Genomic DNA, 71,441 nt, shown 5'->3' on the forward strand with positions numbered 1-71,441 from the left:
CCTTTATTTGAGCCTTGAGGATTGGTATTCTTAAGGGTTGTATGGAAGCTAGCTATGACTATTAGACCTGTAAAGTTGCCATATCCAGACTAATTGTGAATTCAAATTATAAAAATATGTAAATATCTGTAAATGCTGTGTGAATATTTGTGTCTATAATGAGATCACACTATTGTATTTGTAATGGTGTTACAATAAGTGCATTGAATGCTTAATTAGTAAGCACCAGCCTAGGAAGTTGAATACTCTAGGAGTAATAACAATCAATCTAGGAAGCGGTACAATTAAAATGTTGTCTAATGTGCTCCTCTCTGTCTTTTCGTGGTTTGTGCTAGTGGCTCTTAAATCTACATAAAGCAGACACAAGTGCAGCAAAACATCAAAATAAACTATTGTACTTACCTTCTTAACACTTTCATTGGGGTAGCATTTTCCATGAATATAATGCTCGTGAGGTTCTTACAAAAATTGATAACTATAATTTGGAAGCCTTTATAAACATGCTGTCAAGCATATTGTGCAACTTTACTATTGAAATCCTAAGGCAATGCAGTAAATGACAGCACATAAGTTTCATGCTAAATTGATGAATCCTACATGGTGAATGCATTCAATATGCAGAAAATCAATTACCCAGCAGAAACAGAACGAATATTTGAATTCTTATCTATCATATTATTCCTCATCGCAAATCTGCAACAAACACACGTTTGACCTTCCTATTCTCATGCTCAAATATATCTTTTTCAAAAACTGAGTCTCTTACTGAATGTATAGAGATTTCACATAGAACGTGACATAACAGATTCTAACATGAACTTTCATATTTCATGCAATGAAAGAAAAAGACATCATTTTTACAGTGTTTTACTTATGGATAAAGTGTTATCTGCATTCTAATGTTTTCGCTATTCAAATCCTTATTGTTTGTTCATTTCTTTATGAGTCACAGAAAAATGTAAACACTAAAAACATTCACTTCCAAACAGAATTGCAATGAAATACAAGGAAGCTTTCAAGAAAGCATTACTCATTTCAAGCTTCGTGTGCAGCTACAAGCCTACAACAGCTACAACGTTGTACCAAATAACCATGAAATTCTCCAAATTCAAGAATTGTATTTGGACAAAGCTTAGAAGCATGTTAACAAGCATTTTGAGTAAACTTTCAATCAAAAGCCATAAATAATTCGGCGCAACTATAATAGATTAGTTGATTAGTTCACTGTCTAAGTTTAAATTAATTCCTTGAGAAAGTAACTCAGCCGGTTCGAGTGTAACCGCCGAAATGCTCTCTGTGCCACTATCTGGCACAAAAACACCTTCCTTGATTCCTGAATTTTTCGCCAACATTGGAGCGAATTCAGACTCAGTCTCCCCCGCAACAACAAACGAACGACTCATCTTCGTAACCAGAACCCTTCCAACCTCATTTACAGCTTCTTGAACAGCATAGGTAAAAGCTTTGGAACTACCTCGTCTCACCATATCATCAAAATTATCCTTAAAAGGCTTCAATTGTGACGGGTGGCACCAAGCAAATGTTCCATCAAAGTAAGCTACCAAGAGTCTATTCTTGTTTCAGCTTTAAAGCAAGTTCCGACGCATCAGACGGATCATAAACCCAACCTGGCCACCACGGATGACTCTTAATCTTTCCCCAAACAAATTCGCCAACAGAAATGTCACACCTTTCATCGATCAAATCGTCAACTTCAACATCCATGCTCTCACTAGGCTACACTATTGGACCCTCAAAAATCTCAATCTTCCCATCACAATTTTCATCTTTTTTTCCTTCCGCACCCTCCTTCTCAGTCATTTCAACATCAACACTTTCACTTGCCTCCACTATTGGTACCTCAATAGACTCGATCTTCCCATCACAATTTTCACCCTTTTCTCCCTCCTCACTATCCTTCTCATTCATCTCAACATCAATGTTCTCACTTGTTTCCACTATTGGAACCTCAACAGTAGCAAATGGAACCTCAACAGTCGCAAATTTTTCATCTTTTTTCCCCTCCTCATTCTCCTTCCCGTTCACTTCAATATCAATATTCGCACTTATCTCCACAATTGGAATCTCCACAGTCTGAATTTTTTCATCACCTTCTTTGACTTTCTCCTCACAATTGATCTTCTCACAAACGACGACACTTCCATCGTTTTCTCTCGTTTTCAACAAAGAAGACACCCCAGTATTCACCTCAGAATCAGCCACAACCTGAGAATCGTTCTCCTTCAAAATCAAAACCTCGGTCTCGAAAACGCTACTCTTAACAACTTCAACAGCACCGTCGTTATTCATCTCAGAAGACACCCCATTATTCACACCAGAATCATTCACAACCTGAGAATCATTCTCCTTCAAAACTGAAACCTCGGTCTCGAAAACACTACTCTTAACAACTTCCTTAAGCTCATTCTTCTCCTGCTCTGAACCTTCAACCATAAAATTTTCAGCTAAACTTGTTTCAACCCCAAATGGTTCCATCGATTCAGTATCAACCACACGCATCAAAAAAGAACAAATCTTTCTCGTACAAATCAACCTATCATAAAAAAAACACAAACAAAAAATTAAAACCCATGTTAATAATCGATACTTTATTCAACAAATTTTAGGGCTTTTCAAAGAACAACACAAAAATCAAATTTTGAACATAACCCATTAATGAAAATCTTTAATAAATTAAACCCAGATACAAAATGTACACAAAAAAAAAAAAAAAAATTATTCAACACATTTCTAGGGTTTTTTTTTTTTTTTTTTTGCCTTTCGCACTGGTTGCCGACCCTCCAAAGGCGGGCGACTAATCCGGCTCGTACGTAGAGGCATGCGTACTGGCCAAGCGTTGTTCCCCCTGGGAATCGAACCCGGTGTTCCCCGGGTACGTCCTTGGAAGGAGCTCCTTGCCACTGGAGCCCAAGCAACTTGGTTAGGGTTTTTCGTTACAACACAAAAATGAAATTTTGAACATGACCCATTAATGGAAAATTAATATAAATTAAACAGACACAGAAAATCTACACAAAATCAAAATTTTATTATGTGCATAAAGATTTAACTAAATACATTAACTAAAAGCAAAAAATAATAATAATAATAATAATGATGAAAAAGAAAAAGAATAGGTACCTGAAAGATAAAAAGTAGTGAAGGAACTAGCTTTGGAAGGTTCAAGTTTTGTTGTGAAGGTGAAACGATTCTTGTGTGAGAAAATGATAGTAGAAGAAGAAAGATGAAGACGAATGCGATTCTGAGGGTTATAAATATTTAGGTTTTTTTAATATTATATTATTATTATTTGAATTTAATGAGGTTTTCTTTATTTTATTATTATTATTTTTTTACATAATAAAATGACGTTTTTGAAAATTGAATTGTACAATGGGAGAATAACATGTCAAAGTTTTTCCTAAAAAGAATTTCATATTGGGTAGTAGTCATTTTAGTCTTTGAACGTGTGAAGAGGATCCAATTCAATATATCAAAATTTTAAAATAATATCTGATTGTGTATAGTCTAAGTAGTCATTGATATTGTAATAGTCTTAATGTTGACAAGAACTATTTTCATATAGGGATTGATATGATACGATAATAAATATGTACTTGTGGAAATTGATATGACTATAAGTAATTATATCGAGGGATTAATATGACAGTATTAACGAAACAATTTAACACGAATGACTATTTCGATTAGTGATGTGCACAATTAACGACTATTTTAGAATTTCAATATATTCAGGGACTATTATGACTGTTCGTTGCACACTCAGTTGTCAAAATGACTATTAACCCGTTTTTTTATGAATACTTTATTTGTATAAAAAACCCTAATTATTTGTATTAGTGTGAACTTTATAACATTCATCGAGAGCTAATCCTGGTTAAGGACATGGGTCTTTTATGATTTAGTTTGCTATATCGATTCATCACTCTGTTTGAAGTTTATCGAGACTCCAGTTTCATAAGCATGGTGTGCTCTTTCGAGACATCAAGACCTATTTCCTACTCAAGCCCCACTATTCATGATTCTTTGGAGACTACATATTCAACTTCAATTCAAGAGGGTTATACCACACTAAAACTCATATTTCAACTCTATAAGGTAGCAAGCTACATAAAGTTTTGCATATATGTCTAATATATAGCTATATTTCAATTAATGGAGACCTTTGCTTCAGTGAATGATTTCTCTTTGAAACATGACCTTTATCTGTCTAAAATATCTAAAGATCGGTCCCTTTTAAACACGTTAGATTAGGTTTGAAATCAATGTTCCTCTTGGAGATGACAATATATTACTCATCAAGGAACTGATTTCAACATTCAGAATCCTTATGCAGAATTTTTCTCCAAGAATTGGCTTTTTAGTCTACATAAACCAGAAACTAGTGAAGCAAAACTTTTTTTAATAAGAAAAATATCATTAATTATAGATATAGAATTTAACAATTATGGTTAACGGTTAAAACTTTCTGCCCTCTAAAAATGAAGTTTCTAAACCAAACAAGATCACCTCGCTGACATCCTTATCTAAAGAATTGTGGTTGGGACTACTGCTACTATCACTGCCCGCTAAATGATCAGTTGGGAAGGTTCCACGACGAAAAGTAAAGGACATATAGCCTCATTGAGCTATAGGAAATGACTCTATTTGCAACAACAGGTGGGAAAGTAAAAATATAATCGCTAGTATAGTTATTATAATGTCCAAGTCCATTCTTGAGACTGGATACCCAAATGAGGTGCGGGGTAGTCACCATGTAAAACTGTTACTAGACTAACAACAAGCAATAAGCTCTTAAATTTTAAGCACAGTTAATGCAAGATATGCAACAATATCTATATGACTACCCAAATTGTTGGAGATATGGATTTCTACAAAGGCCCCCAAATTGTTAAAAGTATCCAAATAATAGGATTTTAGTTTTAGGCAGTGAAAGAAAAAAACAATGAACAGAAACTGAAAAATGATAAAATATCTCGAATAGGTTCCACTTGATCAACACACCCTCTGGAAATGTGAAGAACCATATACTGGTTTCTTGATTCCTTTACTTTTCTATGCAAAATGCTTAATCAATAATACCAGGATTCAAGCGAAACAAAAGGGATAGATTTCTTAAAATGAAGAGTGAAGACTTAAAGTTGTTTCTTAAAACCAAATTTGTACAATATTTTCTAAATCTACTCATCTTTTGTGTGCTGATAGATTTCTTGAATTCTAGGAATTAGTTTACTTGAATAAGAAGCAAGCCTAAGCAATATTTAATAACTTATCATGGTCACACTTCATGGCTTGATGCACATTGCAAAGCTGGGCCTAGAAGTCTAAGTGTGCAGCTGATGCCATCAACTAAAATAGATATTTCCAAAAAAAGATAATACCTGTATTTTTAAAAGGTGAATCATGAACCATACTCATGAATATGATATGCTGTCTTTGTTAAAAAAGTGTGTAGGTGCTGCAATCCTAAACCATTCATCATATTTATGGTATATCAAGAAAAGATACTAAATGTTTCATCAAAGATAAAGACCAGAACCATATTCAGGACAGACCTTTCTAAAGCTCAGACTTGGATTCAGCACCATGTTCAACCTTGCCTTTCGCAAATCAAAATGACTTTGCATAACTGTTGTAATTGAGGTATTCAATAGACATGATAATCAGATAATGTTGAACCTTTTCCCATCAATGCAAAATGAGCATGGTTTTAGTCAGCCCCAAAAAAAGTTACTAGTGATTTCTACGCCCAATCTATCAAAGAATGCACATCCACTCATACCTAGTGACTATCTATCATAGTTCAATACTAGCATCTCATAAGGTATTCGAGGGGGAAAAGCAGTCCTCCCTATGTACTCACATACTAGAAAATTGTGTAAAAATAAATAACAATCTCTTCGGCAATGTATAATGTTAATTTCAAAATACTAGCATCTCATAAGGAATTCGAGGTGGAAAACCAGTCCTCCCTAGACTTTACAGATCACTATTAGCCTTTCGTTACTTCTCTTCACCTTTCCTTATAGGTGCGACTTTCATAACTTAGTACACTCTTTATGCTTAAATATAAATACAATATAACAATAGATAAATAGAAAACATCTTACCTAGTTTCAGTCTTTCAATAAGCCTCTTGTAATCATTTCACGAAGAAGTTTCTCCGCCTTATCATTTTCATCCTTATCAAACAGAGAACAGATGATTTTTTCATAAGTTACGGCGTTTGGAATGCAACCATTTTCTTCCATTTTTGATAGCAAAGCCAATGATTCATCAAACAAGCCATGGCTACAAAACCCTTGAATCATAACGGTATACGTGTTGACAGTTACATTATAGCCCTTGACTAAAAGATCCTCAAAAATATTCCATGCATCCTTTAGTCTTCCACCTTTACACAATCCATCAATAAGAATAGTGTATGTGTACACGCTTGGTTGAATACCCTGGTCTTTAAATTTCGTTAACAATGCAATTGCTTTGTCAACCTGATGGGTTTTGCATAAAGCATCTAATATAGAATTATAAGTAACTATATTAGGTGGTACACCTATATCATGCATCTGATCGACAAGCTGCAAAGCATATGAGATTCTCCCTGATTTGCTTAAACCATCAATAAGAGAACTGTAAGTCACCACATTAGGAATAATGTTTTTGCAATGCATTTCTTCAAAGAGATTCATGGCTTCATCGACCTTTTTAATCTTACAAAACCCATTAATCATTATATTGTAGTTTGGAACATTAGTCACTCCCATTGAGGCCATAGTGTTGAATACACTCTTAGCCTTATTCACTTGTTTGTTTAACTAGGCAATATCCATCCATTAAAGAGTTATAAGTAACAACATCAGGTTTGATACCTTGTTTCATCATTATAGCTAACACATTTTTAGCTTCTTTCACCATTCCTTCCTTACAAAATCCATCAACCAATATACTAAAGGTATACACATCCGGGATGATGTTTTCCAATATCATTTTATTAAAAAAATCAATTGCATCTTTTAGTTTACCAACAATGCAAAATCCACTAATTAAAGCACTATAAGTGAAAACATTGGGAGAAATTCTCTTAGCAACCATTTCTGAATATAAATCAAAAGCATCACTAACATGTTTATCTTTACACATACTATCAATAATCGTACTGTACATTACCACATCAAGCTGAACCAATTTTCCATCGACACGTCTCAGCAATTGTAGAGCTGCTCTTGTTTCACCAACTTTACACAAGGCATTAATCAAGGTTCCATAACTAACTTGGTTCAAACCAAATCCAAGTGCTACCAGCTTGTCATGAAAGTTCAATGCTTGATGAGTGTATTCAATGTTATGGTATCTGGCTCGTAGCCGTTTTTGAGAATCTTTGTCAAAACAGAAAAAGCAAAAGGGATAAGACCCAATTGGCAGAAAGAATTGATGAGAATGTTGCAATTGACCAAGTCAGGTTTAATTCCCTTAAATTCCATTTGTTGAGAAAGGGAATAAACAGTGTGGTAATGTTTGGATTTGACAAGGGAACCTAAAATGTTACCGAATTTGAAGGCGGGTGGAGTGGGATTCTGACGGAGCAAGTGATTGAACAAAGAAACAGCATCAACAACATCATTGTTGTTATGGAATGTGGTTGAAGTTGAAGAATAAGCAATGAAAGAAATGGGTGTTTTTCAGAAATTGAAAAGAATTAAACTTTTTTGGAACAAAAAGAGAAACAGGAACAACATAGTACCTCTGCAACATCGAAGAAGAACAAGAACGAAACCTTGTTGTGTCCCAGCCAGAATGAGACTTTCTCCTGTGTTTAACTGTTTCGAGAGAAATTCTTGCCGAACATAACACGTCAGTTTTATTCCTAACTAATGAAAACATGACACCTCACAAATATTTAAAAAGAAAAAGAAAAAGAAAATAATTAAAAATATGACACAGCTCGTCACTTCTATTCTCTCCCTATGGATTAAATATGAATTTATATCTAACTTGCTTAAATATGAAATTTATATCTAACTTGCTTAAATATGAATTTATATCTAACGTGCTTTTTTTTTTTGACACAACTTAAATATGAATTTATATCTAACGTGCTTTTTTTTTTTTTTGACACAAAACAAACACATTCATTCATTCAAATTGATAAAGTACATCGATTCAATACAAATTCGCTAAAAACAAAAAGGATGAATCTGTGAACAAACTCACGACATCCATGTTAATAGCATAAAACGGCAAAGTACATAAGCCTACAAATATGACTATATTAAAATCTCCGGAATAGTCATGCCTCCGGATCTGCAACGTTGATGGCGCCAAAGTCATTCGTTGGATCTGCACTGGATCGAAGTTGATCTGACAATCTGAATCGAACAAACACCTGAACAAGGTAAAAGACAAATAACGTTGCACAAAGACGGCAGACAAAACAGTGTCACACTAAGACGACGAAATCACAAAAGAAAAACCTAATTCGAAGTGAAAATCACTTATTTAAATAGAAGGGAAGGAGAAAAACGATTTAGAGGGGTGATTTGGGGTCAAAAATTGACCCTAAACCACCCCTCTTTGGTGGATGAGGGAGAAGAAATTAGGATTTCAGCCGACGGCTCACAAAAGAGAGAGGGGGGAGAGAGGGGAAATGATTCTCGTAGACGAGCTTAAAACTCAAGAATCCAAAACATCAAAACATCATCTAAAAATTTAATTTTGAACTATTTTTTTGCAGACACCTTTGTAAAAATACATATACATCTGCAAAGTTCAATAGCATCTCGAATAAGCCTCGATTTATTTTGATTTTTCGACCGAAACGTGCAAAATCGCAATTGATGCTCTGCCATAAGTGCAGTTGGTTCGACAATAGTTAACTACAGCTCACTTACAAACGATAGTTGGGGGTAAAATGATATTTTCAATTAAACACACCAAACAAAACAAGGGGAAAATATCTAAGGACAAATTAATGGCCAAAAGAAGTATAAGAGCAAAGGGGGTCCGGTCTAGAGATGTCACTTGTACTACAATATCTTGTTGGTGGCGTTTAGCCTGGGAATGGGGAGTTTTTTCCCACCATGGGAAAGCTCCCATTTCCAGGACACCTGTCAGTTGAAAACTTGTTTGAGAAATAAAATAAAAAACTAAAAATTGTTTTTTAATTTTGTTTGTTTTTTCTACCGTACCTCCTCTGTTTGCTATTCACTTCACCTCACTTCTATTCATTCATTTTCTTCGATCCTCTTCTCCAACCTTCTCTCCAACAGCTAAAACCCAAACTCAGCATATCCATGGATGAACACAATCTTCATACGATCAATCTTCAAACAACAACCAATATTATCCCTCAACAATGTTCTCCATCGGCACATCCATGGATAAACGCCACCAGATCTTACACTGATAAGTTGTTGTGAATCTCTGCTTCATCAGTTTTGTCACCGCGCTTCATGTGTTCGGGAAGCTTTATTGTTACAAAGCTTGGTACTGGTGTATAATTGATGGATCTGAATCCGAATCCAGATCTGAGAGTTTGTTTACTTTTCGGATCTTGATCGATCCATTTCAGAAGTGCTTTGTTTTCCTTTCTTTCTTCTTTAATTAGAAACCGTTTAATTTCACTATTTTTTTATTAAGTTCAATTGAAATTGCTTCCTTGACATTGTTTCTTCGTTTTCTGATTATGTGTTGTTGAAGGATTTATGTGAATTTATTTACTTTAGAAGCTTAGATAGTATAAAAACGGACGTTGCAAAGATGCAAAAGGATCTGGGTTTCCAATAAAATCTATGAATTAAATTAAATTAAATTAAATTAATGGAAAATTTGTTTTTTTGAAGGATTAATGGAAAATTTGTTATTAATAAACTAATAATTGAACCTATTAATTTGATGGAGAGAAGTAACTTGAGCCGCTTTAGTTGGCTATTAGCTGGTAAATTAATTTGGCAGTGCTACGATCAAAATTTTTTTTTAAACAAAGAAAAAAAAAAGTCGATAATTTTAGGGCAAATTTCTCTTTACGTTCTACTATTCTAGCATTATCTCAAAAGTTTGGTGGTGCACTAATTTTAAACTGATTATGTTAACAAAACAAAAAAGATTTGTAACACTAAACAAAATGTTATTTTCTTTAAAAAAATTATGTTATTTAAAATAGTAAGTAATTTTTTCAAAAACAAAATTAATAATCATGTTATTTCAAATATTATGTCATTTTTTATAAAATAAATAAACATTATAATTTAATTTTATATAAACACAGTTATTTATGCCACGCATAATTAATGTCAACAAAATTAATTTTATGTCACATAAAATAGTCCACATGATTTAACTTTATGTGACACATTATTTATCTTTTTGATCAAATTTTAAAAAATGCTTAGTTCCTTCTCAAATTTAATTTAATGTGGCAACATATAATAAGTAAAAACATACTGGCCAAAAGAAATTACTAAGGCCCAATACTTTGTATTAAATAAATAAATAAAACAAATGATGAATGGTTATTAATTGATTTTCGTGGGGTCTACATATTGGTACACAATATTCAACAAAAAGTATCAACAATTACTAGGTAATTAATCTCCCTCGATCTCTTTACATTTGCATGGTTTTGGTAAATAGAATTAAGATTAACTAAAAAAATAATATGTTTGAAAGTAGATGAATATAACATTTATGTTTTCAGAATAAAGTAAAAATATTGTGGCATCATTCAATCTCGAAAAGTTGTATTGAAAACAATAAGTAAACACCTATCTCGATCTTTGGTGCAACTTCACCCCTTCCATCATCTCGTGTGGCTGTCACGGGAGTTTGCATTTAGACCGTCGTCAGAAGATGACCTCCACAGTCCCCTTTATTTATTTATTTTTTTTATACTGTTTTCCTTACTCTATGCTTCTCTTCCCTTCCCTCCATTTGCTTATCACATGATTTTTCTCCCTATGGTTGCTACTCACATCTTCAGGTTTGAGTTATTAGTTTCAATCTTTTATACTACTCCACACATGACTTCAATCCATTCTATTTTTAGTTTGTACATTATGTTCACGTATACATACGTCACAATCAACAAACCAAAAGCAAAAAAGGATTTTGCTCGTGTGTTGTTTAGTGCTTTGTGGGTGTGTTGGTGTTTGTTTCGTGTGTTTGATTTGAGCTAACGGACGTTTATTGATGTTGTTGGAAGAAAAAAATAAGATTTTGTGCATTGGGTTTAATTTGATTTTGCAAGAGAAAAAAAAAAACAAGTTTATTGTAATTTTCTGGGTGATGTTAAATGTGGATTTGATGTTAGAGAGAAAGGAGAAGATGAAGAACAAATATGGGTTCTTTTTACTTTATTTTATGTTTTTTCTTTTTTCTTTTTAATAAATAATGACATGTATAATCATTTATACACATGGAAAGAAAATAAATGAAAAAGATAATTATTTACACAATCAGTCTTTTTATCCAATCAGATGGCAACAGGGTCCAAATTCAAAGAATTTCATATTACACGGTTGGAATCTAAACATTTTTTTTTTCAGGGGAGGGGTAAACCGGAACTCGCCTCACATTGTTTCTCCAAGCTGCATTGACAAATCAGAGCAGCTTTGAAATCACTTGACAAGAAGTCCAGAATGCTTTAGTTGCAGCCCTTAGGATAACAGGGTTTTGATATATCCTGTTAAGAATGAAAAATGAAAGTAACAAATAAAGGGGAATGTTTCCTTCAAAAAATAAAATAAAGGGGAATGTTGGGGAACTTGTTAAGGAATTATAAAAGGAAACACTGTCTTGGAAATTGTACTTGCAAAAGTACAATAATAGAATCTAGGGTTTACACTGTTTTATTTTATCCCTTGGGAGTGCTCTCAAGAGGTGTATTTATAGCCCTTCGTGAGCTTGTAATTCGGTGACTTAAGCCCCAAGTAGCTTGGGCCCTAAGTCACTCTAGAGCATTCTAGATGTTTCTAGAAGCTTGTCAAGACGGCGCCCTTAGGGGGACGCGCCTAGGGCTTCAGGAGCCCTTCGAGAGGGCGCCTGAGCCCTTCTGGAGGGCATATGTGCCCTTCAGGATAGATTGACGGTCCACAGCCCCCCAAGCACGAGTCTTGGGACAAGGCGAAGTGATGAATAAGTATAATTGTTGAGGCGGTGCCTTTGAAGGGCACGCCCAGGCTTTCCAGAGTCTTTCTTGAGGACGTTTAAGCCCTTAGAAATATAATGACGGTCCAGAAATTATAAAAGGAATTATAAAAGGACCCATAATATGTGTTTGCTATATAGCTCACCCAATGGCTGTAGCACCCCATGATGCAACATTATATATAACTTTGCTCCCATCCCAGGCCTTTCGAAGCTTCCCCTTTTTCTTTTTCACAGAAAATGTCTTGCTGAGAGCTGATATAAACACAGCAAAATAAACTTTCAGAAACTCATTCCCAATCTTTTATCTAACTAGCAATAACTGTCAGAACTCTGAAGTCGAGCACAAAAATTTATCTGGATAAAAAGGTAGCCAAGAATAAGATATCATATTAGGAGAAAAGCAGCCAGACTCACCATCCTGGAGTTGATTTGGAGTCAAATCCTGCAAAAAGCATGGCGATCAATTAGAGAAAGGATGAGCAACAGTAGAAATCTTCGATAAAACAACACATCAAATATAATATGTTTCCTGTTATTGATCACAGTCAGACATACTTAAAACCACTTTCTTCACTGGATGAGAACAGAAAAGAAACAAATTATAGGATGCAACTTCCCTCTCTAGCAAGATCGTGTGTTAGCAGTTTGTGGAAGAGGGGGAAGTCACAATGATCTGTTGCTGGCTAAATAAAATGTTGAAGAATGGGCCGTACCAATACCAACTACCCCATTCATACAACAATGAGTAACATATAAAGAATTAGTTGGGCAAAAATGGCCCAATGCCCATCTCTCAACCGAAACAAATAACCCTAGTCTTCCATTCCCTTTCTCCATCAGCAGAAACAGTTCACGTCATCTTTCCCCTTCTTGTGCAAACACACGAACTAACTAGAGACGAGAAATGGTCACGCAGGACGAGTAGAGATGGCAGCACAGAGAGAGTTGCAAAGAGACACTTAGCTAGAGACGGTCGCACAGAGATCATTGCGCAGACAATCATCATTTTTGGGATCGCTTTGTGACAGACAGATATCTCTCAGGGGTAGCAAGATCGTAAAGTCATGCGAGTTAACAATTTAACTCGCTATCTTGGCAAGACTGTAGCAAAGAACCTACAGACATCATACCATGGAAAAGACAAACATATGATCTGAATATACTTCTTCCTCAATAACATAATGGTTAGGGTTGCTAAAGCATAAAGCATCTAATATAGAATTATAAGTAACTATATTAGGTGGTACACCTCTATCATGCATCTGATCGACAAGCTGCAAAGCATATGAGATTCTCCCTGATTTGCTTAAACCATCAATAAGAGAACTGTAAGTCACCACATTAGGAATAATGTTTTTGCAATGCATTTCTTCAAAGAGATTCATGGCTTCATCGACCTTTTTAATCTTACAAAACCCATTAATCATTATATTGTAGTTTGGAACATTAGTCACTCCCATTGAGGCCATAGTGTTGAATACACTCTTAGCCTTATTCACTTGTTTGTTTAACTAGGCAATATCCATCCATTAAAGAGTTATAAGTAACAACATCAGGTTTGATACCTTGTTTCATCATTATAGCTAACACATTTTTAGCTTCTTTCACCATTCCTTCCTTACAAAATCCATCAACCAATATACTAAAGGTATACAGATCCAGGATGATGTTTTCCAATATCATTTTATTAAAAAAATCAATTGCATCTTTCAGTTTACCAACAATGCAAAACCCACTAATTAAAGCAATATAAGTGACAACATTAGGAGAAATTCTCTTAGCAACCATTTGAGAATATAAATCAAAAGCATCGTTAACATGTTTATCTTTACACATACTATCAATAATCGTACTGTACATTACCACATCAAGCTGAACCAATTTTCCATCAACACGTCTCAGCAATTGTAGAGCTGCTCTTGTTTCACCAACTTTACACAAGGCATTAATCAAGGTTCCATAACTAACATGGTTCAAACCAAATCCAAGTGCTACCAGCTTGTCATGAAAGTTCAATGCTTGATGAGTGTATTCAATGTTATGGTATCTGGCTCGTAACCGTTTTTGGGAATCTTTGTCAAAACAGAAAAGGCAAAAGGGATGATTTGAAGGCGGGTGGAGTGGGATTCTGACGGAGCAAGTGATTGAACAAAGAAACAGCATCAACAACATCATTGTTGTTATGGAATGTGGTTGAAGTTGAAGTTGAAGAATAAGGAATGAAATTGAAATGGGTGTTTTTCAGAAAATGAAAAGAATGAAACTTTTTTTGAACAAAAAGAGAAACAGGAACAACGCAGTACCTCTGCAACATCGAAGAAGAACAAGAACGAAACGTTGTTGTATGAAAACATGACACCTCATAAATATTTAAAAAAAATAATAATATAGGAGTGATATTTGTACAACCAATTTTATACAACCTTTGTGACAACCACTTTTTCTTTATTTTTATTGGACAAAAATAATAGAGAGAAAGAAAAGGAGAGAGAATAAAAAAAGAGTAATGATATTTTGACATCCATTTGATGACAACTTTGTTGACAAACTTGTTTTTCTCACTTCTTATTGGTCAAAAACAATGGAGTGAGAAAAAGGAAGAGAGAGGATAATAATATCATGTGAGTATGAGAGAGAAAGTTGTTCAAAAGTTGTTCAAAAGTGATTGTCAAAATATCATTTCTCATAAAAAAAACATGTGAGTATGAGAGAGTTGTTTAAAAGTTGTCAAAAAGTGACTGTACAAATATCATTTCTCTTAAAAATATGACACAGCTCGTCACTTCTATTTCTCAGTGTGGCTTCCAAAAACGCATCATTTCACCGCCTATCACCGTCACCGTTTATACGCATCCTGCCTCATTGAGCATGTCACCGGCAATTCATCGTTTATGTTTTTGTCACATGATGTGAATGACGTTATTGAATTGTTTTTATAAAGATATTGACTAATTTAAAATATTAACGGAGTCAGGATTAATTCGAAAGTGACTTAAGAAAATAGGCATCAATATATCAATCGAGGATTAATTTGATTTCTATATCGATGTTTTGATGTTTTGATTTACTTGAGTTTTTGCCGCATTAAAAAGAAGTATAAGAGCAAAGGGGGTCTAGAGATGTCACTTCTGCTACAATATCTTGTTACTCAATTGTGTTCTACTCACGAGAAACACTTGTGTGGACCAGGACCAAGAATTTTGGTTTGGTCACACACACACAAGTTTTTTCCTTCTCTCTCTTCTCTTCTCTCTTCTCCATTTTCTCTCTCTTCTCTCTCTTCTCTTTTTTCTCTTTGTGTGACCAAAGACCACTTGTGTGGACCAGGACCACACAAGATTTTCTCTCTACTCATTCCGTTCTCCCTCGATCTCTTTACATTTGCATGGTTTTGGTAAATAGTTTGGTTACTATAGCTACTCGCATAAAGCAACTCTTTTTAGTTTCCGAAATAAAACATAATCTTTTGAATCACAATCAAAATTTTCCCCAAATAAATTATAGAATAAATAAAGTATAAACAAACACCAACAAACATATAGAAAATTTTAAACATTCTTACTCAAAAAAATAATGCCTCTCAACAATACAAATGTAAATTCACTATTGGTAACTTTCCCTCCATTTGGTTCGAGAGTTTTGGAAGGGAGGGGAGGGGAGATTTTTAATTTGAAGTGTTTAGTTCAATTTTTAGAAGGGGAGGGGAGGAGAGGGGAGCAAATCTCTTGAAAAATTTATTGTATTGCCGTAATTATCCTTAAATTAATTTCAAATCTCAATATTAACCTTGTAACAACTTTTATTATTATTATTATTAGATTATATTATTTTTGTAACAATCTTATTATTATCAGGTTATCTTATTCATGTAACAATTTTTATTATTATTTTGTTATATTTTCCTTGTAACAACTTTTATTATTATATATCTATCACTCTTATTTGTTACATGGACAAACCACTCTACTACTTTGTTGTTGTCAACGGCTGCTTGAGACCTCCTCCAAATCCCCTTCCCTCCGTTAAAATCGCTCCCCTCCCATCCCCTCCTAATTCTCGAACCAAACGGACCGCAAACGAAAAGTAGATAACAAAAAGAAAAGAATATATATTTTTAAATCAAGTGTCAAATTAGTAATCATCCTAAAATCACCATATAATTGTTCTGGGACGGTAATAGGAAAAAAGCAAACATATGGAGTTTGTAAAAAGACATATGGATTTTTGACAAACCAATTACACTGAACATTCATTACCATTCATTACCATGGAGTTGTTGAAATGTCATACATGATACATGTACTTGATATAAAAAATGAAACTTGATAAAAAAGATAAGATGACACATGTCCACTTCTTTGTTGTAGTAATCCATTATTGTCTGCAAAAAGAAAAAAATATCAAATATTGAATTTTGATTAAGCAATAGTAAAAATAATCGCGCTAGCCAATTTTTTTTATCAATGGAAAGTTCATATTATGATTATTCAACACTTTCAATATGTTTTAGTAATGTTACTCATACTTTTCCCAGATTGTGTCATAATACTTGATCATTCACATCTTCATCCAGTAACTTTTAAGCTTTTATCCCTCATCATGTGTCTGTTTTCATATTATCTGCACATTCTCTTATAAATTTCAACTCTCTAATGTCACATTTCTTTAGTTTTCCCTGATTCAAAAAAACTATAGTTCTTAAGTTGATGAAATTAAAAATCTTTAATACAACCAAGCAAGAATAAGACAAACAGAGAATGATAAATATTTCAATAATTACAAGAACTCTATGATAATTTCAATGAATATCTCACTCTCGCTATTTCACAAATTAAAGAGAGAGAAGGAAATTAGTTAGAAATAGAATTAAGATTAACTAAAAAAAATAATATGTTTAAAAGTAGATGAATATAACATTTATGTTTTCAGAATAAAGTAAAAATATTGTGGTATCATTCAATCTCGAAAAGTTGTATTGAAAACAATAAGTAAACTCCTATCTCGATCTTTGTAGCAACTTTACCCCTTCCATCATTTCGTGTGGCTGTCATGGGAGTTTACATTTAGATTGTCGTCAAAAGATGGCCTCCACGGTCCCCTTTATTTATTTTTATACTGTTTTCCTTACTCTCTGCTTCTCTTCCCTTCCCTCCATTTGCTTATCACATGATTTTTCTCACTATGGTTACTACTCACATCTTCAAGTTTGAGTTATTAGTTTCAATCTTTTATACTACTCCACACATGACTTCAGTCCATTATATTTTAGTTTGTACATTATGTTAATGGTCATTTTTTTTCATTTCACGTGTACATACGTCACAATCAACAAACCAAAAGCAAAAAGGATTCTGCTCGTGTGTTGTTGTTGTGAGGTGTTGTTGTTGATGTGCTTTGTGGGTGTGTTGGTGTTTGTTTCGTGTGTTTGATTTGAGCTTACGGACGTTTATTGAAGTTGTTGGAAAAAAAAATTAAGATTTTGTGCGTTGGGTTTAATTTGATTTTGCTAGAGAAAAAAAAAACAAGTTTATTGTAATTTTCTGAGTGATGTTAAATGTGGATTTGATGATAGAGAGAAAGTAGAAGATGAAAGAACAAATATGGGTTCTTTTTACTTTATTTTGTTTTTTCTTTTTTCTTTTTAATAAATAATGACGTGTATAATCATTTATACACATGGAAAGAAAATAAATGAAAAAGATAATTATTTACACAATCAGTGTTTTTATCCAATCAGATGGCAACAGGGTCCAAATTCAAAGAATTTCATATTACACGGTTGGAATCTAAACATTTTTTTTTTTCACAGGGGAGGGGTAAACCGGAACTCGCCTCACATTGTTTCTCCCAGCTGCATTGACAAATCAGAGCAGCTTTGAAATCACTTGACAAGAAGTCCAGAATGCTTTAGTTGCAGCCCTTAGGATAACAGGGTTCTGATATATCCTGTTAAGAATGAAAAATGAAAGTAATAAATAAAGGGGAATGTTAACAAGTGCCCCAGGGGCACTTGTTAAGGAATTATAAAAGGAAACATTGTCTTGGAAATTGTACTTGCAAAAGTACAATAATAGAATCTAGGGTTTACACTGTTTCTTTTATTCCTTGGGAATGCTCTCAAGAGGTGTATTTATAGCCCTTCATGAGCTTGTAATTCGGTGACTTAAGCCCCAAGCAGCTTGGGCCCTAAGTCACTCTAGAGCATTCTAGATGTTTCTAGAAGCTTGTCAAGACGGCACCCTTAGGGGGACGCGCCTAGGGCTTCAAGAGCCCTTCGAGAGGGCGCCTGAGCCCTTCTGGAGGGCATATGTGCCCTTAAGGATAGATTGACAGTCCACAGCCCCCCAAGCACGAGTCTTGGGACAAGGCGAAGTGATGAATAAGTATAACGGTTGAGGCGGCGCCTTTGAAGGGCACGCCCAGGCTTTCCAGAGTCTTTCTTGAGGGCGTTTAAGCCCTTAGAAATATAATGACGGTCCAGAAATTATAAAAGGACCCATAATATGTGTTTGCTATATAGCTCACCCAATGGCTGTAGCACCCCATGATGCAACATTATATATAACTTTGCTCCCATCCCAGGCCTTTCGAAGCTTCCCTTTTTTCTTTTTCACAGAAAATGTCTTGCTGAGAGCTGATATAAACACAGCAAAATAAACTTTCAGAAACTCATTCCCAATCTTTTATCTAACTAGCAATAACTGTCTGAACTCTGAAGTTGAGCACAAAAATTTATCTGGATAAAAAGGTAGCCAAGAATAAGATATCATATCAGGAGAAAAGCAACCAGACTCACCATCCTGGAGTTGATTTGGAGTCAAATCCTGCAAAAAGCATAGCGATCAATTAGAGAAAGGATGAGCAACAGTAGAAATCTTAGATAAAACAACACATCAAATATAATATGTTTCCTGCTATTGATCACAGTCAGACATACTTAAAACCACTTTCTTCACTGGAAGAGAGAACAGAAAAGAAACACATTATAGGATGCAACACGATTGCAAGGATGCAGCTTCCCTCTCTAGCAAGATCGTGTGTTAGCATTTTGTGGAAGAGGGGGAAGACTCAATGATCTGTTGCTGGTTAAAAAAAATGTTGAAGAATGGGCCGTACCAACTACCCCATTCATACAACAATGAGTAACATATAAAGAATTAGTTGGGCAAAAATGGCCCAATGCCCATCTCTCAACCGAAACAAATAACCCTAGTTTTCCATTCCCTTTCTCCATCAGCGGAAACAGTTCACGTCATCTTTCCCCTTCTTGTGCAAACACACGAACTAACTAGAGACGAGAAATGGTCACACAGGACAAGTAGAGATGGCAGCACTGAGAGAGTTGCAAAGAGACACTTAGCCAGAGACGGTCGCACAGAGATCATTGCGCAGACAATCATCATTTTTGGGATCGCGTTGAGACAGACAGATATCTCTCAGGGGTAGCAAGATCGTAAAGTCATGCGAGTTAACAATTTAACTCGCTATCTTGGCAAGACTGTAGCAAAGCACCTACAGACATCATACCATGGAAAAGACAAACATATGATCTGAATATACATCTTCCTCAATAACATAATGGTAATAGGGTTGCACAAACAATCTAGATTTATATCCCCGAAAAAGACCAGGAGCTGTAACACGAAACCATAGAGGAAGGGGTATCTATCTGATATTTTGTTAATGCAATATTCAATTCCAATGTTTTTCCTGATATTCAAACAATACCATCTTCAAAATGGACATATTTGTAGAGAAAACGGGCTTTGTTAACTTAATCATTAAGCACATAAGTTTCCAGTTTAACTTAGGAGGTGTTTGTTTCATGGATGCAAAAATTATTCCTAGGATTACCTTTCCCGGGAATGTAATGAAAGGAATTTTAATCCAAGTAATCTTTCAAAAAGCTGTTTGGTTGATAATTTAAACTCCTGGGTATATTTTTCTAAAATTCTTAAAAATAAGTAAATATTCTTGGATTACATCATACACTACAATTAAATAACATCATAATTCCTAAAACACCTCTACATCTATATGCAACAGATACAAAAGAATAAGTACGGACTTACGATAATGTAATGGTAAAAATATTATATAAAAAATAATTTCGTCATATCTTTGAGCTATAAAATGCAAAACAAAAAAGTCATTTTTTGCTGTTGAAAAAAATAATAATTCAACGTTCAAGCCTTTGATGGCAATCTCTCTAAAGCAAAAGTTTTTTTGGTGAAAAATCTAGTGCAACTGCAAACGTTTATTAATTTCCTGTATTGGATTTAGTGTACCAAAATATACTTAACATATTTGGATAAAAAATTCAGCTATACAGATAATTCCTCAAAACCAACACACAAAATACGATAGTTCAATAGTTCAATACGAAGAAAACCATCATGTAATAGGCAGTTGAGGGGTACAATTGTGTCTTATGCAAAAAAGTAACCATCACAGCCACTTGGGAATGAGGTGGCATTTAGCATGGGTCAGTGAAGTTTTTTCCCACCATGGAAAAGTTGATTATGCCCATTAAATTAAATAAGGAACACATTCTTATCCTACTCTCTCAACACTATATTATTTTTTACACTATCTTCCATCCTTTCTCTTTCATGTCCTCATACACCCACACCACCACCGCAAAATCACATATTCAGCAACCACTTTGACCACCACCATGGTTGTTGTCGGAAAACTCAAAGTTCCAAGTTTTATATGGGTGTTGAAAAAGAACATACTTTGAAGACACCATGCTGAATAGAAGATGAACAGTACAAGTGTCTGCGTTTATAAGAGCATAAGAGGAAATGGGCAGCGCGGGAATTTGGTAATTGAGATGGGAAAGAGTGTGGAAATGAATGAGAGGAACAAGAGATACGAACAAAAGATAGAGACATGTTATGTTGATATTGAATATTTGAATGTGATGTTTTTTGTTATGTAATAATATAAGAATGTTAAGTGTCTTTGTGACTATTAAGACTTAAGAGACACAAATAAAGTGGTTGTGGCTATGGCAAATGATGGAATGGTTGGAATTGCAGAAGATAAGGAAATAAGGAGGAGGTGGTTGTTGAATATGTGATTTGGTGGTGGAGGTGTGGGTGTGTGGGGACATGAAAGAGAGAGGGTGGAAGATAGTGTAAAAAATAATCTAGTGTTGAGAGAGTAGGATAAAAATGTATTCCCTATTTAATCTAATGGACATAATCAACTTTCCCATGGTGGGAACAAACTCCACTAACCAATGCTAAACCCCACCTGGGAATGAAATGTTCCCATGTTGTTGGCGAGTAAATGAAAAGACTGGCTTTGTGGGAGTAAAAAGTTTGTGGGTATAGTTATTTCCTGGGAATAATTGTCTATTCCTTTATAACAAACATGGGTATTATTTTTTTCCCATCTAATATTCCTAGGAATAAGTTTGGAATCTCCCAAACAAACACTCCCTTAGACCAACAATGAATAGTGCATTATATAACTATTCTATTCATGTCAGGTAAACTCTGTGCAAGTAGTTGCAATTGAACCCAATTATATGCATACTACCACCATAAATAAACAGCATCGATTTCCACTAACACAAAGCTAAACTGTAGAATCACAGTAAACCAAACACTAAAAAAGTAAAGCAAAAAAGGTTAAGAATCCGTATCCATCAATTGCAATTCAAGAATATACGAGACACAAACACAATAATCTTGACACCAATTACAGATTTTAGTAGTTTTTAATAATATTCAACAAAGGTAAGAAGAACCAAAGAAACAAAAAGCATTTAAAATACCAACAAATCCAAGTTGCTTAAAAAGCATATATATAGGACAACTTAGACAGCCTTAGAAAAGGCTATGGCAGAACAATAATCAATTCCATGCATCCTTTCAGGAAACTCACAGAATTATTTACCCATGTGGAATATACAGCTCAACTGACAAGCATAAATTAAGATTTCCGTGTTGGTCTAATCAATGCAGTAGTCATTCATACAACACCACAAATCTACCATATACTCAGGCATGGCAGAGCCTTGAGCATTATAACAAAAGAATATGCAGATAACAACAATACATACCTTGGTTTTCTTGAGGGACAACAAATATGCAGCCATAAAGCATGCAATTCCATCCACTATATCATCTTGTCTAACAAGAACATAATCTTCTTCGTCCGAAGTGTCAACATCTTCCCAAAGATCATTTTCACTGACCAAATCCCAAGAATTACCTTCTTCTGCAACAATGCAAGCAAATTTAATCTGATTACAATCTTTACAACAAAGAAAAAATTTGAGACACTGAGAGCACCAAGATGATTGATTGCATACCGGTTGTGTTCTGATAAACGGACGCCTGTGCACACTCTAACTTGTCAAGGAAATCAGGACACTCAAGTCTAGATTTGAGCAAGTCACACAACTGCACAAGGGCAAACAAATAACGTCACGTCACGTTAACGATCTCCAACAATGAAGCAAATTCTTTTCAGTCAAACCATCAACTCAAGCACACTCAACATTCAAAATGAAAGAATCAAGTCGATCAACAGAACAACGGCATCAACTATTTATATCAAAACTCTACTAGTATGTAATAAATACTTGCATCAGCATCAGCGCAGCTAGTGTTTTCATTATACTACATTTGTCCTTAAATACAAGCAAATCTACCCGTAATTAATAGTACTAAGTCAGAGTTGAATTCATACACAAAATGAACACATTAATACGAAAAAGGAGCTTATAACAACAAATGTGTTTTAATGAGCTTACTTATTTCAAAACTAAAATTCAAATAATTCTCTTAGCCAGAAATTTTGTGAATAAATTAGATGAAACCCTAATTAAGTTGAATTTAATTTTGATAGCAGAGAATTAAAAAATGAAATTGGATTAACCTGATCGGCTTCTGGATCGGGAGGTGTAGAAGGGAGAGATTGTTGGTTGGAATCAGAAACGTCGTCGTTTTCATCATCATCATCATCGGAAGAAGCGTTGTTGATGAGTTCAAGGGCTCTTTGACACTGTTCCAATACGGTTTGAAGGGTTTTTCTCTTGACCCGAACCGGGTTTGGATCGGCAATTATAGCTTCCATTCCTCTTCCGGTTCGGTTCGGAGAGAATCAATAATTAACGTGTTTGGGATTTGGGAACCCTAGAAGAAGAAGAAGAAGATGAAAAGGGGAAAGGTAAGAGGAATAATGTTTTGTTTTTCTATGTTGTGTTGAAAAGAAAGAAGAAAGAGAAACAGTCACGTGACTTGTTAATTCTGATTTGGAATGTTGTCGCGTGAGTGTTTTGGCTTTCTATGTGATGGAAAGATGAAACATAGAAAAGATGGCTCACAAATGGAGTCGTCGGTGGAAAAGATCCAATCATACATCAAAATTATATGTAAATTACAAACTTTTTATTGTTTTTTGTTTATATATTATTACTAGTATTTATGTTTTTTTTTTTTTTTACTTTGTCTAATAAAGAGGCTAACAAGGTCCAACATCATTTATAGTATTTTTTATTTGGAAAATGTTAACTTGTGCCCACAGGGCACAAGATAAGAATCTTAAAATAGAATATAAAAATAAATATTGCATTGAAAATATAAGTTTTGAAGTTTTTAAGGTTATGAATGCACAATTTTCAAAATTAAGTTTCTACATTTAGTTTCTTATCTTGTGCCCTTAGGGCACAAGTTAACAAGACCCTTTTTATTTATGTTTATGATGTGAATTAGAATCCGTTTCGTTTAACGGATGGGAGAGGATGAAAGAGATTTTAATGGAAGGGAGGGAAAGAGAGAAGGGGATGGAATATATTTTGATTAAATATATGTTTGTTTCAAAACAAAGGAGGATAAAAAAAAATTTAATTAAAAATGTGTTTGGTTCACACGGAGAATTAAGGGATTTTAAAAGTAATTTAATGTTTTACCCTTAAACTTAGCTAGTTTAGAGACCCGACGTTGCCCATGTTAGATATTAAATAAGTTTTATAAGTTTGTCTGCACGAATACACGTGTCAGTATATTAGATTGAATTTATTTAAATTTATAATTATAATAATATCATAAAAATAAATATAAATGATGAGATGAATGTCCAATGCAAGAATAAAAAGTGTAACAAAATCAATAATGAATTAGTCCAAGTGGTAAGAGTTTTTGGTCCCTTTAAACATGTAATCATGGGTTTGTTTCGTGCCCCATGCGTATGAGAGAGAAAAATCGATTGAAAGGGAAGAAATATATATATATATATATATATATATATATATAAGTATATGTATGAGAAATAATAAAATTGGTGTTTGGCAAACCTGGAGAAGGAAAAATGTTAGATGAAAAGAAAGTTTGGGGATTCTGCTTGTGCTCAAAATATGTAAATATGTGATTAACGAAAATTTATTTATTTATAGTTAACATTTGCATTAGAATATGCTGCTAAAAGATAACATAATAACTAATCGAACCTTTTTTTGTTCAAACATAAAAACTAATTGAATGATATAGTGCTAAAAGATTAGTAATAAACTAAGTGAAGCTTCTTTTCCTAAAAACAAATAAACAAATTGGAGTCTTTTAATCATAAAATAAGATTGTATATGTAAACTTTGTTGAAAGTATTATGTGTAGTTTGTTGAGATATTTCTGCTACATAAAATATTATAAATTCAATAAAAATTTAAAGAAAATATTGAGTGCATAAAATCAAAAGTTTGTTGAGATATTTATGTTAAATAAAATATTGGTTTTTAAAAATAGAAAAAATAATAAAAATATTGAGAATGAATGTGGAAGTGACACGTGGCATAAAAAACCTTACTTTATATATATACTATTGATTGATTGATTGATTAAATATATGAAGATGTTTGTTGTACGATTTCATAAACAGTCGATAATCGGGATTTGAACCCCGGACCATGCATATGTTATGCATTGTCCATACCAACTGAGCTTAGCTCAGTTGGTATGGACAATACATAATATATGCAAGGTCCGGGGTTCAAACCCCGGCCACCACAAAAAAAATTGTGAATTATGATTTTTATTGAACATTAAAGTAGTTAAAAACTACTAATAAAGTAAAAACAAATCACCTTATTTTAAGGGATAAAATAATACAGTTAAAAAATTTTATAACTTTTACTTATATAAATGAGGAAAAGAATCTGAAAAAAATGCTTACAATTGGAAGAAGAATAGCCGATATAAATAAAAATTAAACTTTTTATAGCATGACAAAAACAAATCTATCTATCTAGTTTAATTTGATACTTTAAATAATATTTGTACAAAAAAAGAGCATATAATAAATATGTTTCTATTTGTATCACGTGCGTTGTGAAAAAAGAGCAAAAAACAGTTCTCTTACGTAGTTTCCCTCCATTCATCAACTACCGGTTCGTGTTTTAATGTTTGATGCTGACGTGTACATCTTCATCTCTCTCTTTCTCTCTCCTCATATTCATTTTCCCTTCCTCCCTCATTTCATTGCATTCAGTTTTCACATTCCATTATTCGGATCAAAGAGAGTGAAAGAGAGAGAGATCTTTTTCTCCTTTCACTTTCTTCTTCCTCCTCTTTCATGCTTCATTTCTTCCTGAGGTAATTTATTCTATTGTATTGTTTCAATTATATATCATCATTTTTTTGTGTTTATTGTTATGTTCCTTCACATGCATTCTCGTTTTGATTAATATATGTCAAATGTAGGGTTTTGTATTTGTAGGAGATATATTTCGGAGATCATAATATGAATTTGGCTCAGGTAATTTTTTTATTTGCTTTTTTCATGTGGAAATTTTTTCCTATGAGTTTTTTTGAATTAGGGATCACGGTGGGGTAAACGGTCATTCTGGTCCTGAATGTTTGAGTCGCTGTCATTATAGTCCTTGAATGTGTCAAAATTGCAAATACATTCGGGGACTAATTGACTAACAAAAACCAAAATGACTAACTCGAGACACATTTGGGCATTTGGGGGACCAAAGTGAGTAACTAAAGAAACAATTGAGGATGTATTTGCAATTTCGATACATTCAGGGACTATAATAACAATGTTTCACACCTTCAGGGACCAAAATGGTTGTTTACCTGATTGTGGTGCTCCAAATGCTGAATTTTGAATACAGTGTATGTTTTGTTTGTGTGAATCGGTGGGTGGATGTTATAGGATTATGTGTTTGTTTTGTAGGGATTTAGTGATGCTCCGCTTTCCTCTCCTAAACATAAGCTTCAGCCAGCTGCATCATCAGTTCATCTTGGTTCTCACAGTAGGAATGGTAATAAGGTAATTAATCTGTCATTCTTTGTAAAAACTGGATTCATAATTGTTTGAATTCTAATTGGTTTGGAATTATGCTTGTGAATGACTTCATCACCGTGGTCAAGCTTTGTGTTCATCGGTCACATTTGTTAGGATTGGCTTATTTACTGCTATAAACTCTTGTGAGACTGTTCGAGAGAGCTTATGCAAACAACTTGCACATGTCCATCAACTGTCAAGAATAGCTTATGAAAACAACTTATAACTTATTTGAAAACAGTTATACTTTGTTTTGTATTTTATTTTAAGAGCCTTTAAGATGTTTATGAAAACAACATATAAAATACTTATACTATAGTCGCTTAATTAAGATGTTTATCCAAACAGAGCCGTTTCCCTTCAATTCAATTGTTTCCAATTTGGACTTTGTATATATAAAATTTGGTTTGCATAATTGCTGAGATAACATAGTAATATTCAACAGTTAAATCAGTGAACTCTAATACCTGTGGAGTTATTAAATGGATTAATTATAACAAGAGTTAGGGATGCGGTAAGTGGATCTTCAACCATGTATAATGTATGTATGCAGTACAGTTATTGTTGAAATCTATAAAATCATAGCCTAAAAATATCCTGCTTGAGTATTTTGGCATGGTTTTGTGACCGTATCTAATGCTCCAAGGAGCCGTATCGTAACGAGAATCTATCCCCCAAGTTATTGGTAAAGAGAACAAGTGACACACCTATTGAGAACATAGGGTAATGCACTTTAAGGTGCATGCATAGGCATGATTCCAGCAGACTTCTTAAGGGAGCTGCAAGTAGCAACTTTGATAGAAGCTTCAGATGCTTTAGAGCTAAACTTTTTTATGGAGTTTAGTACATGTTGCCTTCTTACTGTAGTTTGAATTCCCGTGATTTCATTTCTTACAGGTTTTCAAGAGCGGGACGCTTTTCTTATCTTCCAAAGGTGTGTTTAACTACTCTAGTTTATACATTTGGTTTTTGGTTCTAAGGAACTATCAAATTTTTTATTCCTATGTAAATGTTATGTGAGTAAAAAAGCTTCACTGTTGTTTTATAGCTATTGTAAAATAGTTTGTATTTAAATGCTGTAAAGCCAAGAAAAAGAAAATAAACCGGTGCAAAAAAATTTATTCACCTTCTTCGCCATTAACGTTTTTTTTTTCCTTTCTTTCCTATCCATATTACTTGGTTCTTATCATGATTTGTTTTCCAATTCAATTAAGATTCGGAGTCTTGTATTCCAGTGTATAGGAATTAGTACTTTGTCTTAACATCAACATTGTTATGTCAATAATATTAGGCCATTATCATATTTAAAGTCTTTATTCTTTCTTACTTCTGTCTAAAACTCTTAACTTCAACAACCATTAGTACAATTTATGTGCCTTAGACAATATATCACGACGTTTATATATAATAAGAATAAGTGAGATAACATTCAGATTTTTCATCTTCGAATCCTCCCCAACATCAATCGCAGTTTGTATTCTACTAGATATAATACTCAAATGCAAAGCTAAAATCGAACACTTAGCGAAATGGTGGATTTTGTGAAGCAATTATATTTACTGCATGGTATGTATTTCATGATGTGTAGGAGGAATTGGATGGACATCTTGGAAGAAAAGATGGTTTATTTTAACACAAACTTCACTTGTTTTCTTCAGAAGTGATCCAGTAAGTAATTTTTTATAGTATTTGGTTTGTCCATTTTTTCTGCTGTGTTCTCCGTACAGTGTAAGAAAATCCGTGTTCCAGAAAACCCTACCGATAAAACAATGAAGTTGGTAATTAATTGAAAAAAATACATGAATATGATCTTGCGGTTCACCCACTTTCGGACATAATTTATTTTTCCATTAGCTGTTTTCTTAATTGGTAAACTTTTCTTCATTAACTAACTAATCATAATAAATATGTTGAATATATTTCTCACTATTAGATTTTTGAAACTAGAATATTTTTCAATGATTTTACCAACTAGAAACAAAGATATCCTGCTTTACTTTGTTTTTTGGAACTTGGTTCATGATTTTTATAGGATTGGACACTTTTCATTTTTTATGCACAATGATGATTTTATATTCAGAACTAGTTCACTCATAGACTTTCGAATCTCGATATCCTCTATGATAATTCCTTTTGATTTGAATGTTTAAACATATGAATCCTTATTAAAATACACATTCATGCAATTCAATATGAGGACCTGGTTTTTAGAGAGTGTGAAATGTTGTACTTGTAAGTATATTTTTTCATCATTTTTCTACTTTTCAGAATGGTGTTCCTCAGAAGGGAAATGAAGCTAATTTGACCCTTGGTGGCATTGACCTCAACAATTCAGGCAGGTTGGCTTGGTTTAAACAAGTACTCATTATTGGTAGTCTGTATGACTTAATAATATCACTGTAGTACTATCTGTGAATGTGAAATTTCTTGACCTGTGCTTGTCAAATTTTGTAGTGTTTCTATCAAAGCAGATAAGAAACTTTTGACTGTACAATTTCCCAATGATCGTGATGGACGAGTATTAACACTTAAGGTGATTTGCTTTTCCTCTAAATTTAGCACTTTTTATTCATTAATCATCATTGCTTTTCCTCTAAGTTTCTTGCTTTTCCTCTAAAATCATTAATCATCGTTGTACAAAAAATCATATTTTTTTTATGATAGAACACTATATCCTTTTCTGTTCTCTACCTTGGTAAAGAATAAACTATTTTGTGTACATTAGCATATAAATGATGTCTGTATTATGATTATCAAGAAAATTCAGTAAATTCCTTTTATGTTTTGTGAGCTGTATTAGGTCTGATATGCTAAGTGGTTTGACATGTAATGAGATACAAGATAGAGGAAGAGATGTGAATACGAAAATGCTTCCCTGTTGCTGATGTATCTCTTCCTTTGTTAATGATACAGGCTGAAACTACTGAGGATTTATATGAATGGAAAACTGCACTTGAGAATGTTTTGGCACACGCACCAAGTGCTACTAATGTGATGGGGCAAAGTGGTATCTTTAGGAGTTATCAGGCTGATTCACTTGATATTTATTTGGACCAGTGTATGTTCTTGCTACTCTTGGGCTTCATTCATGTTAATTTCCTTCGAAGTTTGCATCTCCTTGTGTGCAATCAATAAATGCTACCCGTGATCTATGTATAACTTCTGAACAATTTAATTGCCATCTTGCATATGTGTGTGTGTGTGTGTGTATGGATGCATGCATGTTAAAATAACTGATATTATTACTGGGACTTGGGACTTTACTTATTTCCTTATTTCGATGTGTTTATAATTTCATTATTTCCTTTATGCACATACTCCTTTTCCTGATTGTCCTCTTTCCTTGTAATATATTTTTGCTTACTCTATAAGTCAACTAGGAAAGTTTCTAAGCTATAATTAGCTGATTTAATCCATATGGCCGAGGGATTCAATTTGCACTCTGTTGAATATGTGATTTCTGTGTCTAAATCAGACTACACAACAACGAGGGCTGTGTCTAGAGGAAGGGGCTAGACTCACACAACGTGATGAACCATGGTTCGGATCCCAACTGTGAGAGGTGGTCACATTTATTGTCCAACAATGCCTCAAATAGGATTACTGCATGTGAAGGGAGCCTATGGGAAACCAAAAAAATTCAGACTACACTCACCTCTATTTATAATAGCATGTAGAATAAGTACTCACCTCTATAGTAGTAGGAAGAATGAATAGAGCAAACACTAATTGATATGATTTTCTTCAAATCCTCTTATTTCTTGTATTTTCCCTATCCTAATTTCCCTCTTTAGGTATGTATATCTTTTTTTTTTTTTTAACTGTAATTAGTAAATTACTGAAGATTCTTGGTGGTAATTAACAGATTCATTCCCTATAGTAAAGGGGTCTAAATTGTACATATTAAAATTAAATTCATGATGCTGATTTTTTTTTCTCTGTACATATTGGTTTGTTCTGCAATATATTAGCAGACCTGTTTTGTCATTTTTCTCTCACTGACCAATATGATGTTTTCTAAAAACCATGAATTTTCATAATGATGTTTAGAAGAATATATTATATCTTGCTTAGCTTTCATCTGATTTTTCTGCATTTCTTTTACAGTGAAGGATAAAGAAACAGTAAATTATGCAGTCCTTGGCCGGCCAATTTTACTTGCTTTGGAGGAAGTTGACGGAACTCCATCTTTTTTGGAAAAAGCCCTGAGGTTCATAGAAGAGCATGGTAGGTTTTATTTTCTGTATGTTTTTGTTCACACAAAAACAATCAGACAAATTGAAACACTTGTTGTTTTTAGACAGCTTGAAAACATGATGCATCATAGGCTATATCATAAACCAAATTATTTAGTGCCAGTGAACTTGTAGCTTGAATGGTAGTTGCATTATTCTTTAATGTTGATGTGTGATGAAGACGTTAGAACTTAGAAGATCAATATATGCATTGAACCTCCAAAGTAACCAGACAAAGAACCCCCAAAGCTTCAGTCAAACAACCTAAAGCAATATTTTTTTTTTTCCAATGGTTTATTCTAAACTTTAGGTTTTCCGGTTTTCCTTTAATTGACTATGATGCGACCTTGCAACGAACGTCTCATATGAGGATTCGACTTTTTTGTTTAGGGAGGGGCAGGGAGGAAGCTGCTAGTGACTATGTATAATGTTTTTATAGCCATTATGGAATTGTTTATAATATGACATAAACCGGTAAGTTGTTTCATGTGAAGCTAATTAATGCTAGAAACACAGGAGCCAAAGTAGAAGGGATTTTGCGGCAAGCAGCCGATGTTGAAGATGTTGAAAATCGAGTGCGGGAATATGAACAAGGTTTGTACTTCTGATTCTAAAAATCCTTGCGCTGTATTTTTTTTTTTTTTTGTTGTACATCTTCCTCCTAGGGATACCTCCATTTTGATTAGTTTGTGTGCTGAAGGTCATTTCAACATGTCTAGCTTAGCTTCAGCCATACTTCAGGCCTTTCCATACAAATAAGCAGAATTCTTTCTCAAGTATATTACTAGATCATTGTAGTAAATTGAGTGTGTCCCCTATTCTTACGAGAATTAGCTACTACTTTTTTTTTTTTACCTTAACTACTCATCAAATCTTATGTTCATGGGTATGCTCTATGGTTGCAGGAAAAGTTGAATTTTCTGAGGGGGAGGACGCACATGTTGTTGCTGATTGTGTTAAGGTATCATGATAAACTGAACGACTCATTCCTTCATCCAGCACATATACTAAAAGCTTTAATTTCTTATTTTTCTATCAAAAAATTTCCAGCATGTACTTCGTGAGTTGCGGTCTTTTCCAATCCCAGTATCTTGTTGCAAGGCGTTGTTAGAAGCTTGTCGTAAGTATTATTTAAGTATTCAATTCTTCGTTTAATATTAATTGAAAGGTTACCCAGTATTTATTGTACATGATATTTCTGCTGTCCAGCTATACTTAAATAATCACACAACAACAATCAAGCCTTTTTCCATCAGCTGAGATTAGATTCATAGATCAAACAATGCCATAATTCTCTGTCATGTAGTCTGACAATATGCTATTTAGCTTTAAATCTCTCTATTTTTATTTAATTTATAGTTTTTCTTGATTTCATTCTACCTCTATTTATTGAACTATCCAAACCATGTTCTCTGAAATGCAAATATTTCTTTAACCGTAACCTAGTTCCACCCAAAAGAAGGGACATTTCTTCCTGTGTAATCTTACTTAAGAATAGATATAGAATACAAGGAAGAAAGACATAAGAAATATGATGTAATGATGACGAGCAATGATAGCTCAAAGTACTATAATGAGAAGGGTTACACGTGGACCATATACATGTCCGAGTGAAATATGAAGGTCAATTTTAAGAGTTTGATTCAAAGTAGGTGGATAGTCCACAGGAGTTATATCAGTAGAAGAAGCAAACACAGGTGCAGGAATCAAAGGTGTAGATGGATGATAATGATAAATATACAAGTGATCAATTAGCGTAGAAGTACTTTGAACCTGGGTAACGGCAGTGGAGTATACTCGGCTACAATTGAAGGAACAAGTAAAATGACCAAGATAAGGTTTGTTCAATGGTCCAGAGAAAGATGCATACTCAGACAGTAACAAAAGCTGAGACTAGATACATGAAGTACGACAACCCTTTATGCATTGAGTGTAACCTAGAGAGACCTTTGAGAAGCTAAGTGAACTGTTTATCAAGATCTGGTGCAAGACTGTATAAAACAAGTACACTCAAAGATGTATGGTGTCAAACTGTCAATGAGTGCAGAGTGTAATGCCGAAGCAAAAGGAGAAAGAGAGTTATCTGGACTATGGACATATGATTAGGAAACAAACTACGAGTATGTTTAACAATTTGACATGAACACAAGACACGTTGTATAAATTTGACAGTCTTGCCACACATTTTCGTAACTTTTTAAGGCTAGGGTGACCCAATTGCTGATGTATCAGAAGAAGTGTGGAATCTGTGGCAGTGCAAATATGAGGGTAGTTGGGGTTGTTTTAGAGGTCATTAGACTCACATCCGATGGCAACTATCTTACCTGAACTCTGGTCCTACAGGGAAACATAATATATAGTGAAATATGTACAGTATAGTCAAGAAGGTGAGTTGAGTTAACTGCCTAATAGAAAACAAAATAAATTGAGAACTTGAAACATTTACAAATTGTCTCGTAATCCTGTTCTGCACTCTCGCACTAAGCATAAGAAGCTGAACATATGCTGCTCAATAAGAGCCTTATTGTGTGTCATCCCAACTCAAGATCCATAGACTGATGCACTCACTAAACCTCTGTCTGCAGTCCGGTTCCCTGTGCTTGTGCCAGACCTAGAATTAGAGCATTTGGCAGTTTCGCACTTGACCAGCCAGAGTTTGAGAGGAGAATATAAGAGATAAGTCTCAGTATTGTTTATCCCCGTTTGTTTATATTTTATTGTATTAGAAGTAATTTCTTTGTAACATTAGTCATGGTATGCGAAGCCCACAGGCCATGGCCCATTATAGGGTACAGAGGAGATGGCAGTCAGCAACTGCCGCTAACATAATAGTAACCCCTCTAACAGAATGTGACGGTTAACATGGTACAACTGTAAAAAATAACTAGCTACAAATTTTGTGATACAAGGCATACACAGTGGCATTTACATTGTACACTGGTGGTACCTTACATATATTGTAGTACATGCACTCCACATTTTCTCTGAAATTTTATCTGTTTTTCATGTGTACAGTCACAACAGAATAGATAACACAAACAAAATTCTCATATTCTTTTCAGTTTTTATGTATCTTCTTTGAAGCTTAATTTTCATTCATCATTTGAACCTATCACATCTATTAGGAAAAGCACGTGAGAATAGGGTTTCTGCTATGCGCACAGCAATATGGGACACTTTTCCTGAACCAAACCGCCGTTTGTTGCAAAGGTATTTGATTAATTACTTTTCATTTTATGATATCTTTTTTTCCAAAGATCTCATTGATTGCTATCCTCATTTTAAACCATTTATTGTTATCTTTGTTATCTTATGTGCCAAACTTCAGGGTTAAGAATGCTCTTATTCCTCGGTTTATTTTCTGAATTATATTATATGTTAATGTTGATATAAAGTCAACATTTTCTTTTTTTTAAAAACTTAATACAATATAATAGTTATATTGGGATAAACATTTCTTTAGATACGATAAATATGGCTTACAGGCACGCGCACACATACACGCACATGCATACCTATGAGGGGAAATACCAATTATTCTAATTTTTACACATAGGAGACAGGTCTCAGCTACTATTAAATGGCCTCAGCCATGTTAAGGAACTCAAACAATACTTCGAATACGAATTGACATTTAAACGTGGGAGAATGCTGGACAATGTCTTTGGAAATGATAGTGATTATGGTTTTCAATCTTTCTATATATGGTGGTAGTGTACATTTTAGTCTGTTTCCAATGTCTGGAAGAAGTAACTTGTGAATAGAATATATTCCACGAATAGGACTAACATTCAGTTGTTAACTTATGGTTAGCTATTTTTTCTTTTTGGTTTTGTTTTGTTCTCCATTATACATATGCATATTATTATACTATGTAAATTATGCATTTCTCTATTGTACAGAATACTCTTGATGATGCAAACAGTAGCTTCCCGACAAGCTGAGAACAGAATGAGCTCATCGGCTGTAGCAGCATGCATGGCACCATTACTTCTTCGCCCCCTTCTAGTTGGGGATTGTGAGATAGAAAATGATTTTGATGTAGGTGGGGATAGTTCCCTTCAACTTCTACAAGCAGCTGCTGCGGCTAACCATGCTCAAGGAATTGTTATTACTTTATTAGAAGAATATAACAGCATATTTGAGGTAGTTTTATCTATAATTTATATCTCTATTTTCATGGCTTCCATCTGATAGCATGCACGCTCATATTGCATGCTTCTCTTACATCAGTTTGAGTGCCTTAGTTTCCGTATAACTTGGTTATAATTATGATTTGTTTATTTATTTCCCTATTTATTTAAGAATATAAATCTCTACAAATTGAGGTTAGTATTTAGTATTTTGCATCAAGCTATTATCAAGTTATTTTCGATAATACTCAAGCTCTTACTATTTCTCTTTTATATAAAACCCATAACTTCGACAGAAAATAAGGTGCATCTTTTGATGAGAACGCCAATGTTAAAATGTGATTTTCATTCCTAATCTTGACTCCATGCAACAAAGGTTAAAATCAATTTAAACCTTTTGAATGTTTGGACTTAATACACAGGGGGATCTGCCTCTTTTTGATTAAAAAAATACATGCTTCTTCTAAATATATTAATTTCAAATTCTCTATGCTACTGTCTCCACATGTTTCTAAGTTATTAGTGTTCTATCAGGAAGGTTCTTCGTGTCCCGGACCTGATATGTACATGGATTCAGAAGATGATGAATCTGAGAGTGAGGATGATGATTTTTCCTATGATGATTATTATGATGATGAGCAAGATGAATCAATAGAGGGGTCAGATGTAGATGCTAGTGATGAGCTTGTTAGTGAAACCAACAGCGAGACCGGAGACTCTGCAGTCAATGATGAATATGATGATAAGGTTCGAGTCTTAGTTAAGTCATGACAATTTGATGACATTATAGCAAATAAGTTTGTAAGTGAGCATATTCATTTATTTCTGTTGGACTATATTTAGTTTATGAAAAAGATCAGAACTCATGTTTTCATGGAGGAAGAAATGTGTAGTTCAACATGGTGGAATTCTGGTTTTACTCTAATTACATCCTTTTCTCAAGTATAACGTTTAACTGACCTTAGTTTTTCGTTTGATGTATAGGACCATAATATTTCATATTCAAGTTCAAAGTCCTCAGAGGTTAGTGACTATCTTGAAGTCTCATTACCTCAGTCTGAAGGTACCAAAAGCTGTGAAAATTTCACAAGCCAAAATAAGACTGCTTCTGCAAATGACTCCACTAAGCCAACAGATATAATTGAAGGCTTATCCCCTGACCAAACTACAATGAATAGATCAAATTGTCCTAGCACTTCTTCATGTATCGTCGCCATATCCGATAGAAAAATGCATCGACGCCGCACCGTTTTGGGGCAAAACCATGTGAGTAAATCTTCTCATGATTAATTATGTGACTTTTTAAATATTGGCAATTGTCTTTGTCACTGTCATTTCCCCTAAATTGGCTAAAACTTTCATATTTCGGGCTAATTTTATACTTTATTTTAGACTGGTTTAGGTTTATTCCGTAACTATAAAGTCCAGGTTAATATGTCTTCTTTCTGTTTGGTGTCCAGGGAAGCAAGAACCTTTCCATGGAATCCATTGATTTTCTAGACGAAAATGAGTAAGTAATTGACATCTAAGAACTGTGAAATTCTTGGTTTGATTTTTTCTTGGTATATTTGTGATGTAACTCGTTCGTTGCCTTTGAACTGTGGTTTTTCAAACTCTTTTTATGCCTCGTAGATACGGACTCCTTTCATGCGTGCATGAGTGAGTGATCAATCAGAGCATGATATATTTGAGGGATACTCTACAAGGCCATGCAATATGCTTATCAAATTATTTTTGTTTGTCCATGAAGAGTCTTTCAGAAACATAGATAATAATACGTTGATAAAGAGTGTACATGAAATAAATATTAAAGCCATGTAATCCACTCATATATATATTAAATTGAGTCCTCATTGTTAAAAAAACCATGAAACCGCTTTTCCTCTTCATGTTTTGACATGTATTTAAAGTTTCCATAATAAATAAAATTGAACTGTTATAGGTATAAAATGTATAATAATATCTTGATATTATCGTATAGTATCTTATACTATTTCACAAGACGTTTCCAGTGTTAGAGTATCGTTTGAAGTGGAGAAGTCACTTAAATGGCTCTTTTTATTTTTTTCACTTTACTCTGTCCGCTAACTTATGTTTCTCATGATTCTTAGAGCTGAAATTGAGAGGCTTGAAGCTGTAAAGACAGAATTGCAAAGGCAAATTGCAGAGGAGGTTAAACCTTGGTTTTTCTCAATTTTACCTTGTCTGTGTACAAGAATCAATTGTCCATTTTCATTTCCTCTTGCAGGTAAAAGTAAATGCAAAGCTGCAGTCTTATGTGGAAACACGAAAGGAAGCATTGCACGAGCGTCGTCTGGTTCTTGAGCGAAATGTAAGTTCATTATGAGAGAACATACCCAGTTCACGTGCCCCTCTTCCTCCATACTCATGTAAATTGAGATTCTGTTACCTACTATTTCCTTGCAGGTGGATAAATTACAGGAGCAATTGCTAAAGGAGAAGAGCTTCAGGGCAACTCTTGAAGCAGGACTTCAGTTTCCTCCAGGGACTTCGTCTGAGTTATCTGGTATTGATGAAAAGGTTAGTCTATCTCATTCATATATTGTTTATTTATTTTCATAATGCAACAACTTCTTACTCTTCATACTTTCCACAGACCAAGACAAATGTTGAGGAAATAGTGCTGATAGAAGCAGATCTTGCCGACTTAGAACGGAAGGTTAATGAGCTTGGTTTACGGCTTAATGCACAACTTGAATGGAATTCTGGTTCCATATCTCAACAGATATCAAGCCATGAAAGAAATTTGTATGTTAATCATTACTTGAGAGCATCACTTTCGTAGTTCCTAATTTTACAATATTAGACTCAATCGCTTTAGTTTTCTACAAGAGATCGCTTTTACAATATTAGACCCAATTGCTTTTGTATGTAAAAAAAATCTTGAGGTTCACTTATAGTATATTTGACAGGAAGAACAAGCCAGATACTGAAGTTGCAGCCATTTCAGAATCTGACAGGTCAATAAGAAAGGTAAATCTAATATCATAATCAACTTGAAGATTATGTTGTCAGTTTTGGATGAAGAAGACTAATGAATTGGTTCACTTATAGTATATTTCTACCCTTAATCCATGAATTATTTCTCAATTTTACAGCAGGACAGTCATTTTGGTGGACCAGGAAACGATAATGAGAGAAAACCAGAGTCAACACCTTTACCAAACAAACATTCACCTAGTTCCAAGAAATCTGTTACAAAAGCTGAGGTAAGTTTCATAAACTATACTGTGAATCTAGATATTAATCAGACTTTTCAGTAAATTGTTAAATCAGCACGAGTAATTTTGTCGTAGGAAAAAAATTCCAAAGCTTAGTTGATATAAAAGGAATCTTAATTACTTTTATGCACATTATATTCATTACATCATTGTGATTTTAGTAGTTAAGGTGGTAAATGAGTTGCGCATCTTTGGAACACGGTATGCAAGCCATGAGATCACACTTGACTCTAAAATGTAAAAACATGGCTTGGAATCTGTGCGAACGTTTTGGCAGGTTAGGAACAAAGTCAATTTTACATCAACACCATTATTTTGATGCCTAACCACTAAAACAAACATAAAGATAAATTGTATCTATATTGACAAAAATGATTTCATAAATTATTTTACATATATAGTGATTTTCATCATAGCATTCAAACAATTCTTTTACCAAAATCACTTTCTAAATAAAAGTTAATAAGAATGAATAAATTCTAACAAACAAGCTTATGAAAATCAAGTTCAAGCTAACCAAAATTGCAAAATCTGATCTAAACACACAATAAACCAAATTTGCTTCTTGAAAGCAGCAAATTTTTTGTCAGCATGATGATTAGAAATTTGCTTTCAACAGAAATAACCATTTTATATTGAAATTTCGTCGAGTTAAACAGACTTATTCATTAAATTCTTTCAAAGCAGGGAGCAAGTTCCACTACTTCTACAATTACAAGACTAACGTCCAAACTGAACTTTTTGAAGGATCGCCGTAGTCAGTTTTCAAATGAACTACGAAACATGAATAAAGGAAAAGCACTTGAACTTCAGCTACCACCTCCATCTCCCAACAAAACTCGAGGAAATGAGTTACTTCGATCCCCAAATATGCCTCGAGAAAATGAACGTCAATCGCCACTTCCATCCCCCAATAAGTCTCGCGGGTTTGAATTTTACATGTCTCTTATGTCTCCAAATAGGTCTCGAGGATCTGAAAATCATTCTCCATCAACCCCTGAGAAAGTTAGAGGTAATGAAGATCATTCACCTCAATATTCAGAGAAACTGAGAAAATCAGATAGCCAGCCATATCTCTCAGATAGTCAGAATGAATCTTCACAATTATACTTGAAAAGAGGAAGGTCGGAAGGGAATTATCAGATTCCTAATGTTGAAAAAAGTCAATTACTTCAAGGCTAAATATTTCGTTACACGGCAAATTCAAGATGATAGAAAGCCACTGCAATTGTTCAGCAATGTTTTTGTCCAGGTGGGGCATTGCTATGCCTTCAACAATGTTTTGTGTGGCTTATGAAATACAAGGCCTATATTCGAAGAAGTAGCATTCTATGTACTCTAAAATATAGGATGTATAGGACACAGTTCAACCATCCCCATGACATAAGCCAGACGGTTTAATTACATAACATGCTGATATTTTCTGGCTCCTTAATGAGCATGATGGTTTTATTGTTTCATTCAACTTCATTAATATGACTTGTATTGTATAGCCTAAGCTGGCATTTTCAGATAGACCTTAGTCCAATTTCCTTTGCTCTGAAACCATAGAGCACAAATTTCAGATTGCTTGAATGGCATGGTGTGTTCATGTTATCAGTTTGGGGAATACCGTGGGAATATCATTCTTTTTGACAAGTTAATATCATTCTATCAATTGTTGCCTATCAATTTATTTAATTTTTATTTTGTCCTTCATTTGTCTAACATATCACCACACTATAATTCTTATAGCATATAAGTCATTAGCAAGACAATACAAGATTATCAAATTGAAATATCTTATACTCCATCCGTCCCATAATAAGTGACACGGTTGACTCTGTCACACATACCAATGCATATTTTTTATTTTTAATATTTTCAATTTTCTATTAGAAAAAATTATGAAAATTTAACATTTTAAAAATATTTATCGAGACGAATCCAACAACATCTTACATGATATTATTTATTTTTGTATATTAGTAGAAAAATATGGTCAAATATGTTAGGTCAATAGTGCACATTGTCAAATATGTCATCTATGGTAGAACGGAGCAAGTATAATTGTGAAAGACTGACAGACCTACTAACAAAATACAAACAACTAATCAGAGAATTACAACACTATCAATGAGTTCCTCTATAGTATGTCTGTCATGCTAATGGTGCATTTGGGTATGGTATACAAGTTTTATAATTTTTTATCCTAAATAAAGTCACCATTGTCAAGGGTGCCCAAAATAAATCTTACGCTTTTTTATGTGTCTTTATCTCTCCAAATGGAACAAATGGAGAATCTTAACTCGTGTTAGACACATGGGACCAATATAACTACTAATTATTGTCATCAGTTTCCCATAATAGCATATTATTATCCTAATTACCAAAACCAATGCCAACCTTTCTTAGGAAAAAAACCAATGCCAAGCTATACCAACTTGTCAACCCCATTCATAGGACCAATTCCACCCCCACACATACCATACACGCATGTATTATTTTGGAGATAATTTTACCAATCTATTGTTCAAAAATATATATTTACTAATCTAAACAAAACAAACATATCACAATACATAAAAGAGTAGTTAGCACTTAGCCATTAGTGAATGGCATAACACAATTTTCGTGTCACCAACCATTTTACAAACAATCTCTACCATATAATCACCCTCAAACAAATCCGTATCTCTCTCCTAATTCAAACACCAAAACCAAATAATTATAATTATTATCATTACATCAACAAGCCTCTCAAAAACTCTCTCCCCCTCTCACATTTTCCTTATCGATGAAGGTGAATGAGAGAGAGATGAGTTCCTAAAGTAAATATACAAGTAATTAACCCTCAAACACCATCATCGACCTGGATCATCATAAAAGAATTAACAAATGGAGATTCAACGAATGAAAGAGTTGTTATCACTTTTGTTAGCATTGAAAAGTAACCGAGTTGCTCTTGTTGGTGGTAATCATACCGCAGCTAGATTTTGTTCTCGCTAAATATTTACCTCCGTTTCTATCCACACCCCCCCTCTCTCCTCTCTCACACATTTCATCATAACTCTTTTCATATACTATAATATATTCTCCTTCTGCCATTTTAATTAATTTCTAGCTATACATTATAAACAATATTTCTTCATTTCTTTCTTTTGATTTTAAATCCCTACCATGGCTGTTGAACTAGCTGCTTTTTCCTTTGGACCAAAAGGATACATTTCCAACAAAAACAAACATGTTAGTGCACTTGCATTCAACCCAAAAGCCTATTATCTTATAATAAGGTTCCCTTATTCAGGAACATGGAAGATTTTTTATCGTTTGGTTCTTTTGGCATTGCTTGTGGCTTCATTCCCATTGATAAGTTCATCACTTGTATCAAGAAACCCTAGTCTTGATGATTCAGCCTCAAACATGAAGATTCTTCCACAACAAGGACTCAACGGATTTGATAATTCCATCAACATGGATCAACTTTTGACTCTCCTCTTCAACGACCTAACGAACGAAGGACTTGTGAAGAAATCGAATCAACATAAAGCCGTTTTTCTTGGAGATCAAGAGCAAGAAGGGGTTCATCAGTTTCAGAGTTTCATAGATCAATACAACATGGATTACATTCCATTAAATGACATGGAGAAACAAAGTTTGATTCTTGATGGAACAGTTGATTTCGTCTTCACATCCAACTTCCCCGCTTCATCACAATTCATCGATAGAACCCTAAAAACAAATGGCATTGCTGCAGTGGTGATTCTAAATGCGGCGGCTTTTCATAAGCCCTCAAACTACAAGGTAGCTTACATGAGAAGGTTCCAGAAAGTAGTAATGGCAATGAAGAAAATAACAACTGCACCCGTTAAACTTGGTTCCCAACGAAAGCTATTAGGATACGCAACAGAGGCAAAGAGAGCAGCACTTCAGAAACTCGAGGACGTTCTCCTTGAGCCTCCACGTGCTGCCTCTGGTAAATCAAGAGTGTATTTGAAGCGTACAAAGTATTTACCTGATTTAATGGGTGACACACTTGAAAGCTACCCTCGTCGGGTTTTCATCGACGTAGGGTTGCCACAAAAAGATGGAGGCAGTGGAACAGATTGGTTTTCAAAGAATTATCCAACAAGGAACAAGAATTTTGAGATGTATAAGATAGAGACTGTGGTCGAGGGTTCGCCCACGGCACAAGTTGAGATGTCGGATTGGTTGATGAAGAATGTAAAAGATGAAGAGTACGTGGTGATGAAAGCTGAGGCTGAAGTTGTTGAAGAAATGATGAGGAGTAAGTCTATTATGTTGGTGGATGAGCTTTTCTTGGAGTGCAAGCCACAAGGTTTGAATTTGAAACGAGGGACTAGAGGTAGAAGGGCATATTGGGAATGTTTGGCTTTGTACGGAAAATTAAGAGATGAAGGAGTAGCAGTTCACCAGTGGTGGGGTTAATTAACTATTTGGCAGAAGTAATTAATTTATTATTGCATGAGATTCTCAACAAAGTGTACCTAATTACAATCTATAAAAAAAAAAAAAAAATTCAGGAGACCATGCATTTTTATAAATGGACATTGTTGTGCTCATGCAGGATTGGTGTTTGAGAGAGAGTGATGTGGATATGGAAACAAAGACTTCACAGTTTTAAAGGCTTGAGAGAGTTAGAGAGATGGGAGTGGATCTAGCTGGCCTTAATTTGAGCCAGGGATTTAATCTCTATCTCTTCTTGTTTTTTTCATTCTTTTATTTTGCTGCTTTATGTATTATACTACTATTTTGTAAAGGGTAAATTGAGCTACTCACGTTGTATCCAATGGAATTTATAGTAATATAAATTATTATGGTATATAAGTAAAATAAATAATGAATATGTTGTTTGATTTTTATGGGTTGGTTAATTATTACTACTTACTCCATTCCACAAATGAGTGTCATGTAAGATGTTCAGTTACCGGTAAAAGTTTGCTCTTGTGAACCTCAAACGACAAAGTTTAAATCCCCTCAGACATTTCTAATATAATCCATTAGTGTTACTTTAATTAACAAAATTCTTTCTCTTCCCCAATTATAAGTCATTATCTAAATTCCACCAATTATAATCAAAAGGGAAATATACAACTATCTCTTGTAAACCGATGTGATGCTCTAGAATATCTCTTAAAGGCTTAGACAATCTTCCTCCCATTCTTAATTTCAGATAAGGCATATGCAATCACAAAAAATTTCTCACAAGAGTTACTCATATATCCCAAAACATATCCTTACCAGAGGAGTAACATATATTCAAATCATGCCATTTTCATAAGAGTTATAATGGTTCCACTCATCATGAATCTATTCAACATATATACAACATTATTCAAAAACACTCACCATATCACATCCTTCTTTTTTTGGGTAATATATCCAATATTCATTAATTATTACAAGATAGATATTTCATGACCCATAAACATAAATTCAACCAATGTTCTATACATAAATGAAACAACAATGCTCAGAAAATAAAATTTCTAACACAGAGCTAAAGTAATCCAACATTTGTTTACAATATTGTACAACTTTAAAAAACAATAAAAAATTTCAGGAGTCATATATCTCTTTGAATCAATGCAACAACTACTAAACATATAATACCACATGTGAAAATCCACTCTTAACTGCAACAATTTCACACGCACAACACCATTATTGTCCACAAACAGCGAAAGCTCGTACTTGTAGCAGGATCTGACCAGCAATGGCAATACAAACTTCAAAGCTTAGCTAATGCACAGGACCAGCAAAAAAACGTGCAAATCCAAAGTATGAAAAAGCTTTTGACATGATCAGTTGGACAAGTGCAGAATCAGCACCTGAAATGCCGCAACTCACCTAAAAGAAACCGAACTTGTTTTAGAACCCCACACCATTGTTAATTACACATCAGATTCGCTGCAGTCACAAATTTGCCGCATTCACGCATTCAGCACATAAGGTCCTTGGATCAAGATCGGACGGTCTAGATTTCAATACAATTTTTAATTTATTTTGAAATGAAAATACTGAGCTTAATATCTAAACCGCCCGATCTAGATCCAAAAATCGAGGATGTGCCATATGCGTGAATGTGGCAAATTTGTGACTGCAGGGAATCCTGCGCATGACAGTAAAGTTAAGCTTTACGTCTGTGACAGAAGAGTTCCGCTAGATGTGAAAGCAAGGATAAATTAGTTAGTACATCCTTGTAGTTTCATTTCACCAACTATTAATTCAGACTTTTTTAGTGTAAAACCTTTTAATCATAAAGTCCTTATCATTATTGTATCATATAACTATATCTTTAAATAAGGATACTCTTAGAATCTCTTTAAATGTCATTTATACGATATTTTACACATAACAACTATATGCAATGGCAAGACACTTCCTAAAATTATGCAGTGTATTTAATGGGTCAAAACTCAAAACTAAATCCCCCCTGCCTCCTTCAACCAGAGTCCTTGCTTAACTCCATTTTCTTTATATTCTGCAGTAGGAGAAGATACGGTGGCTAGTTTTTCAAACAGGCTCCTATGTCCCTTCCTACCTCGGTTCTTGGTTAAGATGTCATAGTCCCATCCTATGATTTCCCATATGAATATCAGGAGTGAGATGGTTAACCTTCTTAACAAGAGTGTTCTAATACATGTTTGATCTATATATGAAGATATTGATAAGTTGTTTATGATATTGGATGTGTTCTGATATGTTGCTACAAGTTTTGGGGAAAATGTTTTTTTGAAGGAAAAGGGAGGGAGGGATGGAAATAGAAGGCCAAAGGTGCAGGCTGTCACATAAGTATTAGTACGAGCAACACTTAACAAAAGTTCAACGAGGTTCTTCTAAGGTAGTTATCGAACATTTAAGGCCTAAGAAGTCAAAATTATTACCCATCTCCATGCGTATCACATTGATTAACAGATTGCAAGGGCGATAGACTCCTCAGTTCTTACTCCAACGTTAAATATGCCTCTATATGTCAAATCCTAAATAATATATTCAACAAATTTAAGGGTCATGCTACGTCAAAGTGTGGATAGACGTACTCATTAAAAGTCGATATATCATAGTAGAAGTGTATTAGTTTCCCTTATTAACGCCGTCCTTTCCTTTGATGATAATGACTGGACACTCGGAATGGTGGGCACAGTAGTTGCTAACACTTCCCAGGAACATTCTGCAACCAAAAATTCAAAGCATTGTGAGAGGCAAGTCCATATAGTTTCCATCTTTAAACTTCAGATTCCTTAGAACAATAAAATATGAAAAACACAACATTCGATATTGCAAATAAAACTGGAAATCGGCCACATCTTATATTTTGATTTTGAGTCTATTGTAACACCACGAAACCAACTTACAAGGTTAGAACTGCCTAAACTAGATTTAGATTTCAGAAGAATGTCTCAAGCCAATGATAGACTCGGGTTTTCTTAATACATTTAAGTTTGAAATTTTCCATTTTCTTCCCTGGTATTACTTTAGGACTAGTGTCTAGCTAGTTGTCAACATTATATATATGAACTGAAGGATAAAAAAATGGTCCAGATGGTTTATTATCATGCCATTTTGTGATATGTAAGGTCCTAATCAGGTTCAAAAATACCATAAATATTAAGTCCATTGTTAGTGTAAATTTCTATGTAACTTTCTGGCTTGTCAGAAGTAAATTTTTGTACCTCTTAATAGGGCCAAAAGCCCGAGACCCCATCACAAGCACATCAGCATGCAAATCCTGTACAGTTTCACAAATCTTCTCCTTTGGATCGCCAACAACAACAAGAGTCCTGACCTTAGTCTGTCATAGATAAAGAAGAGTCAATTGCAATTCAACTACGGTACTGTATATAGATGCCATTATTCCATTAACTTAAAACTGGAGACTTGCACAAAAAAGTGAAGGTAGGGAATTCAAAACCCACAACTCTTATCGCTCAAAACTCTTATGTTCCTCCCCCAAACTACTAAATGACTAATTCTCATGTTTAAGTTAAATTCAATTGAGAATGACAGTTTTACAATGTAATAAACATCTGAAAAAGAAAAATAAATAATAGACTCAAAAAAAATATTGTATAAAAAGAGAGACAAATATGCGAAAAATCCATTCCTCAAAAAAAAAAAAAAAAATGCGAAAAACCTTAGCTGCAAATAACTGTTATTTAAACCAATTTTCACACACTGTCACTAAGTTATAATTATTTCTCTAAATTAATAACTAACATAAAAATACAGATAGCCAAAATACAATAAACAAATAAGTTTTGTCATTTTCCTTTATTTTTATATATGAACTTAATTTGTATGCAGTGTAAATGTAAGAAAGTTTTAACATATTCCGGCAACACTAAGAAAAAACAAATTGAACTAAAGCTTACATTGTAGGTGGAGCAAATTCCCAAAGCATGATCAAAAATAGAATCAGTAATACGTTTCTGGTGAGCTTCAATTGCTGCAGCAAACGCAGGAACTTCAAGATCACCTAATGAAAAATCAATGTTTCAGTAAAAACATGGAATGAATTAAAGAGAAAATGAAATATGTGAAAGAAAGAAAATGATGTACTGAACTGGGTCCACCGAAAGGGATGGAACCGGGATTAAGACCGGTGGCGATGGACGGCGGTGATTGAACGTGGAGGATGATGAAAGAACCAGCGTCGGTGGAATCATCGGGTGTAGGTGATCGGAGCTTGAGATTTTCTAACGCCCAGCGGAGAGCGTTCATGCTCTCTTCGCTTCCGTCTACTGCTACAACTACTACACCGAGGTTTCCGGATTCCGACATCGTATGTCTGTTTGATTTGGGTTGGTTCTTTTTTTTTTTTTTTTTTTTTTATGATTGATGTCGTTCTTTGTAGTACTTTGCTTATGTTGACTTTCTTTCTACTTGCTTCTTAAATGTGCCAAATGGAGGAGTACAAAAGTTTATTTGTGTAGATATTTTAGAGTAATTCTTGAATTTTTTAAAATGTCAAACCAATTAAACTCCATTTAATCAACTCATTCTTAATCGGTTTGGATTGGATCAGATTTCACATTTAGATTGCAAAACAAAACCGACTATTTTGTAGTATTAGTTAGAAGTTTTTTCTTTTCAAAAATCAAATCAAACCGACTCATCACATCTCTTACACTCTCAAATGTGTCACTGAGTATTTCAAGATCTCCGACTATATTTAGCTATTAAACAGGTCCACATATTTAATCACTTGCTATCAATTAAATATATGTATTTTAACAAATTAGTGTTAAATTGGTCTATATATTTACTAATTTATTATCAATTTAGTCCTTAACACACTTTTTGAAGAACTAATATGAATAAAACATGGCAGGGTCAGTCATGTTTCCAAAGTTCGACATAGTATCTATGGTTAGCTTGATTTGAATTTGATGATTGACTTCTCTCTTTATCTTTATATACTTGCTTCCTTGGACTTTCTTTTCATTGCTTCTCTTTTATATCATCATGTTTGTCAAGATCAGGACAAACCACAATAATTTAACTCTTTATTTAACTTATAAATTTTACCACATTTTAATTCTAATTATTTATTTGTTTCTCAATTTTATCCTTTATTAAACTTCAGTTGAAATTATATTAAACTTAGCATAGCTTTTATTAAAATTTAATAGATAATTTTCAATTAAGGTTGACCCAGCTAGTAAGAATTTGACTCCGGCGTAAGATCAATTGCCGCTATTAATGTGAGAACATCTTTGGTAAGATTTTAGTAGATATTTTTATAAATGCTCTTTAAGCCTGCAGTCACCCTTAACCATGATAAGCACCCGAAGCTCATCCAACCAATTTTTTTTAATACATATTTAATTTTTAAATAATAAATTGATTGAGAAAATTTTAAATATTTTTTATTATTATTTCAACTTATACAACATCGATTTATTGACTTTATATTGTAGATAGATGTTAATAGTTATTTAATAAATTATGGTATAGTATATGTTTAATCTTTTTTCTTTTTACTATTTCTTGGATAAATAAATTTTAATCAATAATATATGTATAACTCGAACAATAATATCATATATATATATTCTATAAAAAAACATTATCTATATATGTAACCCAAATAACATAAAAAAATACACTTCCCTTAAAAAAATACTCGAGTATAATTTAAAAGAAATAAATTTTATTAAAATAACATATAATTTAAAATAGAGGGAATAATTTGTAGAGAATTATATTCAGAGATAATTTTTTTTTAAGAAGAGATAATAATTTTTTGCAAGTGATGATATTATAATTATGGATGGAAGAGTATTTTGTAAAAAAAAAATAAAATGAAATTGATAGAAGATGATAGTAGTAATCAAGTCAGTTAAAATTTGAACGAATGCAGTAATTTTATATTCTCACGATACTTGTTAGGTGGACCCAAAAATTGATTCTAAACTCCCTCATCGATCGGAATATGAGATCAACGAAGAAAATTCCTTTACAGGGAAATCAAAATTCTTTTCCTTTCATCATCAATTTCTTAAATTCCGTAACCGACCTTCTTTGCTTTCTCCACAATAACGAGTATTTATTTCCTTATTTATTACCGCGTGCGTTCCACGTAATGCCAAAATCGTGTAAGTAAAACAGTGGAGTAGTTTTTTTCTTAAACATGTTTCATATTCCAAAACCAAAAAAATAAAAATTCTTTTTCTCTCCTTAGTCCCAACGTAACCGCAAGAAAAACCCAATAGTGAGTGTTATTGTCTTGTTTCAAATTTTCAACCCAACAATTTCTTCGTTGTTGAATTCTCATCCCACTCTCACTTCACAATCTTCAATCAAAGTCTTCATCACATGCATTTCTCACACTTCTTTAATCCCGTTAACTTTCCGACCAATCCTTACCGTGATCGTCACCGTCGCCGTCGTATCACGGCGGAGGAGGAGTAAATAAATGCGTGTTACAATCGATCTAGGGTTTTATTCTTTCACTTTCATCGCTTTAATTTGTGTTGTGTTGCCGGTGATTGGATTCGTGATACGTTACAAGTGGCGCCGTGCTGCGGAGAGGGCGGAGGAGGTTAGGAGATTGTTGATTTTCGCGGCGGAGGAGTCTGCTAGGGTTGAACGTGAGGCGGCAGCTTCGTATCAATATGTCACCGCTGCGAATTCGTATCAAATTCAAAACGATGCCTTTCCAGCTTCTTATCAATATGTGAACAAGAATTCGTATCAAAACGTTGCTGTTTCTGTTGTTAAGAATAAGAATAAGAGTAATCAATGTGCTGTGTGTTGCTCTCCCACTACTACGCGGTGTGCAAGGTGCAAATCGGTTCATTACTGGTACGTTTTTCGCTTGCTTTTGCTAAATTTAGGGTTTTCATTTTCAAGGTATAAAGTTGTAAGCTTTTATAGGGTTGGCTTTTGATTTTAGGTTTAAGTGATGTTTCTTGTGGAATAGGTTTTGTGTGGTTTTTTAAACCTAACAATGAAAACATTTAAAATCCTTGTCTTGGTTTGAGAATTCACACTATAGTAGAAAAGATGGTGGAAACTAAGCTTAGGTGGTTTTGACATGTAGAGAGAAGACATGTAGTTGTTGTAGTAAGAAGACTAGATCATAGAGGATAGTCGAATCACTAGAGGTAGAGTAAGACCTAGAAAAACTATTAAGAAAGATCTTGAGATTAATGGTTTGGATAGAAATATGGTTTATGATAGAACATTATGGTGTAATTTGATCCATGTAGCCAACCCCACTTAGTGGGATAAGACTTGGTTGTTGTTTTTGTTCGTTTGCATTTACACTGGACTCTTAAGTTTGTTTCTGAATATGGTCAATGTTGAAAGAACAGCTGGTTGTTTGTTTCAACAAATTAAGGATATCGTTGATGTGATTATGTTGAAACTTTTTATATGTTGATAGAAACGTGGTTTAAGATGGTCTTTTGTTTTGTATAGAATTTTTGCTGAAGATGATGGTTTCTTTTTAGATTTTCTTCTCAAGATAGTAGAATGTAATATGATTGATTGCTAGATTTTTGCATTTTTGTTAGTTTTGACCCCCTTTTTTTATAGATCCTCTGTTAGTTGTAGGGTTTTATGTTTTTGCATAATTATATTGGGGGAGCTAAGAGATGTATATCATTCCTCTTTAGAGATGTTTGATTCTCTTAGATGATGTCTAATAAAGACATGCCTTAGTAATTGCTATTGGACCTTTACAAGTTATCTGCATCCATCGTTGGTACACACGTATTTAATTGCTCAATATTGAGTATCTGTTGGTTACCTGTAGGTGATGAGATATATTAAGGTTTGCAAAGTCATTTTCCCCACTCAAAAGCTTGGTATTGGTGCTATAGCAGAGATGATACCAACATATCTTTTTTATTTGATCCATTTTTCTTCTTTACAAGACAATAATATGGGAGGGTAGAGACATTCTTTATGGTCAAATTTGTAATTTTCAAATACTTACTCACATCAGTACATTTTTATTGCATAAGCACATTAAAAAAATTCGGCTGCAGGGTTTTTACTAATTTTACATTTTCTTGCATCATTAGTGTCCTTAAATTCTAAATTCGTAAAGTCGTATTATTTGACAATCTTGTACTCTTTAATGGACATGCTGGAACAAGTATAACTGAAAGTTTTCAAGTTATCACATGGTTACAGAAATAGATTTTCTGCATAATTGATGTTGCTAGAAAGAAGCTAGAGGGATTCTGTGTAGCCAATTTTCCTTATACTAAGAGGAACTTTGAGTTTTGCTTCTACCAACATCAGCTCTTGTATCTAAGCAATAGCTTTAAAGTGTTAGGAACACATAGTTACTTTATTACTATGTTATGTAGTTTCCATTTCATCACTTATAGTTACTTTATTACTATGTAGTTGCCATTTCATCACCTTTGCTCTGCAACGTTTCTATTTCCGTAGATTTTAATAAAATTAAAATGTCCTTGTTGCTTACCATTCATTTCTTGTATTTCAGTTCTGGTAAGTGTCAAATTGCTCATTGGCGTCAAGGTCACAAAGACAAATGCTATCCTCCCGGTACAGCTCGCCAGAGCCAGGCTGATGATCTGGTATGCGATATTGGTAAGAAGGTAGTTGAGCCAGACTACCGTGGAATCAATGATGAGAAGTCTCGGATTGAAAGCCCAGAAGATAGAACATCCTCTGAGAAACCTCCATTCTCTGATGTAAAACCTCCCAAAATTTCATGTGCAGAGAATGATAATGCAAGGGCTGAGTCTCTTGCAGAGGAGAATATTGCAGACTCTAATTCTGAATTATCATGCAACTCATTTTCTGGATTCTCTGCTTCCACTGGTGCTAACGAGTCATCTGATGATTCATCTGGTTGTGAGAGTATCATCTCAAATGAACATGTTAGATCCGAGGGACATATTTGTACTGACCCCACTTTTGATGACTCAGACAACACATCAAATGGTCATAGCATCGGGGCAACCATCCCATTGTCACCTAAGTTTGCTAGTCTGGTTGATTCAGTTATACCTGTTTTTGGTAAAGAAGAGATTAAGCCCACATCAAACGGTAGATCAGGTTTGACGACGCAGAAAGGGGGAACAACAGAACCTTCTAATGCATCTTCTGAATTTTGGAATTGCACTCTTGATTTAAAGGGGACAAAAGATGACTCTTTTGCTGACACTCTTCCATCTCACTCTAATGAATCTCGTACGAAGTCTGTTGGGAAAAATATTCCACATGCAGGATCAGGATCTTCTGAGAATGAAGGTCTTGTCTCTTCACGTCGTGCAGATGCTTCAAGCATCAATAACTCATACGCTGTTGCCTCTAAGGTATCAAATCATGTTACAATCAACCCCAGAAGCAGCTTGAGATCTGCTGAAGTTAGTTGTTTTCCACAAACAACTGCTGATTCTAAGTTAGTTTCTAAAGATGAAGAGGGGGAACATATACATTACAGTTCAAAATGTAAGAACAATGGTAACCGTTCTGGCACTGCTCATCCAGTCCAGGTTGCTAACTGTTCTCCAAATTCTAAGGATTGCCTTAAAGCATCTGTTCTGAAAGTTGTTGATCACAATCGGTTTAGAGGATCAAATTTGTCCAAACACTTTCCAGTAGCTGTTGGGAGTGATATTGCTGGAAAATACAGTGACAAGGTTATTTTTTAACAAATCTTTTATTTTCTTCAGTGTCTTAAGGAAATTTTTTCTTACACGATATATTAATTGTTGCTACAGGGTCTTTTTCCATATGATCTGTTTGTCAAACTTTATAACTGGAACAGAGCGGAGTTTCAACCATTTGGTCTTACAAATTGTGGAAACAGGTAATTTGAAATGAGTTGTTCATGAGAAATTGATAATTGTAGCATTATATGTATTGATTTTAATTTAATATCTTCATGACTCAATAGAACAGCGTCTCTGCACTATTTTCTTCTTTTTTTGCCATAAAGATCCTATATTTCTTTCACTTTGTTCATTGATTGATCTATGCGAATGGTGAGGGTCTGTTTACTTTGTGAAGACATTTTTTGTTTTCATTTCCTAGAAAATGTGAAGTTTAGGGCTTGCTGATAAGAACATTAGAGTCTTTTGAAGTGGGTATTGTGATGGAGAGAAGATAAAATGCTAGCTAGGGAGGATGGATTTCTGGAAATAATGAAAATAGTTCTTTTGCCATTTTTCATGTGCTTTCAGATATTCAAAACAATTGTTCACTTCAAGAGTCTCTTTTCTCCTTGTTAACAAGTAAAACTAACACAAGTTTTAGGAAATGAAAACAGAAAATGTTTTTACAAAGTAAACAAACCCTTGTTAGGTTGTAAATTTTTCTATGTTTAGGATTTCTTTATAATTTCATAATTTTATTACCATTTTGCAGCTGTTATGCAAATGCTGTACTCCAGTGCTTGGCATTTACACCACCGTTGACCGCATATTTGCTTCAAGGACTTCATTCTAAATCATGTATGTATGCAATAACAGTTTCATATTTAAATCATCTCATACCATACTGCATGATTACTATCTCTGTAACTGTACCCCGATGGTAATCTCTCATGTCAATTTCAGGTGCAAGTAAAAAATTGTGTTTCACTTGCGAGTTTGAAAGTTTGATTTTGAAGTCAAAAGACACAAAATCTCCCCTCTCACCTACAGGCATACTCTCTCAACTACAGAGCATTGGAAGTCAACTTGGTAATGGAAGAGAAGAGGATGCACATGAATTTCTAAGGTGTGTTTACATCTTTGAGTTGGTGTAAAGCAATATTTTATAGTTCTTGTTTTATATCTTACCTTAGTTAATGAATCATGTACAGGCATGTAGTTGAAACAATGCAATCTGTTTGCCTTATGGAATGTGGGGTTGATGCATCAGATGCATTCAAAGAGCAAACTAATTTAGTTGGTCTTACCTTTGGAGGCTACCTACGCTCGAAGGTATATTTTTATTTTAGTTTTTCTGAAAAATAATAGGCATTTATCTGTAACAATTTTGTACCTCTACAGCATATAGATGTAGCACTTTTTAATTAGATAATGCTATTATTGCTGTAAACTAGCATTTACTTACCCAAGCAAGACGGATAATATGTTTGCAGATACAATGCATGAAATGTGGAGGGAAATCTGAGCGCCAAGAAAGGATGATGGATTTAACTGTTGAGATAGAAGGGGAGATAACATCTCTGGAGGAAGCCCTTAAACAATTTACGAGCACCGAGACTCTGGATGGAGAAAACAAATACCATTGTGGCAGGTAGGTGCCTTTTGGAAAATTTCAATAATCATGTATTACTCACGCATGCCATCAAAGCTATATATTAAGGTCAAAAGAACATATTTGGTGCTTACAGTTTTAAATTTACCCGTGCTTTCAATGTTATATAAGGTCACGTGTAGATGTTGGAGACTTAGTATAATAATAACTTCACAACAACTTCTGACAGAAATGACAGATCATAGATTATTTGGTTATTAAGGTCTGCAAGGATTCATTGTATGATATGTCTCATAATCTGACCGTGGTTTAGAAATACTTATTCATGGCTTACATTTTTTTGTAGACTGAAATCATAATTTGGATATCTGGAATTGAATTGGAAGTTGAAACTTATCACTCAAGTTTTTTGATTAAATTGTTTCTTTTCCCTTCGCTCAAGTTGTGTTATATTGTGTTTTCAATTTTTTTTTTTTGTTATCGAAGGAATTTCCTCTATTAATTAATCAAACACTTCCATGTTAAACAAATTTAAATTTAGTTAATCAAACACTTCCATGTTAAACAGATGTAAATCTTATGAGAAGGCCAAGAAGCAAATGGCAGTTTCAGAGGCACCTAATGTTCTAACAATTGCATTGAAGAGATTTCGGGTATTTGTCTTAAATTCAAAGAATTTCTTTACCATTCTATCTATCCTGTATGCATACTTATTTTCGACACGTGTTGCAGTCTGGAAAATTTGGAAAGCTTAATAAATCAATTCGGTTTCCAGAAATACTTGACTTGGCACCCTTCATGAGTGGAACTAGTGATCTGGCCATATACAGGCTGTATGGGGTCGTTGTACACCTGGATACCATGAACGCTGCTTTTTCAGGTCACTACGTGGGTTATGTGAAGAATTTCCAGAACAGTTGGTTCAAGGTTGATGACAGTGTGGTACGTGTCTGTTGCTATTTATTTGCATATCTTGATAGCGGATTATTTTGTGTCTTGAACGAATTTCTGTGAATTTATCTACTGTAGTTTTACAAGACAACTTGACTTCATGATCATTAAATTCTATGTTCAAGTTTGCATAACTCGTAACCATGGCAAAATAGAACCGTGAATAATAACTTTATGAAGGTAGACAAATGATAAATGCATTGTTAGATGTATGGCACCTTTGTTTGAGCCCATGTAACCCCGTGTAAATTTGTTTTGCACTATCCTCTAGATATGGGTTGAGTTTTTTTTGTTGGGGAAAACACCCTAATTGCTGTCACTCCTAGCCAACTTTATCGCGGCTACTATGGATTGCTTTCATTGTAGCCGACAGCACCTTCAATGTACATAGGGGTATGTTTAGGCCCACATTGACTAGACATATGACCAAAGTATTGCTCTCTTATAAGGTGGAGGAAATCCCTGCTTTAAGAACTAACTTTTGGGTTGAGTTAGACCTAGTTCAAGTTCTATGACAAGGCTTATTGAGTTCGATGATAGATTTAAAGGATATGCACAGTGTATTGCAACATCCACCCACCCCTTTTATAAAGGTATTGTGAATATAGTGGTGCGACAAGGACAAATCGTGGCCTCCTAGTGTATGCCCATTAAACTCTTCCATTAATTATATTAAGAAGGATATAATGTTGGACCAAAGTGTGCTCATAGATTTTTTCATACAAAGCTGTGTTTATCAATAATGACAACTACTATGGACCCGTTTGGATAAGGCTTATTTTGAGCTTATGCAAATAAATGAGCTTTTTTGTGCTATTTATAAGCTTGTCAATGTAGTTAGTATATGAAAAAACATGTTATGAAGATACAATTTTCGTTAGTGAAACTTATAAATTAACATAAAAGTTTATTTTTTTGCATAAACTATTTTTAATAAGCTAAAAAATAAGCCAATCCAAGCGGGCCCTATGTTTTATTTTCTGAAATTTCCACTGTAGCTGATACCTTGAATCATTTAACCATATCATCTATTTGTCCTACAGGTGACACCTGTTGAATTGGAAACAGTCTTGACAAAAGGCGCATACATGCTTCTTTATGCAAGGTAAACCATCTGTTTTATATATCTTTTTTTTTTTTTTGAGGTTAATATCTTGTTTTCTCTATATTATGAATTTATTGTCTCGTCTACTTCTAACTGAACGAACCACCTTGCAGGTGCTCACCTAGGGCTCCAAGATTAATTAGGGACATGATAGTGTCCTCGGATTCAAAAAGCAAAGTCAATGGAAAATCTGTCATAATGAAGCACAAACATGCATCTTCACATTCTGGTTCTGCTGAACGCATCATGACTAATTCAATTTCTTCATGTGGTTTACCCACTTTAGAGACTATCCATTCCAAGTTTCATCACATGAAAAGTATCATGGAAGAAGACTCATCAAGTGATAATTCATCCCTTATCAGCAACAATTCAGACGAATGTTCTTGCAGCACCGATAGCACATGTGATTCAACAGGTACCGACGAATTTGCTGATTATATTTTTGGTAACTCGGGACGAGGCGGGGGCGGCGATTCCTGCACAAGTTCGAGGGCGGAGATAGACAGTCATTTGTATAGGAGAAGACCGGTGAACGTTGAAAGGAGTGAGGCAGGTGTTTCTCATTTGCATCATAACACAAGTATAGAGCATAGGAAATTAGATACATGTAGGAGTAGTAGTAGTTTTAGGGAGACTGATTCTTTTGAGAGAGCAGGATCCAATCATTTTAGTCATATAAATTCTGGTGTATCATATAGAAAGACAAGAGAAAGAAAGGATTGAAATATTTGAGTACCATACAAAAGTTGGGAGCCCCTAAGTTATAAATAATAGTGGGGATTCTCTATACTATGATTTTTGGAGATAGTTTTCTTTTACAGGTTGATTTTAAAATTCATAATTTATTTTTATATATTTTTCAGAAATGATCTAAGAAAATTAGCTTTTTCATTTTTATTTTTTATTTATAAATGTCTTGTTCAAGTTTGAACCTAGTACGTGATTAAGGAAAGCACCAAATTTCATTATTATTTTTGTGGTTAGTGAACTGTCGTGCATTGTGGGTTTCCACTTGTAGGAGGATAATTGAAGTATGAAACGTTTACTTGTAATAAGGCTTTCTGACCCGGTTTATTTTTTTCATACTGCTATTTACAATATGTTAATTGATTTTTGTTGGGCAACTATAGTTTTTGCATTTGAATTCTTTTTCATTTTTTTTCTGTAATTTTCATCATAAAATATTTTTTCTAGAGTGACTCCTTGCATTTGAAGTACTCTCCATCACCAACAGTACATTAATTAAGGATCAAGCTAGAGATGTATCAGTATCACCATTTGAAATTAATATCACCAATTCTGTTATGCATTCATAACATAACTGAGATGTATCACCAATTGAGGAATCCTCGACTAAGTGGAAGAAAAAAAAATCACTTGGCAACTTTTCAGCGTTTAGGTAAATGATACCTTCAGTTACATAACACTTAAGAATTTGTTCATTTGGAATCACACACATACATAAAGTTACATGTTAATAGATATCATTTGATGATTTGGTAGTTCCGAGTAATCCTGCCTCTCAGATCTAGCGCATTTCTTAATCTGATCAATAATGGATTAAACAATTTAATTAGTATTTGATTATCATCTTTGTTTGAACTCTGATTCCAGTGACATATTTCTGGATTTACTAGTGGCATTTGCATGTCCAACTCTCAGATTGATTTATTCTTCCCTTTACTATGGTTACTTTGAGTAATTTTTTGTGTATATTATCAATGTAGCTATATCATTTAAAGTTCAAAAAATTGCTTTTGCAAGAGGAATTGATGGTTTTGTCCAGTTATAGGAAACAATTGACACAAACAGTTATCGAGAACAATGAACGGTGGTTAACTACCATTCACATGCAAGCGATAGTTAACTATCATCGAAGATATTTTTGGAAGTTTGAGGTGCTCGTGAGTAAATGATAGGTGCCTAAACTTCTAATTTGTTTTAAGTCCAATAATCAGTTTTTTTTCGTTCACTTGCATTTCTTATACGATTCTTATATAAAAAAGTGTTTATCTGATGGTGATTGCTCATTCAACCCCCTTAAGCTGCGGCAAACTTTTGATAGTGTATTTTAACAAATTTGAGCATATGAACAAGAGAAATGATATTTGTACAACCATTTTATGACAACTTTTTAACAACTTTCTCTCTCATACTCACATTATACTCTTATTCTCTTTCTTCTTTTTTCTCTCTCTCTCTCCATTGATTTTGACCAATGAAAAAGAGAAAAAAGAAGTTGTCACATAAGTTGTCTCACATGGATGTTCAAATATCACTACTCTATGAACAATCCCCTTATGCGTTAGCTTGCTCCAACAATTATGGTTCAGACAAGTGATTTAGGTGAACTATGGTAAGAAGGTTGGGGTCATATCACACTCGTTGACGGGTTTTATATAGGGCCGGTCCTTCAAATTTAGATGTCTTAGGCAAATCATGAGATGACGCCTTTATAAAAATATTTAACAAAAAATACACGGATAAAAGAAATTAACATGAATATTATTGCACATTTTCATTTGACATTACAAAGCAAAAATAACATGAGTGTGAATCTTTGAAATGTGAACCAAATGACTATAAACTACTATACATGCTCCAAAGTCTACATTCAACACTTGGGAATTTAGTAGTCAAAAAGAACATGTTTTACACAATAACACAAATAGATTATAATTCAATGTTTATATTCATAAACCACCGTAAAATATTAAACAAAATCAGATGATGGCAAAAATAAAAGAGAAATGATATACTGACAATCAAAAAGTTGTCTCCAACGTCTATTGATACGGTTTTCAGTACAAACTGAATTTTTTAATATTTTCTTACCACCTTGGATTTTTTTTCTTTTTTTTTTTTTTGAAAACACGATACCCAATCCACACCACCATGGATTCTGTGCAAGCTTAGAATTGTTTCATGGACATATACGTGTAAGCAAAAGTTGTTGAGTTTAGGTTGTCAACATATCAATGCTCAAAAGAAAAACATAGCAAAAAGAAAACCAAATGGTGGTGCACTTTTTTCCCAAAAATCTAGACCTAATAAATACATATTGGATGTGATTTGAATCAGAGTTTCCAAACGTCACTCATCGTAACATAGATATACTAGCATTTTGTAATATAGAAATAAAATGAAAAGAATATTACGTTAAAAAAACTGACCGACATAGAGAAATAAGTCATATCGATTGACATCAATTTAATTTACAGTATTGCATAAATGGACCTCCTCTCAACAATTTTTAGTTTGCATATGGACGATGGATTGAATTCTTTGAGTTAATCGATTTTTAGAATAGTTACCAAGTTTTTAAAGAAAAAAAAAAAGTTCTTATGAAAGAATAAAAAGTAAGAAGTATTTTTTTTGAAAAAAAATAATAATAAGCATTTTTTTGAAAAAAAATTAACAAGCGTTTAATTAAACTAGCTAACAAAATCAATCCACACTTTTAAAGATGCCGAACTTAATCTAAAAATAAACTTGTGATAAATTACATACGAAACCTACACCTTAATTTTTTTGACAAAGTGTTTGTTTGGTGTAGCGATGACTTCTAGAGAATCACGATGGATTTTCATGTTTTTACAAAAACTTGCTTTTGTAACGTCAGGATTTCCATTTCCACATCCAGCTTGTTTCGGGGCGTGATATTTACACCGCAAAAGCTAATCCAAACACATACTAAATCAAACTTAAGTCTTTCAAATTCAAGTAACGTATTCACACACCCGTAGTACCACCAATAGAGAACCCTAACTCTAAAACAAGCACATTCAATTGAATATTGGCTTAGTTGCACTTTTGGCCCCCTATCTTTCCAAAACTTGCGGTTACAGCCTCCTAATTAATTTAAATACAAAACAGCCCCCTAAGTATTGAATCTTTGGCAGTTTTGGCCCCCTAAGGCCAAAAAAAATAAAAAAAATGACACGTGGCACCTCATTTAGGGTGCCACGTCAGCGTTGGGGCCAAAACTGCCAAAGATTCAATACTTAGGGGGCTATTTTGTATTTAAATTAGTTAGGAGGCTGTAACCGCAAGTTTTGAAAAGATAGGGGGTCAAAAGTGCAATTAAACCATGAATATTCACCATTACTACTTTTCTAGTAGCAATATTACTTTGTAGAGAAGGGAGCAGTAGTATAAAAGAGACAAGACAAAGTAAAGAGAGAATTGATAGAATAAGTTGTGGAGAGACAAAGTGAAGTGAGATAGGGAAGGGGGTTTTCATTTTCACATGACAACAACACAAAGATGGTTAGTGGATAGAAGCAACGGACCAAATTAATTAAGATGATGTGTGAAAAGAAATAGACAAAAGCATAATACAACCCTAGCCACGTGCTCCACTTATACTTTTTCCAAATCAAGAAAGCCATAGTCACCAAACTAGACAAGAATAGCAAGTTGTTAGTCATCCATATCTATCTGGATGCACGGCTACACTGCAAAGAACAACAGTATACAGATATTCCCCACTTCCATCCAATTTCTTCAAAGCAAAGAAATTCCCCTTTGCACAAAATACACTTTTGCAATCAACCAAAAAAACTTATGGAATTTGGAAACCCTATAGTCTAAAGAAAGACCAGAGAATTCTACCATTATATATGGCATGTAAAATTTTTTTTTTTTTTGAAAGATCATGTAAAGAATAATTACAACGTAGGTCGATTCTATATGAATTCTATATTCACTAATTATTCATTTCGGATGTTTCAGATATGATTTTTAGTATATTTTATGTAAATAACAAAACATATATGCGGCTTTTCTTTGTTTCTTCTTTTCTTCTCGGATCAACGGGTCTAGAAATATATTTCAAGTATGACTAAATAAGTAGCAACTGAAATAACGATGATTTTTAATATTTTATACTTTAACAATTGAATTTTTGGTCAATATTTATGTTGCTAAACGTATTATAGACCGTCTTCGTGAACTTAACTCAGTTGGTAAGGACAATGCATAATGTATGTAAGGTCCAAGATTCAAACTCTGACCACAGCAAAAAAAATAAACGTATTAGAAATCGATTTTTACTTTAACGACTGAATTTTCAGTCACTATTTCTGTCGCTAAACATATTAGCGACCAATTATCATATCTTAACCAGGGGCGGATCTCTATTGAGACCCCCAGGTGCCGTGGCACCCCCCAAGTTTACTATATATATAGTATTATCCATAATACAGCAAGGAATTTCTAGTTGTTCTAGTGGATAGGGGGTGCTTTTACAAGTCTAAAGGTCGTGTGTTCGACCCCTTAGCCAGTATATTTTTGATATTTTCTTGTGCATTTTTAATATTTTATCAAAAAAAACGTTCCCAAGGAGAATCGAACCCGCATTTTTGATATTTTCTTGTGCATTTTTAATATTTTATCAAAAAAAACGTTCCCAAGGAGAATCAAACCCGCAACACAACGCTTATTTAAAGCAATTCAAACCACCAGATCACTTATTATTGTATGATATTAGTTGAAATATTGTAATATATAAACATTCATTAAAAGTGGAGTATACAAAACCATTTGGCACCCCCAAGAAAATAAGTGAAGATCCGCCACTGATCTTAACGATTGAAAATTCGGTTGTTAAATGAAATTTTTATAAATTTTTAAAAATTTATATGCAGTTATATATATCCAGACATGACCATGAGCTAGATCCGCTCTCGTCTCATTTACTATGTTACTAGTATGAAACCCGTGCCATGCACGGGGAAAACTACGTCATTATATATATATATATATATATATATATATTAAATTCTGTTGATGGAAATTTATATATCTAAAAAGTTTATTCCAAACTATTCGAATATGTTTGTTCACATTGTCGAATGATAAGAGATCTTCAACACCAAAATTTAATAGTTTACTTTTTCCAACTTCCAACCTTCTTACACATCCTATCTACACATTAGTAATTCAAAAAATTAAAGTGTTTTTCAATGTATTATATGTTGTTTAATAGAGTAAATTACACTCGCTTTCCCTATGAGAAATTTGAATTATACTCTCCTCTTCTCTTATATTAAAATATACACTATATTTCATTGAAAAATAAAGTTTATACTTCATCTCCTATAAGATGTTTGAATTACAATTCTCTCACTTAATAATTAAATATGGATCACTCTTTAATCTATTTTAACATAAATAAATATTTTATTTTATAAACAAATATTGAACCACCATTCAAATAACATAAATAAATATTTTTATTATATAAACTAATTTTCGCTCAAACAAAATTATATAAAATAATTTATATAAAATAATTTCTAACCTATATAAATTTCCAATGAAGAAAAAAGAAACCATGGAACAAAAAAAAAATACGTTAATTCCTAAGGTGGTAAAATAATAACAAAAAGAAGAAGAAACATAGTATGATTTCTTATCCTCTCGCATCCAGTGGCGGATCTTGTCCAAAAAGTTAGGGGGAGCGGCAAATACTAACTAAGATATATTTTTTTTTATCATGACCTAGTTCAAACTGTAAATATTATTTATGTACTAATTTTAGAACAATAACCGAGAATTTATGTGCTATAAATCTAGATTTAGAAAAAAGAACTAAGAATTGATTCGAACTCTCTCTTATATGTTAGAAAGAATATTTGCTATTAGAAAAGTGTTCGGTCGCAAACACAAAAAGACTTTTTAATAAAATGACCTAGTAGTGAAGCATTTTTCTATGGTCATAAACATAAATGAACAATGTTTGGTCACAAACACAAAAAAAGTTTTTTCCCCAACATACTAAATCATCTTATTATTTTTTATTATTAGAGAAAGTCTTCTAATATATGTGTCAAAAACTGTTCATTCATGTTTGTGACCATTGTAGCATTCCTCTTTAAAAAAAATGTCATAAAACAATAGATAAATAATTAAAGGTTTAAGGAAAAAAAAAAGCAATAGAGCAGCTTCCTAAAAACTAATTAAAAAGTAGAAGAAAGAGAACAGAAGAAGGGGAAAAAGCAACCGAGAAGCTTCCATCTTGGTTATTCCGATTCTCTTTTGTGTTGCTGCACATTGCAATCCAACATCATCCCAACATCAACAATCCATAGAGCAACTTTATTACACCGCAATCTAAGCGCCGATAGCTTATACGTTAAAAGGAAAGAGAGTTCAAGGAAGGAAAGGATTCGAAATTGAAAGGAATTGCCGTAGTGGGCAACTAATCTACAATGCCAAACACCTGCCCTTGTAATCCAAGGTAATAATTGTAAAATGCTCTTAATTATGTTCATCATCAGTTTTATTTCCAAACAATTTCACTCAATTTCATAAACAATATATCTACTGTGAGATATATGGCGATTAGAATAGCTTGCAGTTCAGCTTCCATCATATTTTAGTTAAATTTCTGACGTGGTTATCCATGTCGCAGTAGCAATAATTCCAGAATGTGTAACCCGGACCAACGTGATCATCCTTTCTCACAGGTTAGATTTAACTGTTAAACTTAATAATTTGGGGAATATGGTCGAATTAAGAGTCATAGACTTATCCAGCATGTTGTTGTGAATTACTATAATCATACAGTTTGAAGATACTTTTGTAAATAGTAATTAGTATAACACATACTATATATGTAAATTGCAATAACTATAATAAAATTATATAACCATCCGCAATTGCCAATATCAACATAATTATAAAAACGTCAGAGTTGCGTACGAATGTTAAAATTGACTACAAAATGAAATTAGATATAACTTGCTGTATCCCTTGATCTGTAGATATTGCTTGTTTCCTGTGAAATCTTGAACCTACATGTCGTAGGTGTATATATATATATATATATATATATCTGTGAGTTGGATTTATGTGTGGGAAAACAATTTTAAATAGAACACACACTCAAACAACTGTAAGCATGTGGATTGTCTATATGATTTAGAATATAAACATACCTGCAGAATCAGTCAAACGTTGTCAAAAACCTCACGATAAACAACATTCTGAGTTGTAGTGCAGACTTTTTTGTCATCATCTAAAATCAAAATCTTGAGTCCCTTTCTTGTCTTGACCCGAGATAACGCCACATACAGTTGACCGTGAGTGAAAACAGGCTTCGGGAGATAAATACCTACATGAGACAGTGACTGGCCCTGACTCTTATTAATTGTCATTGCAAAACATAGTTGCAAAGGAAATTGTCTCCTGCTGAACTTAAAAGGCAACCCAGGATCACTTGGGATTAAGTTCATCCTTGCAAGTAAAATTTTATCCCCTATGTTTGTGCCTGTAAGCACTGTTGCAGATATAACAATTTTACCCAAACCTGTGATCAAGAGTCTAGTTCCATTGCATAATCCAGCGGATTGATCAATGTTCCTCATCAGCATGACAGGCACACCAACCTTAAGTACCAACCTATGGTTTGGAATTCCTGAACATTTAATTTCATTCAGAAACTCAGTAGTGAACCATCCACCTTCAACTTCAGTGTCTTCATCCGAATGACACACGGAGTCACTACTCAGATACTCTACTTCATCACCAGGAATTTGTGAAATAATCAACTCATTTACCTCTTGTACAGCATCAAGAGTAGGAGCAAGTATCGCTCTCTCATTAAAATAATCTTGTGTTTCCATATTCTTTAGTATCTCAGGATATGCAAAATTGATCAATGTTTGTAACGGTGTCTCACTGTCCTGTATCAACATATCAGATGGAATGTCAATGTCACTCTGACCATACTCGTTAGAAACTCTATCACCATCACCTATCTTAAGCAGCCATTCGCCAAAATTTTTGATATCCTCCTGCGCTGAATCTCCAGAGTTACACTGTAGCCTCATGTTCTTCGTGAGCCTCAAAACCTTGCATGTGTCCCATATCTTTGAAGAATTTACAGCAGACGAAACAATATCCTCCCTATTTGCTTTTCTGATCACTGGCAAAATTTGTCTGAAATCACCACCTAAAACCATCACTTTACCACCAAACGGTTTGTCCTTGTTGTTTTCATCTTGAATGCTCATAATGTCCCGCAAAGTACGATCCAAAGCTTCGAAACAAAACCTGTTCATCATCGGAGCTTCGTCCCATATGATAAGCTTGGTATGCAGAAGCAATTTTGCTCTTGGGCTTTGTTTATCTATATTGCAAGAGGAAGCCTCATGAATTACCAAAGGAATTGAAAACGTTGAATGAGCAGTTCGACCTCTAGGCAACAATAATGAAGCAATTCCGCTTGAAGCTACATTCAAAACAATGAACTTCTGTGACCGTAAACCTGCTGATAAAGTCTTCCACAAAAATGTTTTTCCAGTACCACCATATCCATAAACAAAAAAGAGACCACCGGATCCTCCGACGACAGAAGACATGATCTCGTTGTAAACCTCTTTCTGTTCTCCTGTTAACTTATCCATCAAATCTGCATGAGTTTTTTCCAATTCTCCTGTATCATACTGCAGCTCTTCCGCAATTAGCCTATTATCGAATTCGTTCATGTCTGACACTACTGGAAACGGCATGGTCTTAAATTCGGATAAAGACCTCCCACTTGAACACAATAAATTTTCCAATTCAATCAAACATAGGTTTTTTAACTCAGCATCAGAGATTTGTAGGTCTGCACATGTAATTATTAATTAATGACTAATATTTTATTACAACCATACAGAATATTTAAACAAAAAAAATAATCATTAACAAATATTAATAATATACCTGGAATATTTAATTCTCTCCTCTTGTTATATAGAATATCATCAGACAAAAGCCTCCATGTGGATTCCCAAACAATATCTGGTTTTGACATTGTATGCATCATTAATAACGAAACAAACAGCCTTCGTAATTGAAATGCAGATGCTGTCTCACTGCCTTCCTTGATTCCGTCTATGAACTCCCTGTCATCAGCGAGTAGTCCCATCTCATAACATGCTTCATGGAAAGAACCCTTTACTATCCCATTCACGGTTTTTATAATTTCATAGCTAGTACACCCTCTTTGAACGGTTAATAAAATTCTCATATAATATAACTCGCCAACACCAGGTGGAATGTACTGAAGCCTCCCAATACTATATCCTTCTTTTCGTGGAAGCCACATCCTATCATCGCGATGGTAAGTGAACTTAGTAGGAAATTCAGCATATGTCAAATTCCTACCCTCAGGGAACTTTCGGTTTGCTTCAAACCATGCAAGAAACATTGTGTTGGCCTCTTCATTCTTCTTAACAACATCTGTAAGAGGATCATAATCATGGAAGCAGACAGACTGTTCATTTTCGAGGTGAAATTTCAACTTAAATACGGGCGGCCATTTATGATGAATATCAAATTTAAATATCCGCCAAATTGCTTCACATGGGGATACGTATCTACAGTCGTAATATTGCTTGATTTCATCGACCACCTTATCTTTGGCATTGTCATTGTCATCTTCTCCGTTTGAAATTTCCAAAGTAGCTTTATCCGGACCTTTGTTGACATATTTAAAAAGATATTTGATGGAGTTGGACTTGTTACAGTACTCTACGTTGACATGTCCACCATAACGCATCAGAAGATGCGGATTGTAAGGTACTACATTCCTGTTGTCCAATTCAACACCGTGTTTAGTAATGTGAATTCCACTAACACGACGTCTATATCTTGGATAACCTTCTTGATCAATCATGGTAGTAGGTGTGTAAGGCTTTGGATAGAACTTTGAGCATCGCTTATCTGTCATGCAAGGAGAATTGATGTTGGCAGGACCACATGGGCCATGAATCATGTATTTGGCAACGGCCTCTGACAACTTTGGATACAATCTCGAGTCAGGCAACTCTGCAGTTATGACATTGTCAATGTCCGCTCCGGTTTTCAGCTTTGCATCACCGTTTAACCATAACAAAATGTGGGCATGCGGTAGACCTCTCTTTTGAAACTCAACGGTGTACATTACTGAAACGAATTGAAATATTGGGTTAACAGTCATTGTTATTAAATAACATATATTAAAGTAATTCTAAAAAAAAAAATTTACTTGCCTGCGTCAACCTTTCCAAACAGCTCTCCTTTCCTCAAATCATCCATTAGTTGATCCAACTTAATTTTAAAGACACGACAGACTATATCGGGTCTATCACATGCTTTCAAATCACGGGCTTTTACAAAATCCTAAATTTCTCTCCAGTTTGAATTGCATGTAATTGTTATGAACAGATCAGGATAACCATAACGCTTACATACAGCCATTGCATCCTGGCAATTGTTGAACATATATCTCATACCTCCGGTAAATGAACCTGGTAGAATTACTCTTCATCCAATAGACGATGCGTTAGTTTCGCCCCGGGTAACTGCATCTTGAAGACCGTGTAGGATGTCACATCTAATAGTCTCTTGGTTTGCTCTAATATAAGATAACCTTTGAGATTCAATCATCGTATACGTATCAACTGAATATTGTTGAAACAATCTCTGAGAGTTAACTATATTGCCAAACTCAACACTTCTCTCCTGGATTCGAAAAGCAATAAACTCCCTCATTGCTACCCTGGTTCGAGTACGGTCTGGATTGGCTTCCTCCTTTTGACTTATTTTAATATTTTCAGAGAAACCATCTTCACCGTAAGGGAAGATCAAAGGATATTGTAATGGAATAAAGGAAGTATGTGTCTCATGGAGTCTCATGAAGGATATTGTTATTAATATGATATTTTTACCTTGTTCAAAATATGATATTTTTACTACTGCTTGACAATAGCCGATTTTCGTTAAAAAATTGTGGAGCATGCACGGTGGAATATTTCATCCAACCAAATTTTTTCTATACAAATAAGCTATTAATCGAACACTTTAACCAATCATTATTGGTATATGCCAGCTTTTCTAAATCATTATCTTATTATCAAAACTCTAGATTAGAATTTATTTATCTTCCGATCAAATTTTCTGTAAAACTAATTTTTTTAGATAAACAAAATGACAAAAATCATTGAAAACTAACACATAAAGGAAAGACACAATGATCGAACGATCAAAATTAACACCAAAGAAAATTAAGAGCAACATCAGTTTGATCCCTGAATGTGTAAGAAGTAGTCACAACAGTCCTTAATTATACTTTGTTAATCAAAATAGTTCATGACGCTAAAATAATCTATAATACTCACAATAACTCTTTTCAATAACTATGTAAGTACTTATAAAGATTAATATGACAATAAGTAAGACAATATTAATGAAGCATTTAATATAAGGGACCATTTTCACAAACAAAATGCACAATTAGGAATTATTTTAAAATTTTGATACATTAAATTAAAAGATTATTATGGACCAAAATAACTATTACCCACAAACAAATATTATTAAAGTCGTAATTAACGTGAACTTGTAAAAAAAAAAAAAAAAAAGAAGTACCCTTGTTTTTCAAGCAATTTTGTGTCCAGTTTATTTTAGTGTGTGTTTGGTTCAGCTTTGAATATAATTGATTCTGAGAGAATTGATTCTGATAGAATTGATTCTGACAGAATTGATTTTGAGAGAAATGATTTATGTTTGGATACAATTATGTAGAATTGATTAAACAAACTGAATGTTGTTTGGATAATTTTGATCAAAATTGCTTTTGAATGTATAATTACTAAAATAGACATAGCTAAAGGAGAATTGATAAAGAAGGAGAATTGATAAAGGGCAATAAAGAAAAATAATAGGTTGTAATAATAAAATATACAATTTACTGTTTATAATTGATTCTAGAAAAGCTAGAAGCTAGGATTTGTAGCTTCATGGAAAATTGCTTATAATTGCTTTTTGGCTAGAATTGCTTCTCTGAAAAGCCAAACCAAACATGTTGTTTTTTGGCTAGAACTGCTTATAATTGCTTTTTGGCTAGAATTGCTTTTGAAAAGCTAAACCAAACAGGCCCTTAGAAGAATTTTGTGTCCAAAAAATTCAAAATACGTCACACATTTTGGACTATAAAAAATGAGATATTCTTGCATGAACTCTTACCTAAGAGATTATTCTTACACTCAATCAATAAAAATATGACACATGTTATTAACTTTAAAAAAAATGTGATTTTAATTAAGGAAATGGAAACAATAAATGGTGGTGAGTGGTTTTTGTTGGTTAAAGAAAGTGGAAAAATGAGAGAGAAATATTAAAAATAATGAGAAAATTTTTTGATATTAATTATTTTTATTATTTTAATGAGATATTTGATTTTAATTGGTTGAATGTAAGAATGATCTCTTAGCTAAGTAGCTAAGAGTTCATGTAAGAATTTCTCATAAAAAATATGTCACACATTAACTACATAGAATCCAAATTGTTTCGAGAACTTACCAAAGAAGTATTTATATTTTACCCCCACCAATGATGATTTCTCATGGACAGCTGAATTCAAACCCTGTTTAGATAAGAGCTGAATTTATTGTGCATGGACCGACTTTTCTTAAAAAAGAAAAGCATGTCAATTTGTGCTTTTCTTCTTAACCAAGAGCACAGCAAAAACTAAAATTAAAGTAGAAACCAAAAACTAAAAATAAATTTAAATTGAGAAGAAATTCTCCATCTAAGTAGTGATTAAGAGTAATTAATCTACTTCAAAATCTAAAGATAAAAAACATAACCAAAATCTTCCTAGAAAACGTTACACCCAAACCATGAAGAACAAAGGAAAAAAAATAAGCCACACTCATGCTACAACTACAAAAAAAATATCAACAAAAAGTGATAATTAATATATCAGAAATTTGTTCTTGCCGTTGGAGCCCAAATCACATCAGAAGGAAGCTGAGAGCTATACATACACGACTCTCCACCAGAAAGCTGCGTCGGCGACTTCTCTTCACAGCCGCCGGAGACTGAGTTATTCCTCACATCCTCTTCCAAAGGCAACCTATGATAAGAAGGATTGTTAAACGAAGCTGCAATGACAAACACCGTGCTAGCGGCAAGCAACGGACCGACGACAAACCCTCCGACGATCTGACCCTGAGGTGCGGCGAGTGAGATTGAGAATTCTTTGTTCATGGGTGGTGAGGATTCTAACGGAGAGAATAACGTGGCGGAGATTGAAAGAATGTTGAAAAGGCCGTGAAAAGTAACGGTTGTGCCGGGAGGACCAGAAGGTTGACGGAGTGTAACGTTAGCTACAGCGCCTGAACCGGTTAATACACATAAACCGGTTTTTCTTCTGTTACTGAACCGGGCTATTGCTTCTACGACGTCACTGCCTTCTGGGATTTCGAGAATGTGTGGGCTCATGGCGGCCTCGGAGGAGTGATTGATTATGATTTGTGATTGGGCTTTAGGCTTGTTTTTGGAGCCAGGTGGACGGCCTCTTGGCCTACGACCAATTTCAATGGTGGCGCCGTCGTTACCTCCGCTTTGTATGGAGGAAAGTTTGTGGGGTGTTCCGCTGCTTCGGGTTTCATCTTCTTCTGAGGTTTGGCATTCACGTGAGGGTTGAAATAGGTTGTGTTGTTGTTGTTGATGAAAGTTTGAGAACATGTTTTTGTTTTGCTCAGAAGTTCTCTTCTTCAAAGTGTTGTTTGGGATATTTATGTGAGTTTGTGTTCTTTGAATAGAAGAAGATTTTATTTGGAAAGAGAAGGGAAGAGAAATGTGACGTGATAATAATGTGGGGTTTTATATAGGGATTAGATTAGAGAAAGAGAAAGAGAAAGAGAAAGAAAAAGAGAGGGAGGTGGGTGAACTTGGAATCCAAGTAAAGACTATATGGCGCCGCTGGATGCCTGGTTGGTTTGGAACAGTGTGAGGGTCCCATGTTGCCAGACTGATGGGATGTGAAGAGGGAAAATTCGGAGTCATTCTTTGCATTTGCAAGTCAGTCAACATATTTATTTATGGATCCTGCTTCGGTTCAGTTAGGATCGATCAATTTGGTAACCCATGTTTTTGAGTTTAGTTTATGTCTTCTAAACTCATTTAACTAAAAAATAATTTATTTGATAACAGCCAATTTGTAATCTGTTCATAACTTATTTTCACCGGTTTATAGCGTTTTGTGATGAGTTAATTCAAGTGGTTTATAATTTATTATCAGTTATTTTACTCATTGAATAATGTATAATGAGTAGCTAAGTAACAAAATTTTCATATATTTTAGAACTATGTAGTATATTAGTCAAAATAGTGCTCTACGTTAAAATGTCTTATTAATATTGTCATATTACTCCCTTAATTTACTAGCTTTTTGTTATACAAGTACCAATGAATACTTACTTATTATCGTATCAGTCTCTATACCGGTCTCTATATGAAAAAAATTAAATTATATACCAAAGATATATTTTAGCGTTGGAGATTATTTTGACTAACGAAATGTAAATTTAAAAACTATTTTAAAATTTTAATATATTGATAGATAGACTATTGATTACTCATTACATAGTTTATCAATGTATTAAAATTTTAAAATAGTTTTTAAATTTACATTAGAGTACTAGATAGATTAAGTGACTCCATTGTACATTCCAAAGTATAGAGTAATGGAAGGTTGAAGACAATTAAAGTACATTATCTCTCTCTAATGTATCAGTTCTTAAACTAGGTCACTAAAAACAAAATTGGTGTGCTTATGGTTTCT

The 71,441-nt window shown here is 33.9% G+C and overlaps 6 protein-coding genes and 3 pseudogenes across 16 annotated transcripts; 3 read left to right on the forward strand and 6 right to left on the reverse strand.

The window, feature by feature from the left end:
• Positions 1-1,188: 1,188 nt before the first annotated feature.
• On the reverse strand, positions 1,189-3,273 carry LOC146922814 (uncharacterized; annotated as a pseudogene). The gene is made up of 2 exons (XR_015012592.1): positions 3,142-3,273; positions 1,189-2,554 (listed from the first exon to the last, which is right to left on the reverse strand). The product of XR_015012592.1 is annotated as an uncharacterized LOC146922814 (transcript).
• A 2,243-nt stretch (positions 3,274-5,516) lies between these two features.
• Positions 5,517-7,815, reverse strand: LOC146922815 (uncharacterized). Its single transcript, XM_085715605.1, has 2 exons — positions 6,132-7,815; positions 5,517-5,650 (listed from the first exon to the last, which is right to left on the reverse strand). Exon 1 carries the CDS (start codon positions 6,792-6,794, stop codon positions 6,138-6,140), a length of 657 nt encoding a protein of 218 aa, XP_085571731.1. The 5' UTR covers positions 6,795-7,815; the 3' UTR covers positions 5,517-5,650; positions 6,132-6,137.
• Positions 7,816-11,443: 3,628 nt separating this feature from the next.
• LOC146922816 (uncharacterized) lies at positions 11,444-23,566 on the reverse strand. Of its 3 annotated transcripts, none has more exons than XM_085715609.1 (6): positions 23,062-23,543; positions 22,493-22,583; positions 22,241-22,398; positions 12,580-12,607; positions 12,309-12,417; positions 11,444-11,698 (listed from the first exon to the last, which is right to left on the reverse strand). In XM_085715609.1, exons 1-6 carry the CDS (start codon positions 23,257-23,259, stop codon positions 11,617-11,619), a joined length of 666 nt encoding a protein of 221 aa, XP_085571735.1. In that variant the 5' UTR covers positions 23,260-23,543; the 3' UTR covers positions 11,444-11,616. The 3 variants fall into 3 exon arrangements, with proteins under 3 accessions (XP_085571735.1, XP_085571734.1, XP_085571732.1); XM_085715608.1 differs by lacking the exon at positions 12,580-12,607 and adding an exon at positions 18,962-18,989; XM_085715606.1 differs by lacking the exons at positions 11,444-11,698; positions 12,309-12,417; positions 12,580-12,607 and adding exons at positions 17,854-18,111; positions 18,691-18,799; positions 18,962-18,989 and having other exon boundaries at positions 23,062-23,566.
• LOC146922817 (uncharacterized) lies at positions 13,150-14,327 on the reverse strand (annotated as a pseudogene).
• A 1,932-nt stretch (positions 23,567-25,498) lies between the features above and the next one.
• Positions 25,499-39,722, forward strand: LOC146922818 (rho GTPase-activating protein REN1-like). 5 transcript variants are annotated; one of them, XM_085715613.1, is made up of 24 exons: positions 25,499-25,769; positions 25,878-25,932; positions 26,359-26,454; positions 27,367-27,403; positions 28,058-28,137; positions 28,738-28,808; positions 28,924-29,002; positions 29,383-29,527; positions 30,577-30,696; positions 31,221-31,298; positions 31,610-31,665; positions 31,755-31,824; positions 33,830-33,914; positions 34,607-34,850; positions 35,372-35,584; positions 35,822-36,103; positions 36,298-36,347; positions 36,949-37,009; positions 37,086-37,169; positions 37,265-37,378; positions 37,455-37,606; positions 37,771-37,831; positions 37,957-38,067; positions 38,767-39,722. In XM_085715613.1, exons 2-24 carry the CDS (start codon positions 25,918-25,920, stop codon positions 39,259-39,261), a joined length of 2,799 nt encoding a protein of 932 aa, XP_085571739.1. In that variant the 5' UTR covers positions 25,499-25,769; positions 25,878-25,917; the 3' UTR covers positions 39,262-39,722. The 5 variants fall into 5 exon arrangements, with proteins under 5 accessions (XP_085571739.1, XP_085571738.1, XP_085571742.1 ...); XM_085715612.1 differs by having other exon boundaries at positions 25,501-25,769; positions 38,764-39,722; XM_085715616.1 differs by having other exon boundaries at positions 25,501-25,769; positions 38,827-39,722.
• A 926-nt stretch (positions 39,723-40,648) lies between these two features.
• LOC146922819 (uncharacterized) lies at positions 40,649-42,890 on the forward strand. The gene has a single exon (XM_085715617.1). It carries the CDS (start codon positions 41,239-41,241, stop codon positions 42,505-42,507), a length of 1,269 nt encoding a protein of 422 aa, XP_085571743.1. The 5' UTR covers positions 40,649-41,238; the 3' UTR covers positions 42,508-42,890.
• A 520-nt stretch (positions 42,891-43,410) lies between these two features.
• LOC146922820 (Adenine nucleotide alpha hydrolases-like superfamily protein) lies at positions 43,411-46,948 on the reverse strand. 3 transcript variants are annotated; one of them, XM_085715622.1, is made up of 5 exons: positions 46,647-46,948; positions 46,455-46,558; positions 45,756-45,874; positions 45,123-45,253; positions 43,411-43,785 (listed from the first exon to the last, which is right to left on the reverse strand). In XM_085715622.1, the coding sequence occupies exons 1-4, from the start codon at positions 46,861-46,863 to the stop codon at positions 45,157-45,159; spliced, it is 537 nt and encodes a 178-aa protein (XP_085571748.1). In that variant the 5' UTR covers positions 46,864-46,948; the 3' UTR covers positions 43,411-43,785; positions 45,123-45,156. The 3 variants fall into 3 exon arrangements, with proteins under 3 accessions (XP_085571748.1, XP_085571747.1, XP_085571745.1); XM_085715621.1 differs by having other exon boundaries at positions 43,411-43,910; XM_085715619.1 differs by having other exon boundaries at positions 43,411-43,929.
• A 1,865-nt stretch (positions 46,949-48,813) lies between these two features.
• Positions 48,814-56,703, forward strand: LOC146922821 (ubiquitin carboxyl-terminal hydrolase 16-like). Its single transcript, XM_085715618.1, has 11 exons — positions 48,814-49,389; positions 51,047-52,211; positions 52,293-52,381; positions 52,939-53,024; positions 53,130-53,292; positions 53,378-53,498; positions 53,660-53,817; positions 54,347-54,431; positions 54,511-54,720; positions 55,773-55,834; positions 55,948-56,703. Exons 1-11 carry the CDS (start codon positions 49,001-49,003, stop codon positions 56,558-56,560), a joined length of 3,141 nt encoding a protein of 1,046 aa, XP_085571744.1. The 5' UTR covers positions 48,814-49,000; the 3' UTR covers positions 56,561-56,703.
• A 12,682-nt stretch (positions 56,704-69,385) lies between these two features.
• LOC146922822 (AT-hook motif nuclear-localized protein 28 pseudogene) lies at positions 69,386-70,669 on the reverse strand (annotated as a pseudogene). Its single transcript, XR_015012594.1, has one exon. The product of XR_015012594.1 is annotated as an AT-hook motif nuclear-localized protein 28 pseudogene (transcript).
• Positions 70,670-71,441: the final 772 nt, after the last annotated feature.

The sequence above is a fragment of the Medicago sativa genome, chromosome 5 (assembly GCF_051527215.1).
Source record: "Medicago sativa cultivar Bolivia chromosome 5, Bolivia_mono, whole genome shotgun sequence".
Taxonomy (NCBI): domain Eukaryota; kingdom Viridiplantae; phylum Streptophyta; class Magnoliopsida; order Fabales; family Fabaceae; genus Medicago; species Medicago sativa.

Coding starts and splice junctions, on each gene's coding strand:
- LOC146922815 (XM_085715605.1), bottom strand. CDS start 6,794: ATGGCCTCAATGGGAGTGACTAATGTTCCAAACTACAATATAATGATT.
- LOC146922816 (XM_085715609.1), bottom strand. CDS start 23,259: ATGGAAGCTATAATTGCCGATCCAAACCCGGTTCGGGTCAAGAGAAAA. Junction 12,608..22,240: donor TGTCCCTCAAGAAAACCAAG/GTATGTATTGTT, acceptor TGCTTTTTGCAG/GATTTGACTCCAAATCAACT. Junction 12,418..12,579: donor TCCAAATCAACTCCAGGATG/GTGAGTCTGGCT, acceptor TGTTTATATCAG/CTCTCAGCAAGACATTTTCT.
- LOC146922818 (XM_085715612.1), top strand. Junction 29,003..29,382: donor GACGAGTATTAACACTTAAG/GTGATTTGCTTT, acceptor TTAATGATACAG/GCTGAAACTACTGAGGATTT. Junction 29,528..30,576: donor TGATATTTATTTGGACCAGT/GTATGTTCTTGC, acceptor TTTCTTTTACAG/TGAAGGATAAAGAAACAGTA.
- LOC146922819 (XM_085715617.1), top strand. CDS start 41,239: ATGGCTGTTGAACTAGCTGCTTTTTCCTTTGGACCAAAAGGATACATT.
- LOC146922820 (XM_085715622.1), bottom strand. CDS start 46,863: ATGTCGGAATCCGGAAACCTCGGTGTAGTAGTTGTAGCAGTAGACGGA. Junction 45,875..46,454: donor GAATTTGCTCCACCTACAAT/GTAAGCTTTAGT, acceptor TATCTATGACAG/ACTAAGGTCAGGACTCTTGT. Junction 45,254..45,755: donor GCTTTTGGCCCTATTAAGAG/GTACAAAAATTT, acceptor TTTTGGTTGCAG/AATGTTCCTGGGAAGTGTTA.
- LOC146922821 (XM_085715618.1), top strand. CDS start 49,001: ATGCGTGTTACAATCGATCTAGGGTTTTATTCTTTCACTTTCATCGCT. Junction 52,212..52,292: donor CTGGAAAATACAGTGACAAG/GTTATTTTTTAA, acceptor TTGTTGCTACAG/GGTCTTTTTCCATATGATCT. Junction 55,835..55,947: donor TACATGCTTCTTTATGCAAG/GTAAACCATCTG, acceptor ACCACCTTGCAG/GTGCTCACCTAGGGCTCCAA.